This window comes from Varroa jacobsoni, unplaced genomic scaffold (assembly GCF_002532875.2).
Source record: "Varroa jacobsoni isolate VJ856 unplaced genomic scaffold, vjacob_1.0 contig02243, whole genome shotgun sequence".
NCBI classification, from domain to species: Eukaryota; Metazoa; Arthropoda; class Arachnida; order Mesostigmata; family Varroidae; genus Varroa; species Varroa jacobsoni.
In genome coordinates, this window is record NW_019214782.1 from 1 (window position 1) to 58,404 (window position 58,404).

The following is a 58,404-nucleotide window of genomic DNA, read 5'->3' on the forward strand; positions in this document are numbered from 1 at the left end:
TTCGTCGTCGTTGCCTCTCGTCATTGGCTGCTGTGTACATCTTTACGTCATCAGCGTATACTTTGGTATACATATTTCTAGGTACATGTATTATACGTACAGACGACAACTGAGAATTTTGTCCTGCAGGCTGCCTGTCGGCAGCTAGGAATAAGATGAGAGATTCTTATCTATTTGTACCCAAATCTTTTATTTCTTAGGAACAGCTTTATCAATCTTTGTCCTACCCGATGTTTCGGCAAATTATTGAGCAATTCAGAATCAAAATATATACAACGAAAGGTTTCCTACTTGTTATGGAAGTTTTGCTCTACTTGTAAATAAGTGTTTGTAAGGGGCGCTCGCCACTAACTGTCTACAAGACACCAGTTATCCCAATTGAAATTACGATGGTCAAGCAAAAATTAAACGTATTACTCGAAGCAGGACTGACTCTCTCGAATCAGCTATAGGAAATGTTGGACAGGGAAGAAACCGGTAGAAACAGGGAAAACAGGCTGCATTGTCTACAGCTAAAATGTACCTGCAATGCGGGGGTACGTTCAGCGGTACGTCGTTTCAATTTTATTAGCAGACGAGATGGAAGAGCGATGATCGATAATGCCGCACACATTTTTTGTTGTAACTTTTTTTCGGCCGCGTCTCCATTGGCTGAAGAAATTAATTGACGCGCAACCCGATCCCATCGTTCGTCGATGCTCCAAATATCCTGGACATGGTTAAGTATGTTGGCGACAGTCAGTGTCGTCTATTTTAAAACTGGCAAACCCCTGGGGGAATTTCTGCTTTTGTCCTTAACAAATACATTTGCAAAGCCCTGTCTGATTTTTTGACGTTCGCTTGAGGACGGTGTAGTTATTAGCTTGTTTCGAATCGCCATCGTGGTAACAAAAGCGATCCATCCAACAAACAGTTGTCGCTAAATCCTTGGAAAGTATAATATCCTGTGCGACCTTTAACAATAAAATGTAAAAGGTTATAGAATCTACATGCAACTGTTCAGGGCACGGGATAATTCGGTTTTCATGATAGTTTGTATCCATTATGATTTTAAATTATTCAACAATTTACCGAAATGCTAAATAGGACAGGGCTTAGTCACCCGAGTTGCACTGTCCCTAAGAACAAAAACTTTCGTGTACGAGTAGATAAGAATCTGTTCTGTTCTGCTCCAGGTGCCTCCACGCTGCTTACGGAAAATTGAACAAAAAACTATCTATGTGCCGTGTTATATTTTAGGCATCGAGATGATCATTGTATTGGCGAAGCGCAGTGTGCTATCAAAGATCTGGGTGGGCCAATATACAGTGTTCATTTAATTGAAATGTAACCACTGTCTGTTCTTAAAAATTTCTCAGCTGTACATACGATTGTGTCAAAAATACATTCGTTAGGTTATAGTACATGCTTCACAACGAGGAAAATATACGTAACAAAGCCAGGATCAGGAAAATACAGAAGGAGAAGAAGTTGCATACAAGAAGCTGTTTACTATCCTAATATTAAGACGCATGACGGTAAATTTTAACTAACGCAGCAAAGCGGTACGAAAATGCTTGAAACAAACATGCCTAAATCAGTGGAGAGCAGAGCGCTTCTTTATAGGCTATATATATATATATATATAAAACATGGAAAATTTTGAGGAAAAGCAGAAAGGCACGCGCAGTAAGTTTTTGTTCGCCGTACGGGCCATAATTTGTGTCAATAATCGCTCATGTTTTGTTTCTTTTTTATTGCAGAATAAAGTGTACCATTATTATAATTATGTATGTGGCAGGAACGGCATTTTGTAAACGAGGGCAGGGCTTTATAACCTTGCTTTGCAGGTACGTCCGGTAAATTTACTATGAGAATTTGCGGAAGAATTCTGTTATCGATAGTATAAACCTCGATCCAAGTTTAGGTGGCAATAAATATGACCTGCGCATCGCTGTTGATAGGCGTCATATAGAGTAGTACCAGTCTCTAGCTGCGATTATTCAAAACCCGTTTGTACCGATACCTATAGAAACGCTGGAAGGAGTCGATGTATTATGGATTAAATGGTTCGTTCGTTCGTGCGTGCGTAGTCTGATCACCGAATTTGTGTGGTATAAATTCCGTCTAAGACAATTCAGGGGACGTCTTAAATGTAGGAGAGGCCCCACTTTTTATTAGTACCGCAGGCTTAGGAGGAATCGTTACTAGGAATGCAACCTGTTAGAAAAATTCATACAAAGTTTTTTTAAAGCTTCGGTAGCTTTTTTGAACTTGGACAGAGATTTATTTTTTCAGGAAGCTATTTTGGACGAAATAGGCCCGTTCGAACACGTATGGACGTCGTGCGGTCAAAATACATACGCGTATGTAAAGAGCATACGTCTCAATCGAAGTACCGATCGCCAGCCTGTTACTTTAATTGAATGCCCTTGCAGCCCACTGGGATATTCCATTCTGAATCGCAATTATTTTAGTTGCTCAGTATGCTATATTGGACGGTTTCACGTATCTGAGCACGAAGCGTGCCTAGACATAATCACTTCCATTGAAGGCACGTCGGCCATTAATGTCTATTTTGCTGACGACAGCATAAAACGGAACAGTAGTAAGCAAACCGTCCGAATACGTTGTCCTGACTACGAGTAACAATGGCCGTTGACGATAAACGCCCCGTACGGATCGGCTTTACAGGAACACATCAAAGTTAGAACCAAATCATACGGCAGCTAGATATTACGCACATCCATTGAGGGCTAGGAGAATGAACACAGAAGCAAGTTTAGTCTTTTGTGAGTTCTTAACAGAGCGTTATTTTACCTAACCGTACAAATTAGCCGTCAGCACTTGCGCAATATGTAGAAACTCAGCTAACGGTTTCGACAAGGATTGAAGTATTGCAAAGGTGCACCTTAATTTTGAAAGATCCAATTTTGCATCTCGTTCGTAGGGGCTTCGTAACTTACGGTATAATGTAACATAATTATTTATTGAACGAGTTAGATTTCATTCAGATACATTTTACGCGAAATATATATATAGGCTCCGTTAGAGCTGACGCTCATGAGAACGATTAAGATAGCAAGGCTTGATATGATAAGAATTGATTTTAGCCTGTTTGCTAAAAACATGAATTGTGCATTAGAACTTTTTAGATTTTAGAGATAGACTTCACTATTGACCTCGCAACTCGCTGATCCAGAAAGTGTACTCTGAAGTTATTCACAAATGTCTTTCTGTCGAGAGCGAACAGTCGTTGAGACATAGTTGGTTACAGGGATTCGTTCATAACGTATCAGCCGTGAAAATAAAAGATAACCATTGAGTAGGAGCGATTCATTCTTTTTTTGCATAGGGCTACAGCTCTGATAAGGTCTAGTCACAAGGCAGACGAGCGTCTCATATCCATTCAGGCATACTTGGTACTGTTGTCAAAGAAGTTTTTGGCCCTGATCATGCGTAACACGACTTTCGTTTTTGCTCGAGAATTAGAAATGAGGTCTCATAAATCATCTCTCTTAGAGGCATTTCCGACCTGGACCTTTTTTTAGAACAGAAACGACGCCTCTTAACTAGAGCAGAAAGAACGTAAACTATGAATTTAAATTTCTTACCCGCTGGTGCGTAGATCAACTGACAAATTTTGAAAAACAATATTGAATTATCTTAGATTTCTTCCAATGACATCAATAAGCATAGATGCGTAAATTATTATAATCATAATAGGCATAATAATAGGATTTTTTTTGAAATCGTGTGTTCACCATGCCAAAAACGATCACTCCTTATATTTGGCTTGTTGGCCTTTAACACAGTTGCTGTTGTTTTACAGCGTTTAATACAGAGAAAAGTACGCACGGCCTTTACAGGGTAGAAATGTTTCTCAGGTCCAGGTAGAGGTGGCCGTGATCGCTTGCTCCACCAGCTGTAGCAGCTGTGCCCTTTGTTGTTTAGAATAGTGGCCTGAACTGCATTGCTAGTCGGGTTAAATGGAACTTATCTGCCCTGATCAGGCTGATAAGTTGACTCCTCGAGACTGTTTGTAGTAAAGCTTGTTTTTGGGGAAACCAACTTCTCACTTGTAAGGTCATTTTTTGTAGAAGCTTAGGCTTTTCAGTGCCTGTATCCTGCAACGAGCAGTAACGCTGGTGACACAGTGGGGGGGGGGGGGGTCAGTAAGGAATATATGCGACATATAACTTAAACATATACATTCCGAATAAATATTTATCTGCAACAGTTATTAGAGATAAAAATTTCATCCCTATTTTTATGCTTGTAACGACATAATATGTACAAAATTTTCGGTTAATCTTAAAGACAACAGGCTGACTTCAGATCACGCATTCACATAAAACTATTTCTTCTTACCCAAATATCTGCCGAAAAAGATCCTCTAGGCAAAAAAAAATAGCCACTTGTTTAAAAGAAGGAAACTCTGCCGTTTGAGGCATACGGACATCGGTTTGTTAAACCATCGAAAAAGCTTTGCGATATGTTAGCTCTCGCTAGGATTCAATAGGAATTCGTTATTGTAATTGCACAGAAACTGATTACAGCCCGAATCTGTGTGTCCGAATGTGGGAATGCTAAATGTATCAATTGCTGTTAGAAAAACCATATCCAGCCGACATGTAAAATCGCAGAAGGCAAACACCAGGTAAAGCAGTCGTTCTATCAGCTAAGGATTTCAATCACACCACGGAGAAGGATTGTAAAAACACCGCTTATCCCAGCCGAATTTGAACAAGGCAAAAAAATCAAGGCACAATAAAAACAAATATCAATCCTCGTACTTCGGCCATGCTGCAGATATTTCAAACTAAAGTCCCAAAAATTAAGCACTAAAAGGCAAATGCGTTACTCATTATTGCGATTAGTGACACCATCTGCCTCTATAGTTTCGTATGAGTAGACCTCAAACGTACACAGACGAAGGAGAAATTCCTTAGAAGTAGGTAACCTCCAGAACACATGAAAGCTACGGATTTACGGTTAAAAATAGTTCTAAGGAACAGTTATAACTCTTCTACGTGAAGGCTATCCGTATCCATGAATATTGATGAAAGTACGTTTAAAATCGAATACGTAATTATTTGATACATCTCATACCATAATTCAATCACTCGTGTGTATTTTAAGACAAAGCTCAATATTTAAGACTTTCTAGGGAATGACTCGTTACATAAAATGGCCGAGATAAGTTGGAAGACACCGATGTTTCTTAATGGGCGTTTGTGCGCCAAGAAGGTAGTCCTAGTTGAAAGCACTCACAAACGCGTCTTCAGATTTATCCAAAAGGAAAGAGGTCCTGAGCCTAACAGGTATCCTCGAGGTTATCAGAACGATGTTCTGATCATGACTAAAACCAAAAAGTAGAATTTTTACACTATTTTTTGATGCGATTCATCAAAAGACAGTCCTGTATTTCCCAATAAAGTACAAAATTCTGAAAAGCTTTAATAACTAAGGCACCAAACAATACTCGGAGAGGGTACAAGCTGTGCGAACTAGGCCTGAAGGAAGGAGCCGAAGTGCGTTTTTTCTTAACCTTATGCAATATTCTGCTAAACTTCGTAGAAACAGCTCAGCGTTATATGACCTTCTTGAACGCGTACGAAGTACATACAGTACAGAGAACACCGAGCGGCACTTAACAATATTAAATAATTAGGTTGATGGTAACAGAACAAGCTAGAGAAATTGATGAAAAATTGCTATTCTCGCAGAGTATGTTCCTCCAAATGGCATAATGGTGATGTCTTCTCTTTAATTTCTTGGCACTTCATAAACGCCAATTGCGCCCCCCTTGAAAAGACGAATGAATGTAGAAGAACAGCGACTACGAAGCTCGGGCAGTCAAAGAGTGCTTAAAAAATGGGTAGTATGTTCTTTTGTAGCAATCGCTTCACGGATCTTCTTCGTCAAGGATAGCCAGATGGGGGTTAAGTATAGGCGGCACAAAACAAAGACGCATTGCAATGCGAATATACAATAATGGTTTTCGATAAGAATGAGGAAACTTCAAAGGAGGTTTAGATTTTCCATAATAAATACATGGGAATACTTCCGACTTCGTGGTCTAAAGTCGAAGACTTATCCAAATCTGACCAGGACGTTTAGAAAATAGTCGGAGCTATTCTAACGGTCGGATTGAATACTACAGCCCCGGAAGTGCTCTGAAAAACATTTCTGTTTTTTTTTTTTTAGAGAATATTATTAGCAGGAAACGTTCACTATGTTCCCGACAGTGGAAATCAATTCATAAGCTTAAGCTTTAAGTCTTTTTCTGAAGGGAATAGCATGATGCATATATAGTTGTCAGCACCATATCAAGGTCAATCTTTACAAAATATGTATACGGTAAGTATGGCAAAAGGGCGTATAAATCATGTAATAGATGATAGTGTGAGAGAAATTGTCAGAATCATTACGAAAGTCCTAATGCGCCTACAGGAAGCAATCAAGCGTCCGCGCAAAGCGATCGACCTATAAAACAGCGTTCTGCAAGAAAAACGGTGAAACAACATTGACTATGCCAAAAAAGAAAGCGGAAATTTAATCTAGAAATTAAAATAAAAAAAAAAAGCTTCAAATCAGAAGATTCCGCAGCTGTCAGAACTTACAGAACAAAAAAAATAAATAGGTTACAGGCGGTGTCGTAAAATATTATCGTACAGACCGCATAACAATTGTCCAATGATATATCAACGATACAAAACGTATAGGTCAAACAAATTTAGAAGACCAAATAATTATAACCAGCTAGTAAACCACTATTATGATTACAGAACCGCTATAAGGCTGGCAAGTTAACGTGAAAGAACCAACAACTTCCAGGACAAGCAAACGATATCACCAAATTCAAAAGAATCTAATTGACTGGCTAATTCAATTACCCAGACGGTTATCCTTTGAAAAACCTAAAAACGACCAGAGACAAGCCACCATACGATGTTTATTCGACGCAGAAAACTATATGGTCACCAATATGAGACATAACACGTATTCAAAATTCCTTGTCCTTAGCATAGACCTTATGTATGTTCTCGGAAGTGCAGGCAATCATCAGCTAACGACCAAAAGGCCTTTATAATACTATATACACAGATGACCAGTAAAAGGGTTGCATTTACTGAGTTGTAACAAAGTCATTAATAAAGCACAATAAGCACTCATCCATAATCAAAACGTAAGTCGTTACACAATGCAATGATGTTCTGACTTAGCCAAAGATTGCCACCTGATACACCTGGGCTAAACACTGAACAATTCGAGTACATCACTTAGTCTCAGTCTTCTTTTTTTTAGAAGTCAGGTGCTGGTTGTCGCCTATGAGGACGTGTTAATTCTCTTGAGTAAATCGACTATCTGCTGATTTTCAAGAGACATAAAAACTCAATTTGGCCTTCAGCCAACCTCAAGCGTGTAACCTTTATAGTGACATAAATAAGAGGTTTGCTCTCAAAAATGTTCGAAACCGCCTCGCACCTAGCAATCATATGTCACAAAGACAAATAGACGTCATCGGTTTTTCACTGTTTCGACCCCAATATATCAATTTTATTATAAGAACATATGCTTCGTTTCTGGTTAACATACAAAGAAAGATTTCCAGTTCTCGACTGATACCAAGAATGCCTTTTCCATATAAACACTCATGGAGGAACTGTGTGGCCATTTTTTGTAAAAACAATAATGTCGTAAGAATTTTTCGCGTGTTTAGTTTACCTCGACCCTTACAGCCTTCTTAGGGTACTCACCTATAAGGGGTTCCAGCAAAGAACCGCCCAGAAAGGCTCGAGGAGAAGCCGCATTGTAGTCAAACAGACACGATCAGCTTTATTAAACACGCTAGAAAAAAGGAGATCGGAAGAAAGATTAGGGATGAAAGCTCTGGATTAGTGACATACAGGAATATATTGGGAATTTGTATTTGTTTGGTCCGTTAAGTATTATTCCAAGCGGATGGCTCTCACAGTGTGGGCCTACGACACAGCATGTACGCCCGAATTCGAACCCAGACCACCATGTGACCCAAATTTTAACCTGCAGGCACGTTACTTGCTAAATTATATCCGACACCATATTACGCATCGGGAATAGGAGTATTGTAATGTCTCTCTCAACGTCTGTTAAAGGTTCAAGTGTTGGTTTGCTTCCTCCAGCTTCTCTTATGGTATTTAAGCGATGGCATATCAAGTTTCCGGTTGGTTAATACCAGAGATGCGCCAGAGGGCTGGCGTGCTTTTGGGATTCCTCCGAGAGGAAAACAATACGATTGCAGAACTTCTTCAGAATAAATAGTCTCGCTTTTGAACCCTCCTTCGTTTCACAGAAACAATTATTTGGTGATGTCACTTTCCCTGTTTATCAATTTTCTGTGATGCAGAGCACAAGCAGCGTAAATCAAGGACGTCTCTCACTTCCTGTATTCCTTATGGAGAATTCGGAGACAGCGTGTGCTTCAACCGTAGACCCTTAATGTCGTCGTACATTTGATGTTGTACTTGAAATCACCCCAACAATACTGTTGATTGATTGATTGATTGAAATTGATACGACAGAACAACAGCGTTTCTTACAGACTTTCTAACATGGTCACGATTCATTGGTTTAATAATAATAATAAGAAGAACATAAACTGTGAAGTTATTATCAGTATTAGGACACCGGCGCGAAGTTTCGTCGCTTAATGGATCATTATCCTGTTAAGTCGAGCGTTAGACTTTAAGTTGATATGATTTCTTTAAGACAGCATTGTCAAAAAAAAGTGTCTTTGAAAAGCACCCGTTGGGAATTCTAACGCTATTTAAAAACGTAGACTTCTCGAACGAGGTAATGCTCGTCGCAGCACTCACTTCCGGCCAAATGTTCACGCTCATTCTACCCGCTTATTTCACACGTTTATGTCAAATAAAAAATATTTACAAGGGCAAGTATTACATTGTCGTACTGCATTGTTCTCCCCTAACAAGCATGCCTGTAGTTCAATTAAGATACATTTTAAAAAAAAGAAATAAATGAGCTTTTCTCCGAGCCAAATTAGCAATACACTAAGGAGCAGACTTGCTATGTCTCCGATGCTCCAGTATGCTACTATCTAGTTGATTATATCAGCGATGACTAGGCGCTTCAGAATTGTACTTACGCAGCATACGGTCGGCCAAGACCGAAATAATACCTGCACGAGGCCATTTCTGATTGATGGAATGGCTGCACCCTCCCCTCTACGCGTGAAATCAACGACATTACACCGAGAAAATTCCCGAGAAACTTCTAAAAATGAATGCACCTAGTAGAGACCCTCAAATGTTACTAACTTTTCGAGATATAGTAGTATAAAAGAACTTTCATCATTAACATTAGGTATCAGCGCATAAAAAACGGATGCCTTCAGGTACAAAGTAGAATCATTTATTAGGCCTTTGCAACGTCAGTTTCACGTAGGAGATTTTTCCAAAGCATCATCGTACCGCTTAGTTTTCTTTTTTTAGCTTAATTTTACTTAACTAAATGAAATATGACAAAGATACACGTGGAGCGTATTGAATGAGCGAACAAGATGAACACGTCAAAATGTAACACACACACACACACACACACACCTATATAAATAGTGGCTTCATCTTTCCGACCCCGGCAAGGGTCTCCTAGTTTACTTTTGTCTCTTTTGCTAATCAAGGTAGGAAATTTTAAGTTCAGGATTTCTAGTTGAGCTTCAAGTTTCGATTATCGAGATCCAACTCTCATATTTCAAATGTCAATTTTATGCCGCGAGCGCCGTGCGTCCGTCGGGAGTGTGTTTTGCTCGATTCAATCATTTTCAGGTACTTACATATGCTTAGACCGGCAGATGCCATTATAATGCAGGTCTCGCTACTCCTTAACCTACGGTAAATTTTCGATAAAGTATATTGCTCTAGTACCGTTTCACGCAAATAGCAAGAATAAATCTCTAAAGTTAAGCTAGAAAAAATACCATCGGGTGCTCTACTTCTCGAACTCTCTATTTTTTAGCCGAAATGCAAAATTCCTCTTCGGCTTAAATAGGTTCAGCACCTACCGTATGCACTCGGTTTTGCTTTCTGATCAAAGATATAAATCAGAGAAATTTTTTTCCATTGAGGATTTTGCCAGCCTGAATAAACATGGAATGCATGATTTATGTATATAGAGTGTTCAGCTATACTTCCAGAGCTTCTCTAGATATCAAGTAGTTTTTATTTTTTATTTATTTATTTTTTTTTTATAATACATAATAATGTGCAGGCTCTAGATAGCTGGCATGAGTCATCTGTCACGAGAGATTGTAGTGCATATAGGAACGAAGGTAAAATCAAAAATTCCCTATGAAACATACAAGCCTACGAGAGGGATAGGTACGAAAAAACATATGATCGTGTCCTATAACCCTTTAACCAACCTAGCTATACAAGATTTAGCATGTGCGCATTTTTCATCCCTCTACTATTTTTGAAGTGATATTTCTGTCGTAGTCCGGTCGAAACCACTTAACGGCTCTTGATAAGTGTCACTGGAAAAAACATTGTACACTGTGACCGTACCGTATGCTCCTGTTGAACAGCCTGTATAAGTTTCGAAATATTTGGACATCGATGTATGTGGCATATATGTCTATTTGTAAAATCGTTTCAAGTTCACTGATACACAATTTTCTATGGTGTTATGCCTTACATTAAAGGAGCTTCATACGGAGTCTTCAATACGGACTTCCTTTCGTTATACCTATTTAAAATATTCATCTGTCGAGTCTCAACTCTATCAAGATACATTCCGTTATATAAAAACTTGTTCCACGATGAATCCTGTTTTGGTTCGGTATGGCTGAATCTCACGATGCCAAATGCCCTATTCCAAAAAAATCGCGTTGAAACTCAATAGAAAAACACACATATACACAATACCTGTTATTCATGACACAGGGATATAACAAGAGACTCCGATTAACCCGTGTCGAAAAATGCATCGTATTGTGGTTTTCTTAATAGCGTTTACAATATTTGTTTTTCGTCTAACCGATTTTTCCCTATTTCGTCCATATCCTAATCGTAGCGAAACACTTATTATTAACAATTATTATTAATAACGTCCGGCATTTACTGACGATCTGCTGACATCTAACTCTGCTACAAGTATGCCTGGTGGACAAAGCAGGTTTGGGAAAGGAACGTTGAAGCTAGCATAGGCTTACTTGACCCGTAGTTTAAGAAATTTGAAAAGGAATGCATGTAGACGTTGTTTATTACGCGCGAAACAGGAGCAACGTTGTTTATTATAAAGCAATTAGAACAGAAGCACGTAGAAAAAAAAAAAGAAAGATAGGTGTGCTATTCGATAATCCTGGAAACGCTAGTGTTTCAGTAATTAGTAGAACCAATAAGGTGAGATTAAGTACTCCTCTAATTTGTGTGTGCTTTGCTTGACACGCACAAAAATTCGAATGAAAAAAGTCAAGCTTCACACACATAGTGCGGTTTTTTGATTGAGAGAACATTTTTTGGCTATGCTCAATAAGAAAGCGACAAACATAAATGCCGACGAGGGGCTGGAGCAGTACAAGGCACCTACTCTAATTTTCGCAACAAACCCTTACATCTTTCACATACGTCCGTACAATCGAAACGCTTAAAAATACAAGAATTTGATAAATGGGTCTGCGTTAAAATGCCCATTTACTGTCTGACTGTCGGGTAACGTAAACTATAGCAGCTTGTATAGCCGGAAACCAACCCCTGATGCTAGGTACGTTACGTGGCACAGAACTAGAGTATTGATACTGAGGACATACTGATGCGGAGGATTGTATCTTGAGAGGATATACAGTACCGATCATCGTAGAAGTAATCTTTACTGAAGAGTGATTTTTGAACCTAGCGCTACTTAGCATGTATAATGCATATGTATTATAGTATTAAGAGAGTTCCTCAAAGGTGGTCCGGATTTTATATCCTAATTGATCACCCTGGAACGTTTACGTGTATAATGTACCAATTTCTTTGAAATATAAGTTAATATTGTGTTTTCGTATCACTTATTTGTCCGAACTGTTCCAGACAACTCACGAAGTTACGGCATAAAATCTGGCCCACTTTCACTGACGCGCCTGCATGGCCCGAATTAGTGCTAGGCTCAGCCTTATGTGTCAGGACACGACACTTTTTTGTCGTTAGGTTCATTTTTCTTCACAAGCCATTAGCCAATCGAGAAAAGATTCATTATGTTGTAAGGGAGAAACAAGAAAAGCACGACCACCTCTTTTTAGACTCAGTTGATGAGACAGTTACTTACTAGCTGAGACAACATTAAGCGACGCTCTCAAAGGTATACTTGCTTGGTAAGGACCTACTTTTCTGTCGATATGAGGTAGCTACAAAGCTCCAGCCCGTTTAAATAGCTAAATTGTTACTCCTAAAAAGTAGGTCGTTCTCCAAAATCACTTAGGTGCGTCCACAGTAACAAATCAAGACTTCGTTGACTAAAATAGTTTTTATTCCAACCGAAAATGTTTGCACTCATGCAAGTGATCAACTATTATGCGTATGTAGAATGATATGATTAATATACGGTAGAGAAGAGGGTTGCTGGCCTGCACTTTTATCGGACATTAACTGCCGAAAGGTAAAAAATCGGGCTCAACACTTTGTTCTTGCTCCTCAGGGGCGTGCATTGAACGCATGCGTAACAATAGATTATAAGTAAAAGAATAGATCTAATGAGACGGCGCAAATGTAGCAATAGGTCGAGAAAGCAGTAAGCGTTTAGATCCTGCCAATCATATCTAAGCATTTCTCCTGTGCCTTCGACCGTCCTGTGACCGACAGAGCGGAACTGCTTCGGCTCACCGGATACCTAAGCTGTACTTGAATGTTTTTTGGCCGTCTATAGTATACTGAATCTGCAGATGCTCAATCTGTTTTTGCATAGCTCACCGCGTTCGCACTTTTTACTATAATACCTGATAAGAGTCTGCTTCGCTATATATGCCAATGTGCGTTTTCGGTATATAGATATGCAAGCGCACGGCTTAGTATGCTGAGCTTTCAAAAGGAGGGTGGATCATAAAGTCAAGCAGGTAAGCATCGCTTATAAAAGTAAACTCAGGAATGATTTTGTGCGTGAAACAGGCGTCCAAACTTCCAACTTACCGTACGCTTTGTCTGTCCGATCAATTATATGCAGAATGACTATAATTAGAAAAAATTGTATATCTGAAGGTACGCGAATTTGTCATGCACACCCTGCACAAATCTAGGGGCAGAAGAACGTTAGAACGATGTACGCAGTCGACGCTAGATCGCCCTAATCCGGATAATTCGTAGATGGAAAAATAGAAATGCTTAACGGTTTCAAGAAACGCGTAGCATTTTTTGAGGTGTTTGCTCATTTTAGTAGGACACACTTCTACCGATGCAAACAAGAAGCAGATGTCGAAGTCTATAGACAGCCGATAGCTCCACGACTATAGCAGAAAACTGAGATTAGAAACAAGTCTTGCGGAAACGGCTAAATAACCTTTATTTTTAGTCAGAGGCATAAGAATAGACAGGTAAAATAGTGCAGGTCTACTGTGCGTGTCTGTCTAATCAATAAATATATCCCTAGTTAACAGTCTATTACCATTAAAAATTTAAAGGGGAACGAAGTGTCCTGGGGTGGATGTGCATGTAGTAACTAGCTAATGGGCTAAATTCTATTAGCCAACTCTTACTACGCCTATAAATTGAATAACAATAATCAACTGGCTTTGGTGAGCCATTCTGACTTAACCGCTGACTGCTGTCGTTACTCTTTATGAGTGGACCCGTATTGCTACTGCAAGGAAGAAAGCCAAACGGGAATAGCACAGATTGTGCTTATCGACAGGTTGAAAATGTATGTATGCTATTGCCAGCGATAAAGGCCGCACGGGCTGGCTTTGTCATCGTTTTTTTGTACATGTATTACTGATCGCGTTTTTGTACTTAGCCTTCCTTCATGCTAACCCCCTATCCCGAGCTTCACTGCCTACAGCCGGTGTGCCACGGTCAATTTACAGAAGAGAAAAATGTAACGTCATTAGTTTGAGCTGCAAAAACGCTAACAGATTTTCAAGATTTCTTTTGCAGGAAATCGTTGAGACCGATATTATGTGTATGAAGGTGAATTACGTACACGTTTCACACGAAGTAGTTCATACAATATTGTTATTTGCTCTGGCTATTTCAATGAATAAGCAGTCTGTTACAGAAAATCTATACAGATTATCCCGTGCACATTGATAAATCCGTCTAAATTCAGGTTCCTTTATGGCTTGTTTCTCAAGTTATGTCTAAACAAGAGTTGGTTGCAGGAATCGTTCCTGGAAGGCACGTTTTTTTTCAGGACAACCATCATGCACTGCAATCACCCTTTCGATTGCTAATCTAAGCCGTTCAGGGACTTGCTTTGAATATTCCGTCGGCCCACATGCAAACGCGGTAGGAGCTTGTTCAGACTATTCTCGTATTCTCAAGCCGTAGGTTCTAAACTAGCTGGGTGATGCATCATCCCGCTAGAAGACTAGGATTTTCGTTCGGTCGCACAACCTTTATAGAACATGCAGGCAAATTTACTAGGTAATACGTTCGCTCTTTTGTAAAAAGTATGGTTAACTGACACTTCCTTCACTGGACACCGCAATAAACATATCCTTTGGATCCTGAGCAAGTCTGCAAACGTTTCTGCGGTTGATTTTTGCATTGAAAATAGATTTTTTTCAGAAAAGAATCGAAGATAATTTGCTGCGTCACCCTTTTTCAACGCCTACGGCTATTTATACTGTGCAAACAAGTCCCCGAAATCATCTGTTCGGCATAGCGTCCAGGGCTCGCCCTCACTGGAAGGTCTAGCGTATCTTCGCCGAACGTGTCGGAGTCTTCTCTAACAGAGCCATGAAACTGCATGGTACCCATACGTCATGGTAACTACTTACCAACGCTAAAATTTGAACCTGCAGTGACTACATGCTCATGGTTACCGTATCAACCCACGCCGCCTCATTGCTTCACCACTAAGAGAATTAAAAACCAGACGGAGGTCTTGGCCTTATTGACTTTAACATGACCTATAACGAGTTTTAACGAATGATCTGTAATGCATTAGGTCTAATCGCATGAAATTTCCTCGTGCTTCTTAACAATTGAGTCGAAGTGAGACGATCGTCAAAAACGCACTCCTAAACGGCACCGGTTAGATTTGCACCCGGGCTATTCTTCGCTAAAATTCATATTTGTTTACATCGATGTTATAATGGGCTTGATGAATAATATATGCGCGTCTAGGTCTGTATAAGGGCAGAACAAGTGACTGTGCAACGGTCAACGTCGCCAGCCAACGGCAAAACGTCCGCCTTTATTATATGATTTTGGGTCGTCGAAAAAGTATTGCTGCTTCTTATAACTAGATAGCTTTAAAATTACATATGTAGAGTACTATGAGCATTTAGAATGTCTTCATTCGGACACAAGACAGAAACCTTGAAAAATTTCGTTATAGTTTATTGCAACAAAGCACTAAACATTGCCCAAGCCCAACAAAAATGGGTTAGTCCTAGTCGAAATGCGTTAATCGTAAAAAAGCGGCCAAGGAAAATGTTATCGCTTCCGTGCTGCGCATTCGAAGTGAGAGGTGCTCCTCGTGCCAGTCGGCGGACAAGCGGATCACATAGGACAATGTACAAAAAAAAAGAATCGTGATTATGGCGAGGAAAAGCTTGCAAATCTGTGGTGAAGCTCGAATTGGCGCGGAAGAAAATATTTTCTTGGTATGATTCGAAAGCAAGGGTGTGTCATGACCTGCTGGCGTCTAGCAAAACGATTAATTTGACCCTCTACTGTCAACAACAAAATTATAACAAGCTATTAAAGAAATTTAACCAGAGTTAACGAACAGGCACAATGCAGACTTTTACTTTGACAGAGTCACGCCGTGCACATTTTGGCTACCCGGCAAGAACTGAGACAACTTCTATGAGAAACGAATGCGTCCACAGTACCAACCGGATTTAGCATCATTAGACCATAATTTGTTTCGGTCTTTGCAAAACCCCCCTAATAGGGTTAACTGAGCTTCAATAAAAGGGTGCAACAATCACTTATCACATTTTTTGGCTCAGAAATCGCAGAAGTTATACTGTGAATTCTGGTGGCTGGCTGGTGTTACCGTAAAATACCGTAAATAGATCAAAGTAGCGCTTATTTAGAGTCGAAATTATGATGTAAAAAAAATAGTTGCTTTAATTTTGGCTTAAAACTATTAGTACCATTACGATTACCTAATATATAAGCCTGCTGGGTCTTCAAATCAGCTTTGGAGGTCCATGGCTGCATATATGGGAGCACACATATGGGTCAGCTTTGTCGTTGACTGGATGCAAGGAGCATTTTCTGCTGGATCTGGAATGGAAATGTGTAGACAAAACGATTAAGTAATTTTTACTTTTGCCTGAGCACAATAATTGATACGGTCGAATCCCTTACGCCAGATTATCATTATAACACCGGAATTTAACGTTAAAGGACGACAGTTGAAGATATGTTATAAAAAAAACTATTTATCTAAAGTACATCCTTTCAGTAAAGGCTCAAAGGTGACGTGGCCTCTATCGTTATTGGCGGAGCGTATATAAGTAGAAATGATTTTTTCGATGCATAAGAATTCTTCTCACACAATCTAGTTGATGCTCAGGAGAAGTCCTTTGTGAAATATAGTACAGAAAATTAATATTAAAAAAGATGACGCTGAGGTTGGCTAAAGACAACAATAACAGTAGCAGGAAGCGTCCTTAAATTCTAATGACCGCAGTGTCTAATTTATCGAACGGGATTTCTTAGAAAGGGTTGTGTTGTGGTGCACGGTTTTGGTTTTGGTTTTTGTTAATCAAAGCCAGCGACGAGGTCGTAGTAGCGTTTTGTTGTACTTCTTGCCTTTCGCCTCCCGCGAGCCTCATGGAATACTAAACTTTGACTAGGCAACGGTTCCTTAAATGGCAACCTTTTTGTCTACACACGTTCCTTTCAGCTGCTTTTCGCTGCTACTGCTAATCACGGTGGAAATACCTCTGTTGCCCTTAGCTACGTCCTGTGGCGCATAGATACTCTTAGATTCACTTTCCAGGGAAGTTTTTCAACATTGATTGCATCGAGGCTGTCCGATAGCTGCCATACTGTCTGCTCTACTTCCGGTTACCCCTGCATACAGAGCAGTGAATCTATACCGTTTGTTTTTAAAAATTTTTATTTCATCATTTAGATGTTTTTGCATACTCACGGCTTGGTCAAGCATTAGGTATATCTGTACCGTTTTTCCTCTCGGCTATCACAATTCGCTATCTACGCTCCGTTGTCAATAATATAAATGAGCCTATAGCTATAAAAAATTCAATACTTAATCAATAGCATCATACTATACAATTGGAGAAGACTGGCTTAACTTTGTCGCTGGCCAACGGATTCAAGCGCTTATACAATCATTCTAATATTTTCTTTGTTTTTGTACATATACATAGATATAAATTAGAAGTGTCCCGACGATAGATATTTATTCAATATAAACGCACTACTATTACTGTGGATACAGCTTCAGTTCGATAGACATCACTCACTAGTCGTCTTCGAAAAATTATTTTCTTAATCAGAGATAACATAACAACCGTACGTCAATTGATATTATAGACGTGACCTATCGCTAAAAATTACGTTATATACGAAAATTTCAGCGGAATTAAATTAGTGGACGGAGAGCAGGACAAAAGTCTCAAGAAAAATAAACAGTTCAAAGCGGACAAAAAGTGCAAAAATCTTACTGAGATTAGGCTTTAAAGTCTATTTTCTTTCATCGGTTCGCATTTTTTGAAAATCACAAAAAGGAAGTTTCCGGTTTTAGTGAGGGTTTGACTAATACGAAAATATTAGACAGTGGTAGGTTTTCGACTGAATTGCAAAAATCGAAGCACTGATGTACTAAGAACAGCATATGGACGCATGCCTACCATGACAACTAGCACATTAAACCCGTTTAATGGGAGAACCTTGCGTACATATTACCAATATATGAGGGGTACGAACATAAGTATATGTACAACATTAACACCACAGATGTTGTATGTAGCCCTAAAATATTAAACGAACAAACAGCACGTAGTCGAGCTTGTCAGCTGACCCGGCTATGCACTCTTAACAATACATTGTACGTTTAATTGCACGATGGCAGTGCTTTTAGTAGCCAAAAGCTCACTCGAGAATGAAACCAGCTATACGGAACGCATTTTGTTACTCTGCTCAATGCTAAATACAGATCTGTTCATCGGCAACTAATCTCTCCTTCATACCGACCGTGAACGTGATTGATCCATCACAGATACTCGCTCTAGGATATTACCAATCTCAATTGTAGCGGTCTGTGATCTGCTCTTTATACTTGGTCTAGGCTGGGCACTTGTGGGGTCCTGGAGGCCATGCCTGAAGATGAAAAATAACCTCTTGTCTTCGTAGTAGCTTGTATTAATCCATATGAAGCACACTCGTCAGTAACAATGTGCTTTATCAATAATATTTCATAGTGATAATGTGTAATGTTTTAAGGTCGAAATGTTTGCTACGTTAGGAGCAACGAATATACTATGTGTCGGTATGTAACTTTGGACGGTGAGACAATAAAATAATATCAAAAGTTTTTACAACAGTGAACCCGAACGTCACACAAAACCCAATTCGAAATTTCCTCAAAATACTTTTACATATCTTTTTCCGTTCACAGCTCTTCCAATTAACAAAGCGATCATATATTAATTCGGATGAAATTAAAGGGTAATCAAGGCGTGTCATCTTTGAGAACGTTTCAAATATATTAAGGAAAGCAATCTTCAGTACTTTCTGCAAATCTATTGGAACCCTAAAGCCTAATGTTTTGAAGCCGTACACATCTTTCCCCAAAAAAAAACCAATTACTAAACGAAAACCCAAAAAGCTAGTATTACCGCATACTATATTTCCCATCAATTCATTTGTCCAGTTCCCTAACCGATATACTGTCTGTACTTATCAGTACTACTGCAATGCTTTGGGTCACGGTTTAAACAATAAATCAGCTGCATCGCTCTGAATAAATAGGATATTTTCTTATCCCTTCGTTCATACTTACAGTTCGCTGTCACTGATATTTATTGTAGCTTTCGTTGTTCAAACTGAACCTCTAATTATTCATAGTATTTAAGCTGCAGATACTACCTCGGATGGGTGGACTGATCCGCGTCGTTGAACGATTCGTTCCTTGACTCGCTTCACCCCATCGTTAATGTCATTTTCCTGCAGCGGCATAGCATTGGAAAATCCTCTATCTTTTCGCTCGGATTATTAAAGCAAAACAGGCCAGTTACTATAGGCTTTATACATACAAGCAATGCAACTCATTGTTTGGCATGCATGGTGACGCTAGCGATAATGGACAGACCATCTAACTACGGACCGAATCAGCACGTCTACAAAAAGCCTAGAAATAACAATGCTTAATTGGAAATTGCTATTAAGAAAAAGGCCATTCCTGCATTCAAACACCCGCTGCAGAGTTTCAGTTTCATAAACAAGGACAAAAAGCTGACGACGAAGTCCAATTATCCTAGTCTTTAAACAACGATGATGTAGGATTATTTACGTTTACGGAGTTGATACCCCTGCCAACGGTCGGATCGCATCACGCTTGTAAAATCCACTATGATTACCCGATCTTGTTTGGATAGTTGGAAGTAAACAGATAAAGGAGGCTCTTCAATGTTATGCTGTTGCGGGACAGAGGCTCCAAAAATGGGTTCAGTAGTTATCTATGGGTCTGGCCTAGGCCGAACCACTGCGAATGAATAGCAGTCTCATAAATAGTTCATCAATAATTGCTATTAATGAGACATTAGTTCACTCGTTTTGAACTTGAGAATGACCACAGGGGTTGATGACATCTGTGCCTAGGTAATAATGAATATAATAAATCCACGCCATGTCCATATTTGGTGTAATTAGACTTGTCCTTAATTTAGCCTTCAGCAACAGTGGGGCCATTCAAATAGAAGTCAAACTGAGATACGGTAGACCATCAAAAATGTGTGTAGTTTAAAATATCGTATGCAGGCTAGGACCGTAAATAGTGCTGGTGAAACTAGTTGCCTGTATTGCATTCGTTTCATGAATTTTTCGGTAGATTGTCACTTGTTAATATTTTACTAACAGCCGACCTGTATTTCAATATATAGCTATCAGCGTGCGAACAAAAAATTCCCGTGTGGCTACAACGTATTACTGTTCGTTGCATTCGTAGAAAAGCTGCCATGATGGAATTACTATCAAAGAATTTTACCAGCAAGTGTATAGAAACTCAAAAAATATTTCTCTGTTCTTCTATGATATAGTTTTCAATGAAAAGCTACACGATAGATATACCTAAAATCCAGTTTAACCTGCTCTAGATACACTGAAGAGGACATAGGCTTATCGTATAACTTGGGCGGACCTTTATTGTAGGCTAATATAGGCCAAAAAATAAATAATGCTGACTTGCTATGAGGCAGGTACAAATACAACGAGCTCCCGTATCGTACATAAGCAGGTGTGCCAAAATGAATGACGAGACATACAGGTATACGCCCGGCATGCATATAGTAAAGACCCGTTCAGAAACTTCACTACTCATATACGTTTGCTGTAAACTCCTGCGTTAGAGTATTTGAAATATTCAGATATGCATCTATATTGAAGGCTTCATTGATAAGGATATACCATACCATTGTTGTCCGTACTTTTGGACAGTTCGATATATTTAACGTAAACTAGAGTGATTTGGTTTAGCATTTATTATAACGACCGTTGCTCTATCTTCCGACCCTTGCCTCTTCCCTTGTCCCCTCTCTCTATGTTTTTGGCTGAGATGCTCTGCCAGACGAACTCTGCGGCGACACGTTTTTTCAGGGTAGTGAAGAAAAAGGAAATCAGATCTTTAAGTGGCTGGCCAAGTTTCTCGGTCCATTTTGTCCCATTGTCGTATCTGTCCATGCGGATAGTCGTTGACGTTACTGCCTTGAGGAAACCATTTGCACCCCAGTTTGCTGGCGGCAGCCAGTCTATTGGCAGGGCCTAAGGGCATACGTCCCAAAGGCCAACGCCGCAACCTATTCACAGACTTCATAGATTCGGCAAAGTAAAGGATGTTAAGACTTTCCATCAGAAGTCATAGTCGGAATTCGCACTCGATAGATTGACGCAATGAGGGAAGCAACGAAATGTTTTCCCTTTCGTCGCTGATACTCGCATCTATTGAAGGCTCACTGCATCCGCTGCGGTCACAATGGGAATCGAGTGACAGAGGAATCCTTTGAAATGACTAACCAGGGAATAAACTAGGGTGCTTTGTCCAGCGGAACAGTCGAAACTTGTCGGACGGCAAAGACGAAGAAATAGTGCAAGATCCCATATAATGTAGCGGTCCCAGAAAAAAGGACCAGAAACCGCAACAATTAACCTCGTAGAACAGAGAAGAACGATTATAGGGTCCCTATCTATCAACTGTTCATGCATTTATGCTTTCTGTTCTATGCAACCAGTGTTTGAATAGCTCATCTTCTGCATTCAGTTAAGGTATCAACATAAAAGCATTGCCGTACAGGTAGGATGAAGAGAGCGACTATGACAATGGAAGCGACCACACGTATATTGTTTTCGTACTAAGACAGAATCGCCTAATAACTGTATTAAAACTGGTAGTGTTTAATCGTAAGATAATACAGTTAAACATTCGTACAGCTCCGACTGTCGCAAGAAAACCTATGTGCTAACAAGTTAAAATAGTTTGACAATCTCAGCAACCTACTGATAAATCTAAGGGCAAATTTAGCCGGTGTAGCAGAATGGGGTTATTCAAAATAGATCGGTGTATAATGTACGAAGTAGTTAATCTTCACTGTAGCCCTTTTAACGTCCAATCATTGACCGCCAACCTGTGTAATATCACGTATATTCCCGTAGATAATTTTGTAACAACAACGTATGTACCACCTACTTAGTCGCCCTAAATCTGAACCTAAAGAGAGAGAGAGAGAGAGAGAGAGAGAGAGAGCGAAGATCTATCGATTGGCGAACCGACACTAAATAAGCGAGCAGACAGCTTTGTTGTTTGCTTAATTCCAACTGGATAAAAACCCAGTGGCATCAAGGCACCCCCGCTAGCAACTTCGCGTTAGTTGAGAGTGCTAGGGCAAGCACAACGCCAGCTGTGGTCGTATATGTAACGAGAGCATAGTCTGAATATTCTCCTGGTCAGGGTTACCGAGATTACAATTTCACTTATCGTTCAAGGAGACGTCAATGCTGACTGCCCGGAGGTTAATGTGTAAACCTTATATACGGATACCGGGCCACTTTCCTCTAAAGGGTCTTTGCTTACAATACTCTCCAAGTACACATTTTTTCCTACCTCAAGTATCTCTCTATATCAGTACTTGTTTCAACAGTACTTCAACTAAACGTTAATTTTGTGGTATAACAATGTAATATCGACCACGTACCCGTGGTCGAAACTTACTGGCTTTGTGTCCCTGCAGACATATAGCACTATATGAAATTTTCTTTAGTGAAAAATTAAGATCATCCCATTGCAAAAATCCTGAAAATAATTTATCCTTTAAGAATCGCCTTGCCGAAAAATTATTCCTCATTGGCGAGGACTGGAAGCGAAACCAGTTGATAAAGTACGCCTTTTATTTTGGTTTTCAGGATTGAAACCAGACCCGTCACCACCCCGTTAAAGATCGAGTTGTCCGTTCTTTGGCCAGTGCACGTTAACGGACGGCGGTCATAAAGGAACACCAAAACCCATGGCTCAGATAATTGGACAACGACAAGCCAGGCAAATAGCGTTTTCACTTTGGTTCAGTTTGCTAAGAAGCTAGCGCAGTATCCAGGAATGCGTAGCCCGATGGTGATTGAGTTGGTAAATCTTCTTACCCTTTTGTTACCATTCATTGAGCTACTAAAGTCGGTCACTAGATGGCGTAGCAGCAACCGTGGTAGAACGAAGTTAATCAGCAAAGGCCGGGAACTTCTGACCCCTCGTCTCTGGCGACGTTTGGCCGGGGCCTTTCATACTAGAATTTTCTTGGTTGAAGAATGTAAGGACAAGCCGCCGTACTTTCTTTGCCGCATAGTCTTAAACGCAAAGATATTAATTGGCAGAGGAACACTACAACTCCCCAATATGCGTAGCCTTTACCTTCTTTGTTAAGATTGTGGCTGATTTTCAGCGTTATATTGAATTTGCGCCTTGAACTGATCTCAAAAGCGATACGAGTCCCTCAACTGCAGAAGCCTTTGCGAAATTGCACATAGTGTTCCAAGACGATACACAGGCGTGGGTTACCTTATTTGCACTTTTCCCTATTGTCCCGCAAATGGTAGCCCGGAAACAGAACGGAATGTCCCTACCTGCGGTAATTCGATTTACTCTTGCGGCGTACCATAATGGCCATAGATCTGTATATTGCTTCATTTTTTACTCGACTACATCCGCTTCCCAGCTACTTCAATTGTTGGAAAAAATAGTATACGACTTGCATCTAAAATACATGAAGAAGGTTTTTGTAAGTTTGTCAGAGTTGAGTCAAAGTTTTCTATTAATCAAATTCATTTATAACGTAGGTAGAGCTTGTAAGAGCTATGCGAGCTGAACACCCTGGCGAACTTCAGGGTAAGTTCGTGTCCAATTAATGATGTCGAGCAAGCGACATCTGATGATGACATAATAATAGTTGCCAAATCCTTGGTAACTAGATATGCAACAAGGGTTTTGGTCAAGAAAGATCTGACAATTTCTATCTTAAGCAAATCATTGGCCTATTAACCCTTTCGTTTGGTGCTATCCTAGACATTAGCACACGCACTGACTAAAGTCATCGACGTTATTTAATGGGAATTAATTTCGGTCCGTCCTGTTTCACGCGCACTTGTAACATGTAAAATAGAGGATGGCGCCTTATACCTATTGTTTGTATTTTTCTCATTATGGATAGTAATAGCTAGATATAAGTAGAAGAAACTAATACTTGAAGTTTTCACTGGTTGAGATGCGCGCGGCAAGGTTGTGTCAAGGCTACCATACAATGGGCCTGAATGCACTCGCTCGTCTAAATGGATTTCAAAGCCATTCCCAATACAGTCATAAAAAACTAGTTGCTTTATTTAGTAGGATCAAATATCTTTGAACTATATGGTTTTGTAAACTATAAATCTACAAGCAACCGTCGCACGCATCCTTGAGACATATCGTTCTTTCTATAGCCAACTTACAGCAAAAACTATCCTTCATTCATTTGCTACTAAAGATCTGACGCAGTCAGTAGAGTAACCTCTCAATCTGTGGTAGATGAAGTGGCAGAGTCGGTAAAGACTCTAACCTAGTGTTATAATAGATTTCCGTCCTAATTTTAGCGGGTGAAATAGGGCTTAATTCGAGCGCCGCAAAAGGTGAAGTTTTACGCTGGCTTTCTTTATAGAGAGCCCAGCAGACCACGAACCTACAGACTTCTACCAGCTAGAAGTGAACGCTATTAGAGGTACTTTAAATCGACGACGAACTTCATTCAGTTAAGGCTCCATAAATGAACCGAACTAATCTTATGCTTCAATATACGCATCTCTTTGAAGTGTATAAGGTCCAACTTCTCCTTTGAACTATACTATTGGCTACTGAGATTGCATATGTACTTATCCCCTCATGGAGACTCCTCATGGAGTCCTCTCTATTTTTCGAGTTCTACATCCGGTATTACCGTTAGAGATTCCCTCAGATGGCTAGCTCTCAACGCAAAACGAAATGTGCCTAAGCCCGGGTTCGAACCTAGACCACAACATATCTCTAAAGTTAGCAGGCAAATATGTTATCCATTTAATTATTGTATCGCATAGAACTTCAAAACTTTTTCCGCACATCCAAAGGCGCTCGAGAAGTTCAGGAGCTGACTCCCTGCAAAGCACCAGAGATATTATCAAGAAGCTCACACTGAATTTCTCAAAAGTTTAGCTACAATGCAATATGTAAAACTGCCCATAAGGCTAGAGATAATACGAAGTCCTCAGTTGTGCAAAGCTCTACCCAAATGCCGTCCCCTCTCCTTTAATTTGAACTATTCCAAGCAACTGCGTCATGCGTATATGTTTGTTTCACTTAGATACACGCTTAGTAATTCCGCAGGCTTTTCTCAACCCGCGCCTCACAGCCAGCAGTTGCTCCTCGTATATTTAATTATCTCGGATTTAACCGCGAAATGTTACTACGGGGCTCATTGAGGAGGAGGCCCATTCATGGGGCCAATTCAGATCTCCGCCGAAACGCGAATAAAGCAGACTTACCTCGAAGGGTGTCAGCCTCATTGTGAAGTGCTATTTATCGGTTGTTGGCTATCGTGTTCGTAAGTTTTTCTGGTCTCTCCTGTTTTTTCCAACAAACTTATGAAACGGTATGATCATAATTCGCTAAAGCTATTACTCAAACCAGCAATGACGTGTGTTCATGGCTACCATGATAATGCAATTAAAAACACGCACATTAGTCACCCTGGTTACGTCGCTCTAATCCGTCGCATTTGGCGGTATGTTAAATCTACAAGCATGACGGAATACGGGCTATCCTGTGTCAAAATTGTAGGAAAATATTCTAGCTAGTATCATATTAGCAAGATTTTAGCAAGAGCCTTCAGATCCGCTTAGTTTTCGTGCTTGAGAAAACCGCTTTATTTGCACAGCGATGACGGCAGTAGGCTAAACAACTTTACTCTCTTCCCCTATCAAGAAAGAAAATATTAATTTGGAATGCCACTATGATCAGCACTCTAGCCTTCCTTTATGTTGACCTTGATATTGCAATACCCGGCCATTCTAGTACCTTGATTTTGGCCCGATTTTGCAAGGCTGTTCCTATTTGTGTGCCTTTGAGACTTTAGAGGACCAAGAATGAAGGTTGGAAATTGTCAGCAAGAGTCGACGGTAAAATCCAGTTTCAGTTACGCACAGAGCGGTCGTGCGTGACCTAGATTCTTGAAAATTGGTGGAATTGGAGCTGTTAGTACCTTTTTGGGCTGAGTGTATTAATGCATTGTGAGGAAAATAGCGACTCAATGATTTAATAAAGGCACAAAGTGCGAATATTGGCGATTTGCTACTATCTTCCTTTCTATCCAATAATTCCTTGCATCATGATTATTGCAGTGCCTGAATCCTAGCCGAACGCTAGCCCTACCTTGAGGTGTGATCGGACGAATTTACACATTTATATTTCTATCAGCACTGCAGAGAAGGATTGGAAAAATTGTTCATAGATGGGCTTTCTTTTTGTCTTGTAGTAGCGCGGCCTAAAGCCTTTTAAATCGTACACACGGTCTGCCAAACTAAACATGTGGCATGCCGGAAGATGGGGAATAATTTTGAGATAGGCAAACATTTGAAATCCTGTAGCCAACTCTGCAAATCAAAAGGCATTACTATATACGACGCTCGGGTTCCATTGGACGGATTAGCCCCTGGAAAGTGTGTTTGCCCCGAGTCTCACGACGTCCGGATGGCGAAAGGATGCAACCGATAGACCCAAACGCTTCCGGATATTGGACGAATATAAAGGTTTCCATATAAAGAGAGACAGAGGGAGCTGAAGAGTTATATGGAATATCTGACTCTTAAGATGTGGGTCAAAATTCCGTGAGTAAAAAAAGAAAGCTGTCCACAGGCTCTAGCGCTCGATTACATATATTAGTAGATTAGCTAAGAAATTCCATGTTCGTCCGAACGGAAAAGGCAAAGACTTTAACCTATATAAGAACCTATGAAGCGAGGTGAGGAAAATGGCGTGTAAAATCTGCACGCCTATAATAATGCTAGAGTCAATGTGAAGATCCCCGTAGTATTTTAGTAGGTAACGTATATTTGTCTGCTAATCTTAGGGACACATTGTGGTCTGGGTTCGAATGTGGGCGTAGACACAGTTCGTTTGTGCTGGGAGCCAACGGTCATATGTAACGCTTAAGGACAATACCGGACGCAAAACTTGAAGGCACCGGGGTAAACGAGGCTTGCTTCGTTGTTAATAAACCAATGAAGGGTACTATTGACTACTAGTCGCCTGGAGCCCAGTTCACAAACCCTCTAGTAGCAAACAGAATCTTAGCAAAGGGTAAACTGTGCATAGGATGGGTCGCTCACGAAATGACCAAAGTGGTTATGGTGCCATGCTGCCTGCCAGTTCAAAAAATGAAGTGCAAAACCTTTGAATGTTTTAACTAAACCATGACGAAATCTCCCAAAAGATTCTACCGGTGTGAATTACTAGGACACGTTCTTAAAAACTGCAGAGGTGAACCCTCCTGCTACAACGGTTGTGTGGAGGACCATTCCGCAAATTTTATAACTGGTTCAAAATGCGGAGAAGATCGTAAAGGAAATTTAGAAGTGAATACAGGTTAATTTTATAGGTAAATCATTTGTTAGTCAGATACCAACGCCGACAAAAGAAAAAAAAAGGGAACTGGCTGCAGCGCCTGTTCCCTAAACGTCAGCTATTAAGAGCGATAACTTCAAAACAGCAAGCACAAAAGAGTACACCAGGAATGAGGAAATAGCTCCCCTACCCAACAGAAACAATAAGAAAAAAGACGTTTTAGAACACGTGAGCAATGATCACAGTGCTCCAATTAAACTGTCGCAGGAGTGCAATATCTCACGATCTAAGAAAAATGCGGCTGACTTATTGATTACTAGCGAACCTAACATTGGCCTACAGAATAGCCAATAAATGGCATGCAGCTTCGATAATATAGTGTGTATAAAAGACCAAGGAGGGATTGTCACGAGTAGCTGGGTGAGGAGAGATTTTCCTGGGTACGGATTGGAAACCTAGTTTGCATCTAATGGGATAATGGAAAGCTTATACAGGATTTTAGATGGCGGACAGAAATTGTTGACTAAAGTAGGAATTGCTTTAGTGATCATTGGCGGGGACCTCAGAGCGGCATCCGAGGTAGGGGGAGCTTGTAGGACAGACAGAAGTCGGCAGTCGCTAAAGTGGCCACACAAGACTTGGCAATGCGCAAGCGGCTTGCCAGCCTTTCAGAGGCACCCAAATTCCTCCCTTAGAGAGCTCATGAAATGTGAGATTAGGTGGCCGGCTTGATGCCTAAGAAGTGCTGGAAAAGGAGCAAGCTCTAAGTGATCATAATGCTGTAAGGTTCTCCGTACATCCCAGGCGAGCAAGCAAGTGTGCTAAAAGCAGAATGTCTCTCGTACACCTGAAAAGAGAAAAAACGAGAGAGGCCATAAAATGCTGACTACAAAAATATGAAGACGCGTAGAACGAAGAAAATTTACAGCGGCTCCTAGTAAAAGTCTGTGAATAAGACAAGTCAAAAATACAACCAAACTATTGGTGGAATGAAAAAAATGCTCAGTGTCGAGCATCATTTAATTAAACTAGCAAGAAACTTCAATGAGTCGGAGCTAGACATGCTCCAAAAAACTATTGAAAATTAAAGGCAACGAAAAAGCGGCACTTGAGATAAATATCATGGATAGTAAGGAAAGCTTCTGGGGAAACCTTCTGCAAGAAATACGGAAAGACTCATTGGATTGCCTTTATAAGCCCGTTGTCATTGGCGGGGATCTGAGTAGAACATCAGAAAAAGAGAAGTATATTCAGCAAAAAGAAGAGAAAATAAGGGCATTAAGGTCCTTGTTTCCATCTTACTAGCCTGTCGATCGAGCTGAGTTTACAGGCCCAGACCGTGAGAAAGAGATCCCACCTGTTACGAGGAAGAGGTATGGCAAGCAGGAGAACAAATCAAAACGAATAAAGTATTGGGTTTGGACGAAATCCCGGCCGTAGTTACAAGAACATCTCTGATATGGTTGCTGTATTTGCTACATAGATTCTCAGCTCACACTGCTTTCCACTGAAGTGGAAAAAAGTCGGGGTTTCTACAGGTAAGAATTCCTACAGACTTATATGCCTGCTACGGACGCTAGTGAAAAACATTGACTCCATATAGAACAAAGGCTCAGAAAGTTTGCCGAAGGAAAAGGTTTTTGTCTAAGAGTCAATATGGCTTCTGAAAATATGAGACTGACGCTCACAGCAATTGATAGAGCTCTCAGAAGAGCTGAGAAGGTAAGAGAAAACTCGATTAAAGCAAGAGACCTTTTTCTCACACTTCTCCCAGGTGTTAAAAATACTTTTAATAGCCTGCCGTGGCAAAGAGTGTTCACATATCTAAAGGAAGGAAAAGTTTCCAAATATTTAGTCTCTCTGGTTTTGGATTATTCGCGGGATAGATCAGTAGTCAATGGAGAAAATGTCCTTCTTATAATAGTAGAAGTTCCACATGGGTCTATTCTGGGTCCTGTGAATCCTAGCGTATGACGGGGAGCTAAAGTTAAGCGATGTTCCTTTAGACCTGGAAATCATTGCCTTTAGCAATGATGAACTGTCACAGTTCATGTCCGGGTGCCAGAAGAGCTCCAAAGAAGAGTAAATCGAACTTTGAAGGAGATTTTAATATGAATGAAAAATATGCTATATCTGGCCCCTGCATCGTCGAAGGTTACACTGCTTATCAGTAGGGAAAAACGCCAGCCTCTAGCACTAACTTTGAATGGAAAGAGAATAAATCTGGCAAAATAAATGTGGTACCTAGGCATCCAGCTCGATAACGCGATGACAGGAGAGCTTCATACCAATCAAGTCGCTACTAGAACCTTCACGGAAATTCCCTAAATACTACCAAACACCCATGGATCAGGGAAGAGCAAGTGATAGTAGAATCAAAGTGTGAACATTACCGTAACCTATAGAAATCATGATTAACAAGCTACTTAGGAGTTTTTGGCGTATTCTTCTAGGGTTATCAAGCCTGTAATACGGTTAGCACAAACGCTGCCTTGCTCATTGACCTAAGAGTTAAAAAAAAAGACGCATTTTTTGGCACTATCCGACAGATGATGCGGAAGGCAAAGTCTTGAGAATGTGGCAAAAAGAGTTGGAGGCAGTACCTCATTGTGCTTAGTTGGTGCGGCAACGAGCGACATCATCCCTAAGAAGCAGGCTTAGATTGCGCTTACCACCCGAAAGCTTTTCAAAGCTATCTTCATAAAACCGGTAAGGCTACATAGGATCTACACTGCTGGCCTGAAACATACGGCATACCACACATTAGTAACCTATACGGCGGTTATCTACAGTATAGAAGGAAAGAAGATAAGATTGTTCTCAGAAAGTGATGTGAGCTTGTTTACGTCCTTCATCACCTGACCCTAAGAATATTTGGAAGCGGGTGACCCCGGTCTCATGATCCGGTAGCACCAGCAACTGCCTTCTATCAATCTTTAGTACCGTTATTTGAAGATCTGAGCTGATCTGGAGTGAACCCTAATAGACGAATTGAGAATCTGCGAGTATTGATCTCAAAAGAAATAAGTCCAACCAGCTAAACCTCACACTCGGTTTACATAAGGTAGTAATTATGCTCTGATGTTGCTAATCGTACGTAAACTTCTTGTAATGAGAAAAAGTCTCGAACAGACCTGACGAGTTACAGGGACTCAAGAGCAGTCCTTCACTCTACAGTGATCGCAGGTGGACATGTACGAAGATAATTACTGATATCCTGAACACGCTGCTCGTGTGGTTGGTATTAGTTTTCTGCTCTAGGAGTATGCAACTTCGCGGTTTACTATTTTGCTATTTATCCGCTATATTTATCAGTGTTATTGATATTTAGTTGTCCGACCATCCATTTTTATTTTTCGCCTTCTTTGGGTTTTTATAATTTGTTTATAGTTGAAGATATTTGTTAACAAGTTGCAGAAGTTACAGTGAGCTGTTTCAGGTTCTACCTGTTTTTCTTATTAAATAATATACTTTTTTTTACGCAGGGGTTTATACCTGCCTACTAACTATATATATATATCAGTTATATTACTCTGTCATATGTATAAAGCCAATGTGTCAATGAATTTCGATACTTATTAACGCTTCTAGTCTGTCTGATTATGAAATCCATTTACTTTTCGTCTTTTGGCTAATTTGTGTTTTGTAATTTTTTGGGGGGGGGGGGGGGGGGGGGAACGTATGTGGACACACGGGCTGCAATGAGTGGGAGTTTATCGAAGCTTAAAAGTGAAAAAGGCATGTACTTACATTGTGCAAACTGATAGAAATATACCCAAAAACATGCAGTGAACAAGGCAAATAGTATTTAAATGCGTGAAGTTGGTCCTTTAGTTTAATCTAGTCGTAACATTTGATAACATTAAAACGCAGAACAGCAATTTACAGTTTATCAGAAGTTCAGATTATATGAGATAACGAACGCACCTATCTAGAACACATATTGTGATAACAAATAGACTAAACCGTGGAAAGCAAAAAACATACATAAATTCTAGCCAATTAGTTACCAGGATTTAGACTATCTCTGACAAGCAGTAATAGTTCTCCAATTCATTCTTGAGTTTGAGATAGCGGTTTTTTTTTTTAGTGTTTTAAACATTTGTTGTTAAAGTTTTTTTGACTTAATTTTTTGTTGAGAAAGATCCGGTATTGAAGTTTATGTTGGGGTTTGGGGTCTATCGTTGCACTATTTATGCGTATTGTAGCTTCTTCTAAACCTGATACGACTAAAATAAGAACAGGTGAGGAACGTTTCCAGGTAAGACGACCAAAAAAAAGACCTTGAAGAGGACTGAGCATACGTCTACAAATAGTGCTGGTACACATTTTGTACATTTGCATTGGTCGCTAAATCGGCTATGGCCCACGTTAATGATCTTTCAAACAGGTGATTAAAAATACGTTGCCTATTTTATTACACAATCACAGGAGTTTATGCCGATGGTAGGCAACGATCTCATGGAGAAGTTATTCACGCTTGTGTAACCCCAACTTCTACTGAATGATAGAAAATCTCCCGTTCTCGATTCCTAACCCAAAATAGCATCCGATGGGGCCGGTGTTTATGTAAGCATACTAACCATGGGCGTTCGAGAGCTATTGTGGAAAAAAGCGGTCAACAAGATGGTGAAGCTGACGGCCCAGTAGACTCGTAGAATGTACCGCTTTAGTTTTCCACATCCGTTGGCGATAACTTTTATAACACATTTTCTTTTGCCGGATGTTGAGTTACTGATTCTATCTAATATCGAGCCGCTGTGCATTGTCATCCTATCTCATGACGCCAAACAGCGGCCATTTTGTTAGAAAACTGCCCTTACGGTGGTGGTGGCAGTAGATGATGTTATAGAATAATGGTGGCGGAGCTGCACGAGTATTTCTTGCATGTTTTATCTTTCTAGGCCTTCTTTCTTTTACTGTGCGTCTGTTTGTCTTGCAAGTCGTCAGCTTATCAGCAAACGGTCTATTCGTTGCTATTCACCTCCTTTACCTTTCGACCACCAGTGCTACTATCGTTTCCTTTTTGAATCCTCTAACTGCCCGATTCTTACCTACTCGGATCCCCGTGGCTAGTACTATGGCAGTGACATTATTCCATAGAAAGCTATCGATGCATGGGCTACTTGATTCTAAGCGTGCTTGGTCGAACTACCCGTTGTTATATCCGCAGGCGCCGGTATCTTGAGCTGTGCTCACTGTGGGCGTCTTATGATGCACCAAACGAACTAACCGCTAGCGCCGTGTAGTTGTTGGCAGTGGTACCGGATCAGCTCACATGAGCACGTCAAGAAACAAGCGAACGACGAAATCCAGGGAAAAGGACTAGCGGTAAAAGAAGGAGAGAATGGGAGATACAGAAGGCAACGTAGTTAGAGCTGTACTAGGGATTTGTGTATGCGTTATGCCTTGCGTAGTGCTCGCTTTTCGAATCGCCCGTCTCTTTCTCTTTCTATTATTCTCTCGAATTGATGCCTCACGCTTCTTTATTTTCCTTGCCTTCATCGATGCAACGTGACTCCTGTGTCACCCGTCAGATCAGATCTTGCTCGAGCGTACCCCAATAGTGCTATAACTCTTACTTCCAGAGACCTATAGAACGATGTCATACCACCACAAGAACCATTATGTATCGAATACTATCACTACAAACACATACATAGTAATACATACCAGAATAAATATCGCCCGTTCAAAACGAAAGAATCCTACCCATTCTTCTCCTAGTTTTCATCCTAATATCTCAGAGCATATTGTTCTTACCCTCGCATCAGTACAATACAGAGTGTATTTCCCAGTAATGCAATTCGTGCACGTTGATTAAAAGATATATGTTCGATGTTTAGTAGCAAATACATCGTAACTCCAATAATCATTGTTATCAAGGCCAAACAATAAGCATTTGTCAAGTAACGTGTGTCGGTTGATACCAGCCAGGCAATTAAATGTTACATAGTAAAAATTATTCTCTGTAGGATTTTGAGGGGTCATCGGTTGGACCTAGATAGACGAATCTGCTTGGCTCCACTTCAACTGAGACTCAGGGGTTTTTCAAATTTCTCGACTTGCACATTTCAGTACACTATACAGTCACATTCGCATGAATCTATTATATAATATATGCTATCCGTTCTTGCGGAATAATTGAAATCGGTCTCCAGGCGTCGTTCCCATTGAGATGCTATCGTTGGCAAAAGGTCTCAGCTCCTACGAAAAGGCCTCACTTTATACTCTTGGCAGAACAATCTGAACGTTTACCAACGCTGGGAGATTTGATTAAATAATTAATTGCTTAAACAAACACGATTAAAGATAAATCGAATGAAGTGTTTAACAATTATCCAAGTGTGTCACCTAAACAATTTGGCGTAGAAGAGTTATACCTGGAAACGCAGGGATAGCAGAAAGGGTCAAAACGGAGATGTTGGAGGATAAATAGGAAATCCATCAGCTGTGATCCTACAGGTGACAGAAATCGATCCGGGCTCGTACCTGTAAATCGGTCAAGTACGCTATTATTATTATTATTATAACAACGGTAGTTTAGCATTCATTGGCGAGGACCTGGAAATATATATAGTATGTCCTTCGCTATAATAATGTAGGGCCTCGGAAAGCGATGAAAAAGCAGTGCTACCACAGTGAATTGCGCGTGCGATTTACGACAATTTTTTATACTATTATACAAGTGACTATGGACTTTCCAGACATAATAAGTTCGTCTTGGTGCAATAAGTTTCTCTCAAGTTCAAGCGGGTAATCATGTACTCTAGGAGACGTATTTTGGTAGCATTTTTGCTTCTGCTGCGTAAGTGACGCATAAATAGCTTGTTTCTTTCGTGTTTCCTTGCTGCACAGCAACCTCTAGCAGTGACTTCAATGAAATTAAAACCTCAATCAATGTAATAGCGTTCTTGTGAGCGCGCGGTCATGGCGTTACGCTAAATGAATCGAGTCATTACGATAATAAGTCGATGGTAACCTTCATACTCTACCTCACGTCTACATATAGTGGGACTCGAGCCATCGATTGTGTATAGGGTTCACCAAAAGCCGACAAATGACATGAACCGAATAAGAGGTTTCGGCACACATGCTATTTCTATGGAGGGACATCAAACGACTGGTCACGTCAGTTGAAAGGACCGAAGTGAACGTCTGTCGTATCCAATAAGATTTCTTTTTTCAACCGCGCTGGTTGCCGATATCTGAAATCCAAAGAACCCAGAATGTATGGCAAAACACTGTATTTTTTTATTTTTACAATGAGCACCTCATATTTATTCTACCTAAATGTTTCGACATTCACGTCTGGCACCATTGTCAGACATGTTCCGGTACAAAATGAAGTTCACTATACTATACCTAATATTGCGTCCACGCTATTTTACACTGATTTCGATGATGCTGCCAAATACATTTCAGTTATTCGTATCCAAATAGCCTGACAAGGACACGCATAGCTTCGCGTTCAGTTTTGTTACTGCCTGACATTCTGCCATGAATCGTTGCCCTGCATTGATATTATTGATTTATACCGGGAGCTTTAAGGCAATGAAAAGAAGACTTGGGTCGAGACGCAAAGCTAGAACAAATGTCTCGGCACCGATTACTGCTGTTTTCCTGTTGTACTCTGGCGTATATGAAAACTCGTAAAGAAAATCATCCTCTTCTTTGAGAGTCAACAGTAGCTATGGTGCCGGCGAGCCTTACTTTCTGACAGCATTCTACTTATATGTAACACGGTGTTCAACATCAGCCCATAAGTAGTAACGAAAATAATAGAAAGTTCAGTGATATCCCAAGCACATCTAGCAGATAGGACATGAAAAAAACACTTTTGCCTGATTGAATAGTAATAATAGCGTTACTGCTTAGCAAGACGCGCTACTAAAGCTTCTACCAGCTACATGTACGCTGATATATGCCAAACGATACCTCTCACAGAAATGCATGTTAAACTTTTACGAAACGATCATTAATGATTGGAATTATATTATAGTATATGAGCCTAAGGTTCCCTTCTAATGAAATGAAACAGTCACGTTTAATTGTAGTACTGTTATTATTTGTAGTAACTACGTTACTAGATAGCAGTCGTGGTCACACGTATAAACCTCTATTTTGTAGTGAGTCCTACAAGAACTGGCAACTAGTCCACCGACAATGTACCTACTAGCCGCGACAAACATAGATACATGAGTGGTTATATATATATATATATATATATATATATATATGTGTGAGTGCGTATAAAACTGTAGTATTCTATGACACGTTAGTTACACGTAGTCGCGATGACAACGCTATTAAATTGCCGGTACTGGGGGAGATATGTAATAAAGATGTTATATATATTCGCACTTTACAATATGTAATAATATGAACATTTCGCTGAACTCCGGTTTTGATCTCGGTAAAATTAAGTAACTTTTTGACCTGACGTAGCAGGGTTTCCTTCACCGTTGCAAACTTCTAGTTTTTAGTGTAACTTTAAATAAATTGACATTTTATATGGGTTGCTACCATTCGCTATAGTTCTAGCAAATGTGCGAATTAAGTTATAAAATATTGCTAGCGAAACAAACAAACACACACAGTCCAAATTTCACATAGACTAATTATCCGTTACTTTTTGCGTTCGAGTGTAAAAAGTTTAGCGGGAAGGTTGGAAATCACCCATAGCGTGGCTAGTGTAATGATTTATCGTCACCAGCTGATTTTACATCACGAAAAAAGAAGTTTGTCAGTTTTTCCTGGTGTGCCCCACAGCTTTCTGGCTCTGAAACCTTTTCGACTACCATATATTCATGCCAGATGTTATCTCCGCAGCCCCATCGGGATTGCCGATAATTTAGGACTCTTCTAGACCCTGAATCTATACTAGTGTAAATAAATCTAATGTTGGCCGCATTTTTTCAACAACGGAATTTTTAAAAGAGGTCCTATTTATTGGCCTGAGATGCCTGACCAGAATTATGCGTACGTACACAATGCTTTTAACATTAAACAATTACCATCCGACACGCTGGATCAACTGGAAAGTTGTAGTTATCCAAAAAAGTTAATTGAATTTATGTTCCTTTGTCTCAACTCAATTCACTCGGAATTTGGCATAGCTCGGTAGTCAAAGCACAAATAAGCTTATCGCGTATACCTATTATACGCTTAGTGCTTATGTTCATGCGTCAACGTTTTGTCTAACGTAAAAAATCTCCAAATTCTAGCGACCAGCCGTTTATAGTAAATGAGCCTAAAAGCGAAGAATACGTAAGAGCAGAGAGTAACAGGTGACTGTGAAGGGCTGCTCTAGGTAGGCTTTCCTTACTCGAACTGAAACGGCAGACAAAAATTCTGTAGAAATACAAAAAAAAAATTGGTCGCCAACGCTATAGTACCATAGTTAGGGGTAAAATGCGTTGTTCATTAACGCTTTGATGATGTTTGCTATGAGGCTAACGGAGTCACTGGTTGTACAGCAGAAATCGTTGCCGCAGCTCTAAGAGCCAAGAAAGATTAGCCCGATAGCTAGCTCCTAAATTATAACTTGCTTGCATAGATGTAGCTTGCCCTTAGTTCGACATATCATGGTAACGACTCGTCTCTAGATCATGCCGACAGTACAAAACATACTCCAAGAGCGACTACTTCAAATGATGCATTCATAATAATCGTGTATTCTGAAGAGACGCCGTTCCTTTGTTACAAATAGAACATACTCTGAATAAACCAGGAGGTTCGTACTAAAACTAATGTGCATTAAATTCCAGCTGCAGAATTTGAAATATTAAAGGAACAAAAATCTGCTGTATTAGTCTTCACGAAAACGAACATTTAAATACTCTGCGACATTAGATTTCCCTTTTGATGAGCAGTTCTGCTTGTTGTTACGGTCTGTATCGTTTTTGTTATAGCAGTTCAGGTCCATCACCGGAGTGTCATAAAGGTACGATTCGTTTACGAAGCGCAAAGCAGTGCGTAGGAGCATATAAGTTCCTTTAGATGTAGAAACTTTGGATGTGCGAACTAATGCGCGAAATTCCACTCGAAGTTGGACGACAAGTGCGTTTATGAGCTGTCCAATATCTTTTAGCACCTCTCGAAGACCTAGTGCAATGTTATTTGGCAATATCTAGGTCGAACATTTATAAATTGTCGGCATAATGCACCTAGCCTGTTGAAAGTAGGTGGTTAGTTGAGTGGTCCTACTTTTGCTCCAGTCGCTACATAGCTAGTTCCGTTCTAAATCTTTGCTGATAGAGACTGTCACTAATATTATTGATCAAAGCCTCTAACAATAATAGTATAGCCTATTATATATTCTGTTTATAGTTGTTATGAATTGTATAAACGTGTATGAATACTTCGGCATCATCGATACTAAGATGGACTAAAACGCCGCTTGACTGCAACTCCTCACTGGTGACAATCTGACTGAAATTGATTTGAATATATGCTTTTCCTATACGTAACTTCAATGCGCCTTTAACGGGAGAAATTCAACAATATAGTATATATAAAGATGGGTTACCACAGGATATATGATGCATATTACAACATAAATGGCGACGATTCATTCATACGTCGCCTTAATTACAACGTCTATAGGGTCAAAATTTATTATTTAAGCGCTGGGTCTGTGAAGGTTATCATTATGAGAAAGACAGTTACTTGCTGCATAGTATCCAAAAACGATTCCCCTACATCTAGTGCAAATACACCCCTTGTTGGACTCGTAAAAGTTCTCGTCTATGTATTGTATGTGGTGGGAATCGTAAATTAAAGGATGGGCACAAAGCTCATTCTAAACAATCCTAATTGCTCCCGCATTAAAAAGTTCGCCACCTAGTTTGGCTAGCCTCTGGCCCAATCTTTCTATACGTTTGGAAAAAATCTCGGTTGCCACAAGATCAAAAACAAAATCTCAATTTTTCGGTGAAAAGCAAAATGTGAGCGAAGAAGTAAACTAGTCAATCCCTTGCCCTATGATGAAGGTTCCGAATACGGTTCAGCAAGGTGATTCAATCAGTTAAGTAATTTAAGATTCCCTAATCTAGAGTCGAACCGAATTACATTTGCTCTGTAAAGCGCTACCAACTTAAAATGGGCGGAGCGATATCACGAGAAAAAGTTTGAGGTCCTAGTTTTAGAAAAGGCGGATAGGGCTTTCTTGGATGTCCCTATAATATGCGAAATAAAGCGTAGCAGTTAAAGAAGTGCGTGATACGGGAATCTGTTAAAGGTCACAAAAACGGTGCGTCACCAATTGCAGTCCTACGTTTCGTCCTGAAGTTGGCAGGCCCTGTCATACCCAGGTTAACTATTAATCTCCTTTCTGTTAGCCTATATGATAAACAGGACTTTCGACACTTGAAATTTGGTAGAACCGCTGATGGCCGAGTCATCCGCGTAGAGAACGACCTTCATTAAGTTTTTTCGATCGCTTATTCTATCAGCAAAAAATCTTAAGGATTACCTGGATCGGAAGGAGGCTTAGACAGTCACTTTAAGCAAAGAGTGTCGTTTGAAAGGAGAAAGCAGTTCCGCCACCTAGTTGTTTGTACTTATCTTGTTCTTTATAACATCGTAGCCAACAGAGTGAGCACATTTTTTTATACACCCATGTACGTTGAGCCATCCGAAACTACATTTCTACGTGCAGAATTGAATACAGCTTCGAAGTAAACAAATACTCAGTGTAGTGTTGAGCGCCTCTTTAATGTCGGCCACTAGAATTCTGCACGCTGTTCCCGTCGAACGCTTTTTCCGAAACCTATCTTGTTTCTTTGGAATAGCTTATCTGCTCTCTGCAAGAGCGGGCACTCTTTTGATCAGTCGAGCACGGAGCATCTCGATGTAGCAAACGCTACCCTTGACGATTCTGCAATATGACGATGACGAAGTTAGCTCATTTTTGCCTTTGGGAATCACCAATAAAGAGCAGTTCCCCACTGAGAAAAAGTGCCAGTACGCAGATGTTTTAAAAAGTACAGTCCAGCAAGGAGCCAGAATAAATGACCTCTTAAAATGCTCATAGCGTATCCCGTACGGGCCCGCCGCCTTATTGCTTTGGTTCTTGAAAGCTTGTTGGACTCTGGCACGGTCATCGGATACACATACAAAGTGTTCCAAACTCTTCGGTGAATTTATTTGTTCAAAGAGGGCGCAAGTAGGTTGCACTAAGGCCATATACAGGCTGGTGCGCTCTAACTGGGGAAACTTTGGCAGTCTGTTCGGCGCAATGGGCATGCTTTCATCAGCTATTCTTGGCACTAAAAAAAACAGTCTTTTTCAAACCATGACCAAAAACAATGCGTTGTTTTCTCAGGGTAGAGACAAACGATTACTGAATTTTTTCGGGCTGGAAAAACCACCAAAATGAAAAACTTTCTTTTTGATTGAAATCGACGGTTTGCGACATTGCCGGTTCTCATGAGGATTCTTAAAAGTCTAGCAAATTTAATCGACAAATTGTCAATAGAGTTCAGATTTAAGAAGCTCGAAAATTTATTTATCAAATTCATATTGTCGGAAGCCATTTTTGAAACAGCTAGGCCTTTCATACAGAAATTGCCGATTTTGCCGAGGAGAAGAATATTAGTTGCCAGCTAAGTCATCTGAATAAGCATTTTTTTTAAAGCCTTTTTGGCGTTTTTTGCGTTTGAACTTTTAAAACTTTTGACCTGCAGTTAGCTTACACTTTAATAATGCTGGAACTTCTTATATTTCTCGAGTTAACAATTACCAACAACACTTGACGCATGATTATTATTAAAAACGTTATTTGCCAACCGAAAAGGAGTATTTTGAAAACAACTAATTAGTGATTTATGTGGTTGCATGAAACAGAACATCGGCTAAATTGTCTTCCGGAGTATAAAAAAGTTTATAAAAAGCATACTTAACTGCCATAACAGTTTGTTTGTAGAAATACAGGTAAAAAAACAGGACTGCAATGTAAAATATAAAAATGTCACTTTACAGTCACCAAGAAACAGGCCAAAGCAAACTCCGAAATAATAATAATATATCGCAATAATTCAACATCTTATTCCTATATAAAGACTGAGGAACAAATATGAAATTTTTCTAACGAGTATGACAAATTGAAGTTCCTAGGCACACTGAACTAGTACACACCTTACCGGCAACAATAGTAAGAACTTCGGTTAAACAAATGGATGTAATCATTCAAACAACGATTCAGCGATTTCAAAATTTAACGCTACAAATGACACTCTCCGCTGTGAAACACTGCCTAGTGGGGCACAAAACGAAGGTAGACCCAACAAAAAACAGCTACGGTTACCACAATGATAACGATACATTGTCACTAATCCATTATTTCATAGGATAGCCCAATACACGAATCGCTGCCTTCGAAGGAGGATACTTGACAAAGCTTTACTACGTCGACAACTGGAACGGCGAGGAAGGTGTGCCCTTTGTCAGCGTGGTCAAGAAAATCAATGTAATCTTTCTGAGTGGATAGAGATCTCGATAGAGGAACGGGGCCGGACGGGGCGGGCAGACGGTACAACCACCACGAGCGTGCTGCAATTACGATTTCTCTACGAGGACAAGTCTATCGGTCAGTCCGATGCTAACTAACTGCATACGCACATAGTGAGGAAATAGGCGACGGCACTCGAAATAACACAACTAGAAGGCAACTCAAATGACTAACCGTTGTCGGAAAGATGTACAGGATACAATGTTGTCTTTGCATAGGGGATAAATAGTCAAAACTGCGGCGCTTAGCTATGCTAAGTAATGGTAGTAACGGCAACAAAGAATAACTGAAAACAACAGTGCAACAAAAGACAAACAAATAGAGTAAATCTTCTATTTTGATTCCTATATAAATATATATAAACTCGAAACGCTACCATGCTTCTGTACGGATGACGGTAACCAAATCATATTCTTTTTGGGATGGAAATTTAGTTCAAGTAGGGCGTATCTAACCACACTACCAGTTGTTTTTCCGCTCAATATTGATGTAGGAACACCATCTCTTGTTACCTATGATAGCTTGGTAGGCACCTATCAATGCGGCGAAGCATTTCCTGGTGCCTGGCGAGGCACTGAAGGTCGATAAGAAACCACTTTGTGTGCTTTACAACCCATCGAATGCTCAGGCTTCTAATTTCTGATAGTATTCTATATATTGAAGAGGTCTTACAATTGTATGGTATTCTCAGGTTACCTTTTCGGCCAGTTAACGAATTGCTTGCTATCCGAGCCGTACATCAACCACGGACAGCTGGTCGGGGGTAGGGTACATTTTCCAGGTCTAAGACCTCTCAATTTAACAGACCCCTCTGAGCAGCTTTCTCAATTATACAGTCCTTATTATATATCACACAAATATCCTAGGCTAGTTTAACAGCCCTAAACCTCGAGAAAGGATAAAACGAAGTAAGTGTCGAGAATGGCCTCTTTTTTTATCTTCTGCCGTCACGTTTAAGGTCTTAAATTGTCATTAATTTTATTTCATTGCGGACAGAACAATAGAGAATGCACTTTTGAATGATGTGTAGAAGAAAATAAACGGTAGTGTGAGAAAAGGGAAAAAGTAGGTTTAAACACACACATATATATACCCTAGACATTTTATTATTATTAAATCTTAAAAATATATTTAATAGTAATAAAATAATAACACACATCCAAAGCCAGCATATAATATTTGCCAATGTGCTGTTACTTACAGACATAGACTGAGCAACCGATTGACCTATGAACACGTTCTCTCTTTTAACGCATATATATACAACTACGGACGGGCAAATATGGCCGCGAAATCACGCTTTAGTCTATTAATGCGTGGTCACCCCTTGTCCGACGATCAAGTCGATGAGCCTTTGAGTGATCAAATCGTGTATGCAAAACACGCCGGTGGTAAAAGCATGTTTCCGTTGTTTTTTTTTCCAGATATATAATATTTTTTATGCTTGTTATTTTCAGGCATTGCCCTTTAACGGGACAGTTGTAGAATCGGGTGGGATTATTCCATAGAATCAATTTTCTTCAGAAAAAGACAGCCGAAAGTAGCTAGGCCAGCTCGGTATATCAGTGCCTCAAAATTGTGATTTCTATATTTTTTGAGAAATGCTATTCTCAAACCACATCAAGTGATTTTTCAAACTAAACGTATCGTGTTTTTCCGTCTCGCATTGCGCTGTATATAAGTGAGAGTGATTCAAAGCACAGATAAAGAAAAACTAATCCTGTGGTTGGCCAACAAAAGAGTCAAAATTTTGCCCAACAATATAATCTGCACTTTGACATGTTGTTTGTATATGATTAGCTGTAGCCTTAACCTCTCTCTACTCTAAGCCTATTTATTCTAAACCTTAAACGTATTCTTTCTGCTCCCTTATATATAAACCGCGCAGTAGGAATCAGATGCGTTAGTTAACACTTTATAGAAATCTTGTTAGTTCTTCAGTATGCGATTAATCTTAAGATGCCCTTGAGACAAGATAAATACTTTGTAAGCAAGCTACTTCGCTTCATTGGCATAGAATTACTAGTCCAGTTAATTAAAGTAGCGTGCACACAAATTTGCTTACTTGCTATTATCTCCTGCGCAAACGGTACCTCCTCATATCAGTATTAGAGTATGCATAGGCGCGAGTTGGTTTCTTTTTAGCGGAGCTCGACCTATGGCCGTCATAGCTTTTTCCAGCATCCGCGCCTAGCTGAATGCATTAGCATGATGGTATGCCTATTCGGCCTAAGTACGGACCGGACTTTACATTAGCTATGTTTACTGTACAAGCCGATATAGTCTTCTACCGCTTAGAGTGTCAGAGACATCTCTCATGGAAGGGAGCCAGTTTACCGTTTGGTTATAGCGTGCCTTGAGCATAGAAGGAACACGTGTTTAAGAATACTCTAGGAATTGGCAGCTGCTGCCTTAACCAATGCGTTTACTACAATTACGTAAAGCATACAAATTCGTAATGATAAAAATACAGTTTGACATTTACCGCAGGTAACTGCTACATACCATTAAGTCAGCAATATCCGTAATAGGAATCTTCTTCTGCAGATTAAGCTAGACCCACTTAAGAAGCTTCCTGAAGAATTATGGAATACGAGGTTGTGAGCTATAGCAAAAAACGTAGTGTAAGATTTCAATAGAAGAACTCTTGTCGTCAGAGTTAGTGGGTACGCTGTGCTAGTGACGTATCAGAGTATGACATATATGGAAAAGATTAATTTATTATTTTTGCATTAATTATTTTTGCCTTTCTTGTTTAAGCATAATAAATGTGTACCATTTATACGCGTCAGGTAAGTAAGTTCCAGCCTCAGGATACGATATCGCAGCCTGGGATTGCCTTGTTTATTGCTCCCTTGTTGTGATCTCTGCTTGCGCTCGCGTATTTATAGCATGTACTCTCTAGCGTCGCTAACTTCATGAACTTTCGGAGGTCCAACACGAAAAGCCAGGCTATTTGTTTTATCTAGGCGAAGCTAAAATAAATCAGGCTGTTCTACTCCTGTACTCAATTTAAACGATAAGCGCCCCGATATAATCAAATTCCTCAAAACAAGCCAATCCATTTTTACGCTTAACGAAAAATCGTTTCCTCTAATCACCTGCTTGCAAAAACATGGATTTGCGAAAAAGTTTACATTGTAGTAAAAAAAAAAAAAAACTGAAAAACATGCTGGCTATAGTGGATTAACATGTAAAAAATACACTAGAAACCACTTTTTTTGCCGAAGCGGAATTTCTCTATATTTTTGAGTAGTCCGTCGTGAGCGTCAACGCACGCTATACTGAAAGCACCATGACATCCTCAGAGCAAACTTCCTATGTCACTACTTCTGCTGACGGCATCTATGCGTGTACAATCACTTAGTCATTGTCGCGTTAACGCATATTTGAAACCAAGCTCTCTGATAAATATAAGTAAAATAAAATTTGCGATGTTTCCTTATTTTGTTTTGTTATTTACATTGTGTGCTTGTAACGTATCAATTTTATGCTTTGAATTTATACGAGACCCGAATATGGTGTTGCATAGCGTAATTTAACTACGACAACACAACCCTACCTCTCAACCCTTTTAGAACCCGAAGCACACATCTGTAATAACTAAATAAAGAAATGTGTACCGTTATCGGGTACAAGCGCCTCCGGATACCCGTAGCTCCCGTTATGAGGTTCTCCATTGTGGATCTAACTTATGGGCAAAAGAGTAGTTTCTTGCCACTTTGAAAAAGCATCCACGACGAACATATAGAATGTTCCATATGGTGATCTGAGAAATTTTCGTAACGCGGCCATGTGATTTGCTAGGCTTATAGCAGCCAAATATTATTCTTCATCGATTTCTTCGCGGCTTCTATACAGCATAAACCAGTAACTCGATTTTTTCGTCCAGAGCTTGCCAATAAGTGTAATAAACTACCAACCGATTTATCCATATGATCACTGAGTGCCTTTAAATAAGGAAAATATCTGTGTTATAGTATTATGTATTGCTATTGTATTATAGTTTAGTTGTAAACGGAACAGTAGCCTTAGGTGTATTTACGACAGCTCTGATCGCCTAATTACCATTGTTTTTTACCATATTCTACAGATTTTACGGACTAACTACCATTTTTCGTTTCACCTAAATTTCCTGTACATCTCTGTCTCATATCACGATTTTTTTTTCTGTGCTTACTGAACAAATCCAGACCTCTTAGCTAGAACCTCGTTCAACTGTATACGTGCTGCCAAACCCTATAAACATTAGTTTCTCTACGTTTCGAGCTTTTCGTGTTTGGCTTTTCGTTAGAAGGTTAATTTCTATCGCGAAATAAAGTGTGTTTGGATTTAAACCTAAATTACAATGTTTCCCAAAAATTAGCAGGTAAACACGTCACGCGCAAAGCCATCACGGGGTTTAGTACCAGTGGTCTACGATGTAAATATCGTTGAGGTGATAATAGAAACTTGTCAGTGCAAAAATAATGGGAAGGGCTCCTCCTTCAGTCTGCGGCTGCAGTCTTTACCCTGTACCTAGAAAGTTACTCCTGCAGATAACCGCACGTTCGGAATAACCAACAGACAGGAAATAGAAACACTATAGATCTGTAATTTCCTTAAACAATTTGGGTGCTGCATGTTAGCAAAACCTACAATTTTAATAGCATCTGGTCTTTGCCATGATTTCTCAATGGTAAAACCTAACTATTGATTTTCTTGGATTAATAACTAGAATCTTGAGAGCGTTATTTTAATTATTAATGCATTAATTATGCCATTAATGCAGAAAAATACGCCAGTATTTATAGCAACCCTTTCGAACTGTGGTACACAATGAAGCTCATCCATGTAAGCTGTGATCGTCCGTTGAAATATCGCTAGTGTACATGTTACCCCGCAGACAGATGGCTATACCGGAAAACACATCGTAGTAAACAATTATAATAAAACTCGAAATGTACATAAAAACGCCTTTCCCAAATCTGCTTGACGAAAGTGGATATCTTAATTTCGTACGGTAGAAGACGCATTCATCGTTGGCAACAGCTGGCGATGAGTCTTAAATGTGTTGTTCAACCCTATCGATGTTGGTAGGATCTTCATTATGCTCCCCAAGGATCACTATAGATGCTACCTGACTACGTAATCTCTAGTACTTTGAAATGTCTATTTAAACAAAATTATGAAGTTCGTAAGCTGATCTCTCTATCATAAAAGCAATCGAACTTTCATAAAACCCTTTGTCAAAAGGTAAAATAAAAAATCGTTTTTTTTTTTTTCTTCAAATTGATACCTATTTATTCAATCGTCCCCCCAATTCAAGTTGTTGCTTTCGAAGTACTCCCTGCCGAACGTAACACAGTTATGCTTTCCAATCCAAAAAACCTAATCGCCGGAATAGTCCCTCAGATTGGTCAGTAATTTTCGTTTTATCTCTTCTGCTTTCCCTTTAGGTTTCAGACTAGGGGAGTTCAGTGAATCCGGAGACTGAAGCAATACATACACCAAGTTTTTCTCAAGAATTGTTGTATCAGTAACAAGGCGTATGCCAGTGTGTTGTCGAAATGGAGAACCCATACTTTGTGGTGCCACAGTTTTGTTCTCTTGCGTCGGACAGATTTGCGTAATCATTTTAGAACTTCTTGATAGCAGTTCTTGATGACCATGAAGCCGCACGACACGAACTTATGAAGAACAATTCCTCAGCGGTCGCCGTGACAAATCTCTTGGTTTTGTACTTGGATGGTACGAATCCATTCGGTCGGTGTTTGTTTTTACGAGCCGATACTGGGAAGGTTGCGCTTTGCTCTCCTCTTCATACTGATACACTTACATCTGGTTACCTGTAATGTGTCCAAGCCAGTTTAGTTTTTCTAGACGTGACAAAAGGTTTTCCTGACACACTTCTTTGCGGGTGTCTATCTGCTGGACATTTAGTGGCTTTGGCACAAAGTTTGAGGCAAACCTTCAAGGTTAAAATGGCCTCACGTAAACTAACCGTAGTCTTTGTTCTGATAGCTCTCTTATGGTAATTCGGCGAATGGCGGGTTCGACCTGGATCACCAGTCACATTTTCGCTCGCAATCAGTGTCATAGGTCTTCTAGAATAAAGATCGGCCTTCATAAATGATTTATTTGTCTTCGAAATGTTTCAGCTACCCGTTTACTTGAAATCAACTGAGTGTCTCTCTTTCTGTAAGCGTTCTATAGAGTGGTTCCAATTTGCTATATATTTTCAGGTTTGGCATTATGAACTTGGCTTAAAGGGTACCATATACTGATATCGTTCGATATCTAGTTATGCTTCGATTCAGTCACTGGTTACTCGTTGTATTACGAAAATACAACTCAAGAGTCTTAAAACATGCCATACGTACTCCATTAGCAATATGCGAACTGACTTAAATAGATCTTATTCTTAGTACTCTTAAACACCCTTAAATGTGTTTGCAAACAATTGGTTAGTCAAACTTATTTCTACATTTTTCTGCCCTATCTGTATATACATCGGTTAAGATCTATTCTGCTTTGCTTAGTTGTCTCCCTCTTATTTTATATGTATATATAAGTTGATAAAGTGACCAGAATGCAGCATGTGAAGCACCGATCCAAAAGCGATTCATAAAAGAAGAATGGTACAAAACGCATTGAGCTCTATTAGACGTCCAGACGGAACACAACGACGGATGATTGCGAAAAGGCGCAAGTACTTGGTACTTTCTTCGATTCTATATATCTCTCGGAAGGCGAATCGCTGCGGGGTAATTAAGTGAATTCCTCATTGCTTCCTGAAAGTCCTCTCTGATTTACCCTCTCGATATGAAGATCAGCTCAATAAAGGTACTAGGGCAGACGAGGAAAGTATAGTTCAATATTAGTGAAGCGACGTACAGACTTTTGTACTTACCTAAAAGTAAATCTAAATCTGTATCTCTCTGCGACGAATTTTTAGGCTGTCTATCGAACGTGTCCAAGTGCCTTATATATTCCGAGCAGCTATGGTGAATCTAGTGCACGAGAAGTCCTAAAGTCGGTGCCTGCAGTGAATAGACAAAGCACCATTAGATTTGTATGTCTACTGTGAGTCAGGTCTGCTGAATGACGAGGTGCATTCCCTACCGAATGAGAGAGCGGTCAGAGAGTGAGCCACCAATTTCAAACTCAGGAAAGCATCAGAAGCAGAAATTAAAGGCTTCAAAAGACATATATGTGAAGCCAGCGAGAAGTGGAAGCAAGGAACGATTCTGATTTAGTGGATCCTCAACAAGAAGAATCGGCTTGGGAAAATCTGGCGTTTGGCCGGACTTATTGATGAAAAGAAGAAAATTACTGGGTTGGGTTCACAGAGAGAACGAAGGGACAATTCTGCTTTCCTCCAAGGATTGGGTCTGTCAGGCGCGATAGAGAACCTAATTACGGACACTCCGACCTGTCGAACCAGTGGCGTCCGGCATTTTTCCTTCCAGTTTGTGGTACTATTAAAAGAAGATACGAGCCGGCATGGAGTACAGCGTAAGAAAAAAATTGAAAATTCGTGGGCAGTGCTCTCGGCGAAACCAAATCCAGCCACAGTCGACAGAGCTTCACAGTCGGCCTACATAAGATAGGTGTAATTTGGGCGAGCCCCGATGGTGCTTAAACAGCATTATCGAACCTTTTCAAACAAACTGCGCTGCCACATATAAAAACGTTAACAAGGAAGGACTGATATCTGATGTTCAGTCCGAATATAACCTGCTGTTATTAAAAATGCAATTCGAATGGACAAGGTTCATTTTTTCATTCGTTTGTCATTGTTTCGGTATGATGTACTTGTACTTCAAATCAGTATCTGAACATATCAACCATTGCAAGTTTTTCAACACGGTTACTCACTTCGGCATCGGTGATCAAATTGTTGTCATATCTTCCATGTTTGAGTTCTCTTATCTATAGAAGCCCGTCGAACACTAATCAATTTTCTGAAGTGCTCGACACTTATCCTAGGACGAAAGTTCGCCACTGAGTCAAAAGGAACTTATTTTTATTTTATGGTGTTATTTCAATCAATATTGGTATCAGCCATTTTCAGTGTCGCTAACATAGGAAAAGTAAGAAAGGAGAGTAATGCTATATAGATACAGACACTATATGAGGAACTTAAATTTTTTTGGCCAGGAAACGTTGATATGAAGTTTTAGTGCTATTAAAGCTTCAGAACTCGTCTGTAACTGGAATTACTCGATTTTTTGACCAAATTGAAAAAAAAATGGGCTATATGGGATAAGTATTTTTTTGCACTTCATCGATAAAAAAGCAAAATGCGAAACCACCACGTTCCTCCTCCACAGGCCTTTAAGCTACGATTTCAAAACCAAACTCAATGCGACTTATGTTTCATATAAGTTATTTTGAGTTACATTACACAATTATTCTGGAAGTTGTATGGGCCGGTATCACTTTGAATTTATGTGAAATACAATGTCATCCATTGCTTATTGTACAGAGAAACTAGAAGCGTCAATTATCAGAACTTAGCGGAGCAACAAATGCGTATATATTATATGTGTATATATGTCATACCGAGCCAGCGTATCAACGTTTCGTGCTTACATGCACCGCCTTTCAAAAACAGCCTTAGAAGGTCGTTTTTGAAAGTGATTGTGACATCGGCGTTCGCACAGAACACCGTCGGAGAAGGGCCGGACAACTGGCATTGCGGCCAGCGTAAATGGAGAGATCAACTGACAGATTTCTTAATATGGCACGAATGATTTTCCTTGCAGCAATCTAGAGAGATGGAAGATGTCTTTTGCACACAGAATGAGTCTTGATAAGGAAACCAGGTTTTTTCAACAATTTTAGAATTTTGATGAAATATATAGAAATTCTGTCTGTTCAGATATCTTTAACCAAACGGGACATCCTTTCTTACAGTAATGCATCGTCCAAATAAAACAGCGCTCACAGAAATGAAGCTAGTCGTACAAATGGCATTACAAGTACGCAAAATCCTTGTTACAATGCTCGTGTTTTGAGTTTCCTAGAATGCACTTCAGGGAGTATATGCAGAATGAGTGCAGCCGTTAAAAGCCAGGGTTTTGCAAACCCATTCGGTTTGATTACAAGGTAAATGTTTTAGGACTTTTTTCATTGCGTTTCGTTGCAACAAATCGCTATTCCTAAGAGACGTTCTACTAATTATGGATAGCCACAAACGCACGCTTAAATGTGATCAGGTCGGCTTCAAAGAACCGTAGCCACATCATTATGTCTCAGCTCAAAATAGCATTGGTAGCTTTCAGCATATGGGCTCGCTTGCTCAAGTTGTCGAATTATATTGCCCAAATAAACGCGCTGCTAATTTGTACATTAGTGTGTCTTATCTTTACAAAAGCGATTGAAGCATTCAACTAACACTATGAGAGCTGTGGCTAACCGATACAATCACTCTAATGGGTCCTTCGTACAGAATCATTAGTGGCCCACGGAGCCTCACCTCTAACCCATTAAGCTCCATCAGGCAATGTTATACAGGCTAAGGCATGGGTAGCTTTAATTTATTATTCTTTAAAAGCTAGTTCTATATTGCTTCCTCACTTCAAGCCATAGGACACAGGAATCCTTAACGAGTACTACATATTTTTCTACTAACAACGAACCTTTTTAACGGTAGCGCTCGGTAAATTTGACGCATATAGCCTTACCCTGCCGAAGGCAATAGGAACGTCTTGACTCAACTCTGTACATACATAGATTATCACATTGTTCTGGATATCGCATCATTGATATGGAGGACTTTGGTCTCTAGTTCACTGTCTGCTCGTTGCTTTCACCAATCCACAGGGAATCCCAAGCCCGGATGTATTATACTTATCGGCTGATTTTACTTCAGGCGCTACAAGTCCATAGGATTGGTTAGATAGGATCAGCGAAGTACGACAGAGAATAGTAAACGCAGATCGCTCTCTGATAAGCAACAACGACTTTCGAGAAATATTCACCAGTCGATGCTTGAGGCCTCTATAATATTTCTATGTATTTGCTTTGAGCAAAAATCGTATAGCAGATGTACTTTCGTATTTAAACCAGGTTGCAGGTTTAAGCAAATGCTCTCTTTGTAACTCTTGTACTCAATCCTATTAGACAAAATGTCTAGTACGACTGAGTTCCGTTAAAAGAAGCAAGGCCGTTCTCTGCCTTGGGAGGTCCCATTCGGTCAAATGAGTCATATCGCAAACGGAGAACGGTCACTCGCATTTACCTGAAAACGATTCAAAATAACATAATATTTCGAAACTAAAAATAATTTGAGGGTAGGAAATACTGGTTGCCTAACGGATCACATCGCCAGCCAGCTATTACGTATCAGAATCAGACAGGCGCTAAAACATATCTACGTATTTTATGGTTACCTGAATATGTAATTAATTATGAACGTAGTTGGTATATTTTATATAATAGATTATAGATGGTGTTGAAGGTGTTGGCATCGTTGTCACGTGGGAAAGTGGTTCTGGTATGATCGCATTGCGTGTTTTAGCTGGAACAATGTAATCAACGCAGAAAGTACGCTACTTTAAGTACCGTTATTGTACACAGAACAATGATAAGCGGAATTCATCGACATATTTGGGCAGTAGTTGCACTCGGTGAACGTGTTTCAAACGTGCCCTTGCAAAAGAAGGAAAACGATTTGGTATAACGAAACAGGAAATCTACGACAGGGGAAAGAAGCAGTGCGAGCAGCAGTCCACCGGTGCTTTCCAAATATACATATTTTTCGACCATATTGTTAGCATAGAAATTTTATGCGAACAGGCCTGCTATGTCACGGGTTATTTACGAAGATCTCAGGAATAAGCTATACTTCACACAAGTGACAGGGATGATCTCTGAAACTAATGTATCCAAGAGATTTTACCGGTGTTTTAGGCTTTTCAATTTATATTGGAGATGAAGTAGCAGACTGTCTTCGATTCCGCTCTGTCTGATAGGATAATACTGATCGATGCAAAATCAGCAGCAGCAGCAGCAATAATCGCTGGCTCGCTCACGAACCAAAGGATATGCGTATCGTGAGTAGAAGCAAAATTATATAAAGTCTCGTGAAAACGATGTCTAGAAAAGGAAACGCGCCAACACAGGAGTTTATCTGCATTTTCTATAAACCGTTACATGGGCGTGGATAGCTACAGGCTGCAGGTCAATTAGCCTTGCTAACGTAAAACGTAAAAAAAAAATAAGAGCATGTCTTGGGATGAACACATATGATCCTTGAACAGCCCAACGTCGGATCCGTCGGATTACTCTGTATGAAGCGCTATTGAGGGAGAGTCCGATAAGCCCTAACGTGGCAGCATCAGCTTATTCGTTTATGTTGTCAACGAAGCATAACTGCAAAGGGTACATTTGCTAGCGAGCCTGTTAGCGATTTGGGTCCCGAATTAAAGATGTACCTACTACGAGCGGTGGCTAAATTCAGTAAACACGATTGCTAATGATGATACGTTCAGCACATCTGTCTCATTTAAATATCAGCTTTTGTTTAAATTAAATAGTTTTAAAAATGCTACGCCAGTGTCCCGCATGTTAATAGCAAAAAAATAAGCTAAATCGTCGGATCATTTTTAAAAAAATCTGTTCAGTTCGATGATATTCATAGAAAATCCAGCTTTTTTCTTAGTACGTCTGTTCTTCGGACATATCAGACTCACAATTCAGCCAGTTGCGAAACGTAATCTCGTTGCAAATAATAGGGCTTCTGTCTTTATCATGCCGAAACTATGTACTCTTTGTTTGAGTAACTTTTAATAACCTATTTGCGATGCCAGGGCTTTAGAAGAAATAAGAAAGTTACTAACACTTTGACTGTGAAGGTAAACCGATTGGACAAAAAGGATCGCCGCGGTAAATGCCCGTTGTCGATGACAGTGAACTTTTTCATTGTAATTTAAAATGCGTTCTTCTTGAGGCCCCAGGGGTCCTGTTTAGATTCCTCTGATGCGCATAAAAGTAATTAGACATTCGTAACCGCAGGACTCCATGATTGCGGCAGTTTTGTTTGTCTGCCTTCTTGAAAAGATACTTTACTCATTTGTCTCGTATTCTGTAATGAGAACCGTCGTTAGTTGTTCTGGGCTGCTGGTACCTATTGACAAAAGGTTACGCTTCAAGTCACCTCTCTATCTGGGTGTTCTCTGTTTTCCTAAAAAAAATACTCTTGATGAGAGCGCAATTACCTGCTAGCCTTGTCACTGAACATCCCCATTTAGTGAGACGTTTGCCGTCCTCTGACGGCAATGCTTTTTCAATTATCGCTGGCAAAAAGTTTTAGGCAAAAAGGTCTTAGCAAGCCGATATTATTGAACGAGTCCAAACTGCTACGTCGTATTCGAATAGAGAATTCAATTTAGCTAGTAACAAAATTGCGGAGATACGCGATGTTATCTCAATTAAACACTGCCAAATGATGACTGGCTGATCATGACTACTGTTTTGAAATTATGACGTTCGGGTACATGTTTTTTCTTGACAAAAACTGTCTAATATCACTAAACGTATTCTCGCACAATGTTATTACCAGTGGATAAGGAAACTGGACGTAACTGTACAATATGAAAACGGCTATATATATCGTTTGTCTGCAACAGTAAGCTTGTAAGCAATAATAAAGCTGCTTTAGTAAGCTTTATTACTGACGAGTTCTTTGCCGATCTCTTAGCAAGAGTTTCAGATCTTCGCTTACGCCTCGTTTACATAGATACACTGATTTTCATTAGAGTGGCCTACGACTCCAGGGGAAAAGCCGCGCGTCCTTTTCAAACCATAGCAGACAGAGTAGGCGCTTCGGTTTAACGCGAGGTCTAATCTACTTATTTTTGTCACGCTATTCATCTCCGAAACAGAAAAAGATTCATATAGACAGTCCAGTTAGTGGACACACCCGGGTCTTTGGCGACGGTTCGGCTCAATACGACGTTAACAAGGAGATCGGGCCTTGGACTCCTTTGTCAGTGTTCTGAGAACAAAAAAATGCTGAGGGAAAGGATCGCCCTAATATTTGTAGTTAGGGCGGAAGTGAATGTCATTATGATGCCTGATGAAGGCAGCTAGATCCTCTATTTCGTTGCTTTGCTCACCGTATGAATATCTCTGCTAACCTTAACCTGAATATGAAATGACAGCAGTGATATTGTTGCCGTAATAAGCATATGAGATATGTGCACGTCAGTCTATCTTCATGAGAATATTACGCGAAAATTTTGCACGCGCTGCATGTAGGCTACTCCGCTGGTCGCTTTGAATTATTGTAGAAAGTATAGAAATTACTACATGTTGTGTAATTGTTTAGTTTGGTGTTTTTGACAGAATAACCGTTACGTTTAAGTAACCATGAAATTAAATATACATTCGTTTTGCGTTACATAATATACATTGGAAAATCGCGGGTAACGCTGCAGTTAGCTAAGAGTATTGTAAGACGACGTATGTCTTGAGGTATCGTAAGATGTAAATGCTCTCGTTCGGAGCATGAAATACGTTTTTTCTTCAAAGTGCTTGACTGATTTGGTGGTTTAGAGAAACATAAAAAGCGCGCGCGCGCGCTTTTTGAAGATTGGAGGACGCTCAGTTGTTTTCCGTTAATACATTGGGGACGTCACATCGTGTATTCAGTCTAATAATTCGTCTAAAGATCTTGTTCTGCAGTACAATCTTTGCAGTGCCGTCAATAGGTGCTTTTAATGAACTAAGAGCATACGCCAAAAGCGAATTCAATGATACTTCTAATCCTACCAAGTTTTACTAATTTATTATATACAATTATATTATTTTTTACAGTTTAATGCCATTTAAAAAGAGAGGAGTTGTTATGGCGTTATTTACGGGTCCGTAACTCTTTTTGTGTAACCATTTTGAAGCGGGGTCTACATGTGATATCGTCAACTACGATTATTGCTTATGGTCAGTTCAATACAACAAACCGCGTCAACGCAACTTACAACCTTTGTCAAGGCCACACCTAATAAACACAAAACAAAGAAGTTATAGAACTATGCGTTTTCCAGATAGCGTTATTTATTTCAGTACGAGGTGCAAACCATATGCTCTAGAACTTTAAGATTCCGTGGATGTCAAACAACTTCGTATATCTCATTTAATATTATCTTATGAAGAGTTACAGTCTTACTCCTACCGAGAATTTTCAAAGCTTGGAAGAAGGGAGACTATTGTAAAAAAAACTGGTCCTTCTTTCCTTTTGTGGGGCCTTCTATGCCCATGCTAGGCTGTGGAACTTTCAGGCAATCTCTTTCAAACATATACGTAACTATAGAATACCTATACATTAAATCCAATGTACAACACTTCCCAGCTATATATTGAAAAAACACGCTACTCCTATACACAAACTGTTTGCTACAATTACGCATTATTGCTACGACAGTACGTAATTAGTAGTTAGGGGGAATCACCTATATAACAGAGTGATATAGATGATTTCCCCTAACTGGTTTTATCTGCACTCATCCGCGGAAGCATGAATACATGGGCCAAATTGCAAACTATTCCAATCCAGCTGCTACTGCCTTTACTCAAAGTTTTACTAACAAGAATCCTTTTTGGAACATTTTTTACTCGATTGCGGCACTCTGTTAAACAAACGTTATGATTTAATTGTCAACTAATTATCGGCCCCGTGAAACAAAAGCCCTGCTTAGCACCAACACATTTTCCCCTGTTCTTCATTTCCATCTCAAATGATTATTGTCCTTTCATTGAGTGGATTAGTTTATTTCGTAATGCCATCGAGTCCATGTATTAAGCAGTACCTTTTCTTGTTACAGGATTCAAGCCGACTGTCGTTGTGGATTGCATCTGATAATATCAGCCGAGGTCGAAGCCTTTATAAAAAAAAAACTCATTTTTAGCATACTGTGTGCATTCCCCAGTGCAAAGACTAAATCTTCAATGGTCTTATTGACTTGCAAGGATGGATGTCACCCTAAGGGAATAAGGAGGTAAGACAGTTTAAATATACTCTAGAATGAAGACATATATGAGGTCTAAACACTCTACAAGTTTCCCGAAGCCAGTTTCCTCTTTCCTTCGTGAACTATTTTCTCGTGATTTGGATGCTTATCAGTGCTGGGACTGCGTGGGATGATTTCCTTGCTGTTGGTAGCGCCTCCATCAACTGTTTCCAGCCCATTTAGTTTGCCGACCCAAAGCAGCAAAAGACGCCACTTTACAGTTTTTTCGTCAGGCTCACCTGTTACTAGAACGCTGTGCCTGTAGAACGCTGGTTTGATTCACATTGCTAGAAAAATCAAGCACATCACTTTCTAAACAATGTTTACTTGAAGGCATTAAAGTACTGGCGTTGGTTGACTTCGAAATGCACTCGGGGTTGAAATGCTCTCCTTTCAGAAGAATATAAAAAAGTCAAGATTATGCTGTGGGCCATTTTTTACACTAGTTGCCGTAGTTCAGCCGTGTGTTCACCTTCAGTTTATTCCAGGTATCGCATTTCTAGGCTGCTTCAATTGGAAGCTCCGTGATGGTAACATATTTGCCAGCTAGGTTTAGGGTCATGCTGTGGTCTAGCTTCGAACCCGGGCTATATCGGTTGTAAAACCAACAAAAAACATATACGCTAATTAAGTGAATTCCATTTTACTCTTGCACTGTGGACGACTCAGCGCGCTCGTACATACGATCCCGCAGCTTAAGGCCTAGCTCAAACGGACTACGTGATTTTTAAAATTAAATCATTTAACATCAATTAGGGTACCGTTTTATGTAACAACTGCGCTCCTTCTGTGGTATCATATACTTGCATAGATGCTATGCTTCGGTTGTGTAGCTAACTGAACCAAGCTAAAATAACTGAGCGACAAAAATTTGCGTAGAAAAAAGCACAGGGTAAACATCAAATCAATTGGATTATTGCAAATCCGTATTTTTCATAAATTCGTGCTCGTTTGTCTCTTTCGAGTTATCATATAACATATATTCAATATCGGAAATATTGCATTGGATAAAGATTTCAACTTCGTCAGTTTATATTAGAATCAACGAATCCTTCAGCAGAGCGATGCTAACTAAGACCACCCTATGCGTTAGAATCTTATGCGTGGCCTTGAAGAAATGATGGCCCGTATGCACTCATTCAGAAAAAACGTGTTTTGTTGAGACGTGTCGAATCGTCGTCGCCGTTCAAGTTCAAGAAAATATCAAAAGAGCTCGTGAACTGCTATGCTGTTCTGTAGCCTCTTGAGTTCAGCCCTGAACGAAGCTCGTACGCGACTACCGGACGCACCGACACTGTCGCCAGAATGGGCGTGACAGAAGTGGTGTCGAAGGAGGAAAAAGATTTCGTTCGTGCAAACAGAACAAACGCTGAAGTGTTTCAGAAACGGTACGAAAATGCTGTAGTGATCGGATAACTTAGTTAGACCCTCAAGCGGGTGTCATCGCAGGCTTGAAGGTTTAGAATTTTCTAAGAGTAACTAGCCCAGAGCGCAGACTGATTAGACCGTTAGTAATACGTCTGTTGCTGAAACTTTTCCTTGCATTAACAATATCTGTACAAGCATCGGCAACACTCGTTTTTTGCTATGAGAGGAAGGAAGGCTCGTATTTAGTGGCAGATGCCGACTGAAAAGACAGTACAATAGTCATAGAAATATGAAATCTGTTTCGATTTCTGCGCTTTCTTAATTCAACCGTACGGACCACCAGCTGTCGTCTTTTGTTTTTTTTTCTCAGATTTCCAAACAGCTGTGAGCTAGCGTTTTTAGTCATAGTATTACGCATATGTTAGACACGATGTAGCTGAGCGTATAGCGCGTAGTTTAGAATAGTGTTTGTAATTTTAATTACCGGGGGCTAGACATATCGGTAATTTGTTCAGGCTGAAGATGTATTTTCTCATAAACATTGTTTATTTTCATAATTGTAACTCATGTGACCGGATGATGATGTCATAGGAAGAGTTTATTTTATCGTTCAACCATAATAATAATAACGCGTTCTTTTTGCTTAAGGTGTAGGTCAATCAGGAAAGGTATCATGGAGACATTAGGCAATTGGCAAGTGGCGACTTAAAGATAAACTGCATTTAAACTTACTCGCAGAGGAATTGCCTTCGACTCTACTCGGAATATAAAGCTAACTATCAAATGAATTTTCTGTCTGTGATAAGAAACACCTTAATCAGAAGTTGAAGAAACCTATAAAGCATTTCGAGCAGAATAAATAGATGTACAATTCTGCCGCAAGGACCAGCAAGCAAAGTCGTAGAGAAATTTTCACTGAAATACCGTTTCGTTTTCATCATTCCTTCGCTAATTTTTACGGAATTTACGAATTGCGAACAGTCTGTATTACCATACGCCGCAGGCGCTTGCTCGAACCGTGTCTAAAGCCGGCGACGGCACTTAGAA

General features: G+C 39.9%; 2 long non-coding RNA genes across 3 annotated transcripts; both read right to left on the reverse strand.

The window, feature by feature from the left end:
• Positions 1-210: 210 nt before the first annotated feature.
• LOC111272434 (uncharacterized) lies at positions 211-4,541 on the reverse strand. Of its 2 annotated transcripts, XR_002687509.2 has the most exons (3): positions 4,351-4,541; positions 3,838-4,124; positions 211-953 (listed from the first exon to the last, which is right to left on the reverse strand). It is a non-coding gene; the product is annotated as an uncharacterized LOC111272434 (long non-coding RNA). The 2 variants fall into 2 exon arrangements; XR_015315728.1 differs by lacking the exon at positions 211-953 and having other exon boundaries at positions 3,765-4,124.
• An 11,360-nt stretch (positions 4,542-15,901) lies between these two features.
• LOC111272435 (uncharacterized) lies at positions 15,902-40,858 on the reverse strand. The gene is made up of 4 exons (XR_002687510.1): positions 40,621-40,858; positions 34,476-34,688; positions 33,864-33,972; positions 15,902-16,415 (listed from the first exon to the last, which is right to left on the reverse strand). It is a non-coding gene; the product is annotated as an uncharacterized LOC111272435 (long non-coding RNA).
• Positions 40,859-58,404: the final 17,546 nt, after the last annotated feature.